Here is a 60,948-nt window from a genome sequence, read left to right on the forward strand (position 1 = left end):
GTGGATGCAGGGACAGTGAGAAAGTTAAGGAGGACTTAGAGAGACTTTTATTGGTAATGAGTTGAAGGGTTCTGGAGAACGGGCAGGACGGTGGTGTTGAGGCCATTATGTTTGATCAGGCAAGATCACATGGAAGGTTTTACGCCCAAGAGGCTAAATTGCATATCCCAGCTCCAATGTTATGTGTTCTCGGGAGGAGGTGTTCTGGCTGATATCTCAATCGATCTCTTGTTCCGTAACATTTCAGGTAGCAGATGATGAACATTTCAGTCATGATCGAATGGCGGGCAGACTCGATGGGTCGAATGGCGTAACACTGCTCACATATCTGAAGAATCTATCGTTTGCGCGGCTTCATGACTTTCTAACTGAGGGAAAGAAATAGTTTCCAACTCAGAATTTGTGCGCAATTATGGGGGGGAAGTGAATTAAGTAACTTTCTCGTCATTTTCTAAAGTGCTTTCAATATGCAAAGTGTTCGATTATTCACAACCCCAAGTCCCAAACACTAAAAATCACAGCATTTTTCCGTCACCCTCATGAAGTGGATCAAACAGAGACACAACAGATACGTTACAGACGAGGATTGGATTCGAACTCAAGTGCGCAGAGCACAAAGGTTTCTTGTGCATCCCCTTAACCACGTGGTACAACTCCTTACTTCATGGAACTTTAATGTCTGACCTTCTCACAGACAAGTGACCGAAGCAACCCTCCAGTGCACAAACAGGAGGATGTTCATCCAGGAGAGGTGGCAGAAGGTAATTATGGGAGAAGTCAACCCGGTATCCTCGACTGTACTGTGGATAGCCGAAGAAGAACTGGTGTCAAATAACGGTTAAGCCCCAAACCCGTCTGCCTTCGTTCCTCCGTCCTCTAACCCAACTCGCTGCAATCTGGCCTGACAACTTGGAATAGATTGTCACATCAGTGATTGCAGATCCATCTAGGAAAAATAAGGCCCACGTCCGAGAAAAGTGGATTTAAAATCAACGAGAATGGAATTCGAACACACGTATGTAGAGTACAATGGATTAGCAGCCCATCGCCTTAACCACTCGGCCACCTCGTCCCACAACTGCACATGTCAACAGGTTTTAATTCGTTTTGCATCCATGAACTGATGGAATGTATCTGCTTCCTTCTATTCACCTGGTGTTCAAAATTGGAAATGCAGCGATGGTGGGAGAGTGGTGAGCACAGTTTTCTTCCAAGCAGTTGTCCCAGTTCGATTCCTGGTCATCGATCTAATAGTTGAATCGGATGTTATTGTGCGACATCGTGAGTTTTAAACTGAGGAAGACTGGTCCACAGTTTCTCACTCAGAATGTATGCGTAATTATCTAATTGAGATGTTCAAGGTACCAAAAGGTATGTAAAAAGTTGACGTGGGGCTGTTGCTTCCTCTTGTGGGGCATTCTAAAACGAGAGGTCATGCTCTTAGAATAACAGATTGCAATTTTAAAAAAGAATTGAGGAAAAACTACTTATCCCAAAGGGTTTATGATTCCGTGGAATTCGGTACCACAGATTGCGTTGGATGGAGGGAGAGTGAGTAAGTTTAAGGAGGAGGTAGAGAGATTTTATTGGTAAGGAGTTCAAGGGATACGGAGAACGGGAAGACGGTGGAGTTGAGGCCAGGATGGGATCAGCCAACATCACATGGGAGGTGTTAGGCTCAGGAGGCTAAATTGCCTACTCCCGCTCCGAGGTCATGCGTTCTAGGGAGAAGGTGTTCCTGCTGATAACGCAATCGACCTCTTCGTCTGTAACATTTTAGGTCGCAGATGGGGAATATATCAGCCATAATAGAATGGCTGGGCAGACTCGATGGGTCTAATGGCTGAAGTCTGCTTCTTTATTTTATGAACTTACTTTTTGCGCGACTTTGTGAGTTTCAAACTGAGAGGACGGAACTGTTTCTAACTCAGAATTTATACGCAATTAGGTCAGGGAGTGAAATAAGTAGCTTTCTAACCTTTTTATAATGTGGTTTCAACATGGACAGTGTTCGTCGAATTCACCACCCGCCAAGCCCGTGAACCAAAGCAAAAAATCACAGCATTTGTACTTCATGCTCATGAAGTGGACCAAACAGAGACACAACAGACACATTACAGACGAGGATGGGATTTGAATCCACGTGTGCAGAGTACAATGGATTATTGTGCGTCTCCTTAACCACATGATACAACTCATTTACTTCAATGGAATTTTAATATGCGATCTTATTACAGGCAAGTAGCCAAAGAACCCCTCCAGTCTACAAACAGGAGGAAGTTCATTCTGGAGAGGTGGGTGAGGAGAATTATGGGAGACGTCATCCCGGTAACCTCAACTGTACTGTGGGTCGCCGAAGAACTGGTGTCACGGTGCGGTTCCATTGACAACGTATCCAGAGGCACATATAGTGACGAAGACTGACAGGTTCAGAATGTCTCTTACACTCTCACACATTACCCGAGAGTGACAGGAATCCCCCATTTACAAACGGGACCAGAGAAGGGCAGAGAGAATGCACGTCACTCCCACATACAACAGGTTGACGGATTCAACACAACCAAAATATAAGAAAAGATCATCACCACATATTATCTTCTTCGAAATCCCGCCGTCCCAACTTTGATATAATAAAAACAATTTTTATCAGTTGTGTCTCACTCTAATCTGTGAACTTTGCTCTACCACAGTGTGTTGACATATACTGGCCACGACACAGAACCGCAACAGAGCGGGGGAGATTCACATGAACTGTCGGTGATAGAATGTGATCGGGTGGACGGAGAGGTGTTAGGAGTATGTAAAATTTAAACAATCTATATTCATGCATTTCCCAATGGAATTGGTGGAATTTGGAAGTGTTTATCTTGAGGATCAATTGAGCAGAGACTTTAAAGCATTTTATCTGTGGTTCCCTCTGTGTGAGCTATGCAACATTGTACTGTGTCATGCTGTCTCCTTCATTCCTAGGACGAGACTGCAAGAAGGATTCTGTAAGGTATTTGCTGCAAAGCAAACAGGAACGTGCGTGATGTTTACTTTTGCTGTGAGGTAGAATGTAAATAGCAGAGAATAGCCTCGATTCCTCGACCTCGGGCTAATGGCCCAGCACGCTTCCGCTGCGGCACTCTGCTCCTTAAACCAGGAGCTACAACATTACTGTCTGACTGTAGCCACACAACTATTCACTTCCGCATTTGTTCTTTCAACAAGAATACACGTTTGAGCACACTGATTCTGGTCAGCATAGTTCAGTTAATTTACTTTCGTGCTGAACGGTTGTTCTGTGAAGGGGATGTGATTTATTCTGTGACGTTGTTCTGATGAGAAACTGGGGAATGACTGGAATCATCTTCATAGAAGGAAGTTCGGGACGGCAGTTTCACCTCTCTGGGAACATTGATCACGCTCTTACTGATTTCTTCAAGCTTTGCTTCAAGTCCGACCCCAGAGAAGACAACTACGAGCAAAGTGGCGCAGCGGACGTGTGCTGGACCGCAAACCCAGAGGTCAATGGATCTAAACCATCCTCTGCTATTTATATTCTCACTCACACGAAACGGAAACAAGTTGCTATTTGTCAGCAGCACATCTGCCTTTTTCTTTATTAGTATCAAAGTTTTGCTTTCAGTCTGATCCGCTCTTTGACACCGGTTCTTCAGCTACCCACAGTACAGTCGAGGAGACTAAGTTGAGTTCTCCCAGAACATTCTTCTGGCTCCTCTAGTGGATGAACGTTCACCTGATTGGACACTGGAGGGGTTCTTCGGCTACTTGTCCGTGAAAGCAGTACCGGAAGCAGCTGTGGAGAGAGATTGCAGTCGCCAGAATGCAACTCTCCATTTGTACACTTCACGTCGCTCAGATCTTAGACTCTCAATAGCTTCGTGTGAGGAAGAGGTAGAGCGGGAATTCGGTTCTTGTTGATTGGAGCAAACTGTTCAATGCAGCAATGAGAAGCTCCTTCACCCCCAGCGGGTTGGATAAGGATGGCACTCAGATAAGGGCTCTGGCTAGGGATTAAAAGTAGGGAAAGCATCTATTGTTTGAAATGAAATGACGATGAAGATAGAATTTATGTCGATTTGCGAGTGGATCTTAGTTTGGACGACAGCCGAGTGGTCTAAGTTGCTGCGTTTAGATCGAAGTCTCTACTAGAGGCGTGGGTTTGACTCCCACAACTGATATTGCCTTTTTTCTCCATGAGGTTAAATTTCTCCAGCAAGATTTTCAACATCAGGAAGATCCAATACCTCCCTTTCAGTGGAAAAGCGTTGGTCTCAGGACATGAGATTCTTGTTTAAATACGCACAGCAAGACCACACAGGCAAAAGCGCAGTTAATGCCTCGATAATCTGCTTCAGTGACTCTGGTTGAGGAATTAATATGAGCACAGGACTCCGGGTAAAATTCGTCTTATCTTCTTGTAAATAGTCTGGCTGGTTGGAGTGATTACATCCGTCTGAGAGGGGAAGTTGGAAACTCGGTTTCTATTGTGATTTACTGCTGGATAAAACTTTATTTCCTTATTGGCCCCCTGTGAGGTATTACTGGATATCGTTTTTTCTCTATATTGCCCCTCTGTTGGGTACTATTGGATAACGTTTCCAGTCGAGCTTTGACAAATGGTCACCTGGACTCGAAACGTTTGCTCTTTCCTCTCCCCACAGATGCTGTCAGATCTGCTGAGACTTTAAGGCATTTTCTCTGTGGTTCCCTATGTGTGAGCTTTACAATGTTGTACTGCGTCATGCTGTCTCCTTCATTCTTGGGACTAATGTCGGGATGAGACTGCAAGAATGTTTCTGATAGGTATTTGCTGCAAAGCAAACAGGAACGTGTGTTATGTTTTCTTTTTGTGTCAGGGAGAATGTAAATAGCAGAGAACTACCTCGATTCCTCGACCTCGGGCTAATGGCCCAGCACGCTTCCGCTGCGGCACTCTGCTCCTTAAACCAGGAGCTACGATTTTACTGCCCTGCGGTAGCCACACAGGTATTCACTTGCTCATTTTTTTTCTTTCAACTAGAACACACGTTTGAGCACAGTAATTCTGGTCAGCATATTTCAGATAATTTACTTGCGTTCTGAATGTTGTTCTGTGAAGGTGATGTGATTTCTTGTGTGACGTTGTTCTGATGATAAAGTGGGGAGTGACTGGAATCACCTTCATCGAATGAAGTTCGGGGCGGCAGTTTCACCTCTCTGGGAACATTGATCACGCTGTTATTGATTTCTTCAAACATTGCCTCAAGTCCGACCCCGGACAGGGTCAAGCACGAGCAGCGTGGAGCAGCGGCCCATAACCCAGTGGTCGATGGATCGAAACCACTCTCTGCTATATATATTCTCAATCACACCAAACGAAAACAAGTCGCTATTAGTCAGCAGCACATCTACCTTTTTCTTTATTAGTATCAACGTTTTGCTTACAGTCTGATCCGCTCTTTGACACCTGTTCTTCAGCTACCCACAGTATAGTCGAGGTGACAAAGTTGACTTCTCCCACAACACTCTTCTGGCGCCTCTCCTGGATGAACGTTCTCCTGTTTGGAAAAAGGAGGGATTCTTCGGCTACTTGTCTGTGAAAGCAGCACCGGGAGCAGCTGTGGAGAGAGAATGCAGTCGTCAGGAAGCAACTCTCCAATTGGATACTTCACGTCGCTCAGATCTTAGGCTTTCAATATCTTCGAGTGAGGAACAGGTAGAGCGGGAATTCGTTCCTGGTTGATTGGAGCAAACTGATCAATGCAGCAATGAGGAGCTCCTTAACCCTCAGCGGCCTGGACAAGGATGACACTCAGATACAGGACTCTGGCTGGTGTTCAAAAGTAGGATAAGCATATCTTGTTTGAAATGGAATGACGATGAAGATAGAATTTGAGCCGATGTGTGCACGGATCTTAGTTTCGGCGACAACGCATCAGGGTGACCGAGCGGTCAAAGGTTCAGGTCGCAGTCCCTTCTGGAAGCGTGGGTGCGAATCCCACTCCTGATATTGACCTTTCCCCCACGAGGTTAATTTTCTCCAGCGAGATTTTCAACCTCACGAATGTCCAATACCTTCCTTTCAATGGAAAAGCGTTGGTCTCAGGACATGAGATTCCCGCTTAAATACGCACAGCAAGACCACACAGGCAAAAGCGCAGTTAATGACTCGGTAATCTGCTTCAGTGACTTTGGTTGAGGAATTAATATTGATCCCAGGACTCCGGGTAAAATTCGTCTTCTCTTGGAAATAGTCAGGCAGGTTCGATTGTTCACATCCGCCCGAGAGGGGAAGATGGGAACTTAGTTTCTATTGTGATTTGTTGCTCGATAAAGCTTTATTTCCTTATATGCCCCATGTGAGTTATTAATGGATATCGTTATATATCTATATTGCCCCTTTGTGGGGTACTACTGGATATCGTATCCGGTCCAGCTTTGACAAAGTGTCATCTGGACTCGAAACGTTAACTCTTTTCTCTCCCTACAGACCTGGTCAGTCTTGCTGAGACTTTAAAGCATTTTCTCTGTGGTTCCCTCTGTGTGAGCTTTACAATGTTGTAATGTGTCATGCTGTCTGCTTTATCCTGGGTTTAATGTCGGGATGAGACTGCAAGAAAGTTTCTGATCGGTATTTGCTGCAAAGCAAACAGGAACGTGCGTTATTTTTACTTTACGTGTCAGGGAGGATGTAAATAGCAGAGAATAGCCTCGATTCCTCGACCTTGGGCTAATGACCCAACACGCATCCGCTGCGGCACTCTGCTCCTTAAACCAGGAGCTACAACATTACTGCCCTGCGGTAGCCACACAGCTATTCACTTCCTCATTTTTTCTTTCAACAAGAACACACGTTTGAGCACACTGATTCTGGTCAGCATAGTTCAGATAATTTACTTTCGTGCTGAATGGTTATTCTGTGAAGGGGATGTGATTTGTTCTGTGACGTTGTTCTGATGGGAAAGTGGGGAGTGACTGGAATCACCTTCATAAAATGAAGTTCGGGGCGGCAGTTTCATCTCTCCGGGAACATTGATTACTCTGTTACTGATTTTTTCAATCTTTGCCTGTATTTATAGAACGAATACACAAACAATGAAGCGGGAGAATGTATTAAATCAGAGATTGGATATTCTTGTAACCAATACGGCTGTAATGGGAATCCTTCATTTTCCGATAAATCGGGATGAACAGATCGCTCAGTCAGAAATCAGATATCTGGGGATTTAAATGTGATTACTACAGTGATAATATTAACCATGTTAATGTTATTTTGCTCCAATTGAAACGTATCACGAATACCTCGTTAACTTGTTGCAGAACTTGCTTTCAGCCAGGAGATGGCAGCAGTGCGCAATAGTTTGGGTCTCCTGATTGTGTCCACAGATCTCGATAGGAATGGAGCTGCTGCTTCCCGGGGAGCTGCCAAGCAAGAGGCACAGATACTGACCAACTGCACCCGCTCCAAATAGATTCCCCAAATTACTGAACAAAACAAAAACAAGCACAAATCATATTTTAAGAAACTATGACAGTGACTCTGAAAACAATACACCATGACCTCTGAAAGAATCGATTTGCTGTAACTAATTAAAGATGAACCGTTTCAATATCAGCCGTAATTCCTTACCAGTTCTCAGACAGGCACCGACTAGTTAGAAGTTTGCTCCACTTTTCAAGGTCTGGCTCAATAAAATCAATCACAGGCCCATGATCTGCTTTCCTCCTGTTCTCAGACACATCCACTTTGTACAAGGGCGCACTAACTGGTTTTCAGAGTAAGAGTCAGACTGCAGTCACTTCGTTCTCTCTCGATCCCTTTATCCCAGAACCACCTCACAACCAGGAATGGAACTTCTCACAGAGCCAAGAATGGAATAGTTTGTCGATTCTTCCACTGATTCAGGACCGCCCATCGCCAGGATGTATTCGTCCAAAAGAGTTGGGATGAAATAGGGCTGAGTTTCACTGTATCCAATCAGTCCCCGGAGAAGCACAAAAACAGTGAGTGAGGGAGAGAGAAAGAAACAAAGAAACAGATAGAGAGATAAAATATGTTCCATTTCTAACACGATCTTTTTACCCAAAAAAACATTCAGCTGAATGAAACCGAACCACGTTTCCATTCGCTGCCGTTGCTGCTTCTCCTTCCAAACGTTGCAGGAAACGTTATTATTTATTGATTGTTGTTTTGAGTGCGAGCTTCTTTATATTTCGTTCAGTTTCCAAAACAAATGCTGAACATCTGACTGACTCAAACCGTTCATTTACAAACATTCCAATTCATTCTCGAGTCAGTGGTTTGCGCGGGTAGTTTCGCAAACACTTCGAAACACAGTCGCTGCGAACAGAGTTCGAACCAGCGTGGGGAAGCCCCACGGGATTTCAAGTCTAACGCCTTAACCACTCGGCCATCGCAGCAGTGTCTAGTGTGCCATTCATTAGTAATTTGGTCGATAGAATACATTCTAAAACCAGCCTGGAATCACTCCAGGAAGTTATTGCATTCAAACGATCAACGGGGCCCCGATGTTTATGTGAGGAGAGGTTGAATCTTCGTGGAAAATGACCATTGGATTTGGAGAGAGGCCTTGAGAGACTCGAAAACCTCAGCTCCCTAAACGCACAATTCCACCGATTAAATAGATTGTGGAACAACATCAGTTACATTGGAAATATATTAGAAATTCAAATGGAACAGGACCACACTTTACAGTCTGGAAGAAAATTTAAATGATGAAATCTAGAAATTACAGCACAGAAGGAGACCTGTGCAGGCCGAACGGTCACCTGATGACGCAACTAAAATGGTCACGTGTCGGGATTTCGGCAGTTCCCCGGATCGCGGTCAGAGCACAAGCCAGGAGGTGCTGCTCAATTATTAAGTCAGTTATTTTTTATTACATGTCATTGGTCGTCAGTCATTGAGAGACCAGCATTCCTACATGGTATCAGGAGTGGGCAGAACGTCTTCACCGCATCAACATGCTTGTATCACAGAATCGTAGAATATCCAGCTCAGAAGTAGGCCATTCGGCCCAACAAGTCAGCACTGACCTTCCGAATGAGCACCGCAGCAACTCTCTTCAAGAAGAGGTTTAATAGACAGTGCACCAGCAGCCCGGCTAGCTCAGTCGGTAGAGCATGGGACTCTGAATCCCAGGGTCGTGGGTTCGAGCCCCACGTTGGGCGCTTTCTTGTTATTATCTGAAAATATTGATGCTGAATGAACTGTCTTCATAACAGGAACACAAGGTTATGTCCCTTGACTGGGAATCCAGAGGTCTAAACGAACCTCGTGACAAAATTTAATAAATATGTAATTAAAATTTCGTCTCAGAAACGGCGCAGAAAGGTTCTGCTTCCGACGGATCTTACTTCCACAACTGGGAACACATTACACAACAGATAATGATTTGACACAACTACAGTGAAGATCTGTCACCGGCAGTGTCACGGTTCCATGGCAGAGAGCACGGCTACACAGCAGAGAGCTCAATTACACAGCAAGATATAATTTTACAAACAGGGTCTCTCTGTGTGCAGCAGAAAACACATTTTCCTAAAAAACGTTTCTCCATCTCGGCACCTTTTCTGTGTGTATGTCATTGTATGTGTGTCCTGATAGTCTCTTCGTGATTTTTTGTGTATCTTTCTCTGTCTGTTACAGCAGTGCTGCTGTTATGTATTAATCTCACTTTTCCCAAACAGTAATTGTGATTGATAGATACAGAAACATTTCCAAACTGACATTCAGTACCAATGTCTGATAGAGACTGAAACCCACCCTCACATACAGTCCCAGACATTGACTCATAATGAAGGAATCCTGCTCTCACAAACTATTGAGACTGAGGTGCAGAGTGTTCCCTCCACTCGCGAATACTACCTGTGATTTACAGAGACAGAACACATCTCAGTCAGGTGAGTAGCAGAGTTTGATGGGTACAACATGTATTCCACAATCACCTTCTCTGCGCCAGATAATCAGATGCAGACGACATGCGGCGTCTGTGTTGGTTTAACAAGGGTTTTACCCAAGAACAGGAACAGATTTACACAATATCAGGGTATAAGACGTAGGAGCAGAAGTAGGCCATTCAGCCCATCGAATATGCTCCGCATTTCAATGAGATCATGCTTGATCTGATATATGACGTGTTATGGCCTTATACGGTGGCATATTATCACAGTGGTTACCTCACAGAGCCAGCGATCCGGGTTCAATTCCAGCTTTTGGTCACTGACTGTGTGGAGTTTGCACTTTCTCTCCGTGTCTGTGTGGGTTCCCTCCGGGTGCTGCGATTTCCTCGCACAGTCCAAATGTGTGCGCGTTAGGTAGACTGTCCATGCTAAATTGCCCCTTAGTGTTCAGAAAGTTGGGTGGTGTTACAGGGATGTGATGGAGACACAGAGGCTCTTTCAGAATATCGTTGCCGAGTCCATTGGAAGAATGGCCTCCTTTTACATTTTAATGATCTCATGATAATACTCATGTCCACTTTCCCGGCATTTTATCTCTAGATTTCACGATGAACCTTTAAAACCAGCAATCCCACCAAGCCTCAGGTAGCGGTAACTCCTCAATGGTCGTTAATTTCCCGGCTGTCAGTCATTTGGCCAGTCTTGAGTGAAGTCACACCCTGGAAATGACATACATTGATCCAGTTCTAAAATAAATTAAGTCGCTCTAGTCCCTGATGACCATAGGCCCTTTGAGTCTAAGATCTGACTGGTGGTGATTTAACCTGAGGATCACCATACTTCAGGCGAGGATCAATAATAATAATACTAATAATCTCTTATTGTCACAAGTAGGCTTCAATCAAGTTACTGTGAAAAGCCCGGAGTCGCCACATTCCGGCGCCGGTTCGGGGAGGCTGGAACGGGAATTGTGAGATGGCGGGGTTTTCATGTTTCAAGTCGAGTATAACCGTGTGATCTCTATCTAATTAATTTGGTTTTGCTTCTGCTAATCTTGTCTCACAGTGAGGCAAACCTCACTGATTTGATAGACGAGTGATCGTTCTTCAGTCTTGTCATTGTCGGACCCGCTGAATATGGAGGCATATCCTGTGTGGCAGGATTTAGCTCCAACTCAAGCTATAAGTTTGTGGATGATACCACTGCGGTAGGTCGTATCGCAAACAATGACGAATCAGATGCAGGAGGTAGATAAATCACATGGTTGCATAGTGCACTGTCATGTGAGTGTACATTTAAGACATGTAAGTTTAAGCAATGCACATTTAAGAAAACAGTGATGTCAGAGAGTGGGTGGAGCTGGGCTTTAGGTCAGCCATTTTGCAGATTTTTACTTTCAGTTTAAAAAGCAGTTTGTGTGTGTCTGTGTGTTTCCAGAGAGCTGCAAGTTTGAAAAGAGATTGGGAGTGTCTTCGTTTGCAGGGTGCTGGATCTCTGACATAAAAGACCATCTCTGGATCATTTGGGTGATTTAAACTGATAATTGTAAAGCCTTCAACCTGATGTGATTCTGTTTAAAGGTGTTAAGTCTCTTGGAAGTTTGAAGGAACATTTTAAGGAATTGTTTCTGTTGCGATATTTTCTGAGTTATCTTTGAAGTAAGGGGCGTTAAGAGATCCAATGTTTATTTAAGATGTTAAGTTGAGTTCATGGAATAAACAGTGCTTTGTGTTTAAAAGCCCACGAGTCCATAATTGTATAATAATAATACACCAAGGGAAAAAGCCGTGTGCCAGGAAAAGAAACAAATCCATTAAAGGGAGAGGTTGGTTGAACTCCATGATACATTTTGGGGTTCTGAAAACGCCTCACCCATAGAAATTGGGGGCTCGTCCGGGATAAAAGTCTATCTATTGGATTGGCTTTTGTGAACTTAAAGACAGTGAAGGATTGTTCCTTTTCCGGTGTGGTATTTTAGTTTACGTGGGGAGAGTGTTGTGAACAATGGTCCTTTCAGAGGCTCAGAAGTTTTTGTGGGTGGAGAATGTCACACGAAGTACTTTACGGGCAGAAACGAACAGCAGACTGTTAGATTTGGCAAGAACATTGCAGTTAACCTTACCTGACAAAATGCGAAAAGATGAAGTAATTATGGCGGTGGTTAAGCATTTAAAGTTGCATGCGATAGAGTTTGACTCATTGGAAATGGCAAAAATTCAGTTGCAAATTGAACAAATGGAACATGAGAAAGAATGAAAGCGGCTTGAATACGAGAGGGAGAGAGAGGAAAAAGAAAGAGAAAGAGAGAGAGAGGGGAAAAAGAAAAGGAGAGAGCAGAAAGGCGAAAAGAAAGAATAGTCCTAGCAGAACAAAAAGAAAACGAAATGGAAATACAGAGGAGGGAAAAAAATAAAGAGAGCGAGTTTGAACTTCAGAAAATGGCCATGAAACATGACAATCAGTTAACATTGGCAGACGTAAAGGGAAACGTACAGCTGGATGATAGTGATGAGGATAGTGTGAAAGCGCGTCACAGTCGAAGGCTTGGTGGGAAACTATTTAAATATGTCCAAGCACTGCCACGGTTTGACGAGAAGGAAGTGGAAGCCTTTTTCATTTCATTTCAGAAGGTAGCTAAACAAATGAAATGGCCACAGGACATGTGGGCGTTACTGATTCAAACAAAGCTGGTAGGTAGAGCTAGTGAAGTGTTTGCATCACGACCGGAGGTGGAATCTGGAACGTATGAGCAGGTGAAGAAACCCATCTTAAGGCATCTGAGCGAGTGCCTGAAGCTTACAGACTAAGGTTTAGAAATTTAAGGAAAGAATTTGGTCAAACATACATGGAGTTTGAAAGGCTGAAACAGAGTAATTTTGATAGGTGGATAAGGGCTTTGAAAATAGACCAAACGTATTAAGTTCTCAGAAAATTATACTTTTGGAGGAGTTTAAAAATTCAATTCCTGATGTAGTGAGAACTCATGTGGAAGAACAGAAGGTTAGAGCTGCGAAATTAGTATCAGAAATGGCAGATGATTATGAATACGTTCATAAATCAAAGATTGTTTTCCGACATCAGTTTCAGCCGATGAGGGATAGAAACTGGGGACATGAGAAATACTCAAGTGGTAAAGGTAAAGGTGATATGATGGGAGACAATAAAGGGAGTGTACCTCTGATTAAAAAATAAATCCAGGAGGGTGGAAAAGAAATGAAAACTTTCAAATGTTTTCACTGTAATAAACTAGTCCATTAAAGTCACAGTGTTGGTGGTTGAAGACAAGCACTGAGAAGGGTGATGTGGTAAAACAGGATAAGACGGTGGGGTTTGTAAGAGTGGTAAAGGAAATCCCAAGGGACGCGAAGGAGGTGCAAACAATTGTACAGCCTGTTCAAGAAGTAATTGTTAAGAAGGTGCCAGATGTATTTAAAGAATTTACTTGTGTGGGTAGAATTTACTTATGTGTATCAAGAGGAGCAGGTGAAGAAGTCACAATGTTTTGAGATACAGTGGCTAGTCAATCTTTAATGGTAAAAATGAGGAATTATGTAGTTTGGGAAGAATGTTGCCAGAAAAGGTGGTGATATGTGGAATTCAGGGTGAGAGGAGTCGCGTTCCAATGTATAAGGTGAAGTTGGAAAGTCCAGTGAAGAATGGTGAAGAGGTAGTAGGAGTAATAGATAAACTATCTTGTCCAGGAATACAGTTTATCTTGGGTAATGATATACCTGCATCGCAGGTGGGAGTGATGCCTACTGTGGTTGATAAGGCAGTGGAAAATCAGTCAACTGAAGTGTTGAAGGACGAATATCCTGGGATTTTTCCGGTTTGTGTCGTAACAAGGTCGCAAAGTTACAGGTGAAGACAAGAGGAGAAATCAAAGAGTAAAGGTGAAGTTGAAGTGCAATTATCAGCAACAATTTTTGATCAGATGGTTGAAAAAGAACAAGAACAGGTGGAGGATGAGGCGGATATTTTTAGTTCAGGAATATTTGCGGAGTTATAACAGAAAGATGTAGAAATAAAACGGATATATCAGAAAGCATACACGGAAGAGGAATCTGAGAGTATACCAGTGTGTTATTACCGTAAACATGATGGCCTGATGAGAAAATGGAGACCTGTACATATGCAGGCGGACGAAAAGTGGGCAGAAGATCATCAAGTAGAATTGCCGATAGGGTATAGAAAGGAGGTGTTGCGAGTTGCACATGAGGTACCAGTGGGAGGTCATTTGGAAATAAGGAAAACACAAGCTAAAATCCAAAATTGTTTTACTCGCCTGGACTACATAAAGATGTAGTTAGATTTTATAAATCATGTCGCACATGTCAAGTGATAGGGAAACCTCAAGCAATGATAAAACCAGCGCCCTTAATACCCATTCCAGCATTTAAGGAACCTTTTACAAGGGCCCTAATCGATTGTGTAGGACCGCTTTCTAAAACAATAAGTGGGAATCAATATCTTTTGACTGTAATGGATGTGTCTACTAGGTTTCCAGCGGCCATTCCAGTACGTAATATTACAGCTAAAAGGATTGTGGAGGAGTTACTTCATTTCTTTACTAGATATGGACTACCACCAGAAATTCAATCCGATCAAGGAACTAATTTTACTTCAAAGTTATTCAAAGAAGTTATGGATAGCTTAGGAATAAAACAATTTAAATCAACTGCGTCCCATCCAGAATCGCAGGGAGCGTCAGAAAGTTTGCATCAGACATTAAAGCCAATGTTGAGGCCGTATTGTCAAGATTAACCAGAGGATTGGGATAAATGAATCCCATTCGTATTGTTTGCAATTAGGGATGCACCTAATGAGTCTACCAAATTTAGTCCTTTAGTCCGCCTAATTTGATTAAGGAAAAATTGGTGGGTGCGAAATCGGAAATTACACTATTGGATTACGTGTCAAATTTTAGGAAACGATTAAATAGAGCAGGTGAATTGGCTAGACAACATTTGAAAGTTGTACAAAATGGAATGAAATGGTTAGCGGACAAGAAATCCAAAGTTCGTAGTTTTGCCAGTGGGGATAAAGTTGTTACCAGTTGCAGGGGAGCCTTTAAAAGCTAGGTTTTGTGGACAGTATCAGATTGAAAGGAAATTAAATGAGGTGAATTAAGTGGTAAAAACACCAGATAGAAGGAAGACTCACCGAGTGTGTCATGTGAATATGCTTAAAAGGTACTTTGAAAGGGAAGGAGAGAAAAAGGAGGTTTTAATGATTCTAACTCAAAGTGACGAACCAAATCCAGATGACTGTGAATTTGACATCCTCAAATTAAATTGGATGATGAGGATGTTCTTAAAATTTGGTATGAATTGTTAAGTTACCTTCCAGAGGAAAAACGAACTGACCAGAAAGAGTTATTGAAATCACATGGGCAAGTTTGTAGTGATAAATTGGGGAGTATTAAAATGGCTATACATGATGTAGATGTAGGAAATGCTGTTCCTATCAAACAACATTCATATAGACTTAATCCTTTAAAATTGGCACAGGTTAACAAAGAGATTGAGAGTATGCTTAAAATGGCATAATTGAAGTGGGTAGCAGCCAATGGAGCTCACCCATAGTGATGGTACCTAAACCAGACGGTACCCAACGGTTGTATGTGGACTATAGAAAGATGAATGCAGTTACAAGAACTGACTCTTACCCTATCCCACGTTTGAATGATTGCATTGAGAAAGTAGGACAATCTGCTTTTATTTCCAACTTCCAGATATGGAAAGAACATTTAAAGCATCGTATGCAGTTCTTCGATCGACTTCAGGTGTCGGGGTTGGTAATGAAACTAGCCGAAAGTGAATTTGCAGGAGCCCGAGTCACTTTCCTTGAGGAGTTTCTGATACCCTCAAGAGGAAGGGAAATAATGCGATTTCTTAGAATGAGTGGATTTAATCGAACTTTAGTGCAAACGTTTTGTGGCGTGATTACTCCACTGATGGAATTGCTGAGGAAACGTAAAAATATTCAATGGACAGCGTACTTTCAACAGGCATTTGACTGCCTGAAAGCTGTGATCACCAATGTCCCTGTATTGGAGAATTGCAAAGGACTATGTGGTCAGATTGAACTAAAGTATCTGATTCCACAGAGAAATGCAGAGTAGTAGAGGAATGGATGGATCATTATCATAGAATTTACAGAGCAGAAGGAGGCCATTCAGCCCATCGAGTCTGCACCGGTTCTTGGAAAGAGCACCCTACCCAAGGTCAACACCGCCACCCTATCCCCATAACCCAGTAACCGCACGGGCAATTTTGGACACTGAGGGCAATTTATCATGGCCAATCCACCTAACCCGCACATCGTTGAACTGTGGGAGGAAACCAGAGCACCCGGAGAAAACCCACGCAGACACGGGGAGGATGTGCAGACTCCGCACAGACAGTGACCCAAGCCAGAATCGAACCTGGGACCCTGGAGCGGTGAAGCAATTGTGCTATCCACAAGGCTACCGTGCTGCCCCCGTGCAGAGATCTCGTGCAGAGATTTTGTTCAAAGAGACTGTCAATCGAGAAGGATTTCGGTTGGAGGAAGAATAACAAAGAAAAAATGGACTATATTATTATACCTGTTTGCATGTGTTGTTTTTTTTTCAGCGAAAGTGTATATTTACTGTGTATATTTCTTAGTGAATGGTGCAAAAGTGAAAAATGAAACCATCTTGAAATTGAAGTTTTTTTTTCTTGGGTGGAGTTGTCATGTAAGAGTACCTTTAAGACATGGATATTTGAGCAATGTACCTTTAAGAAAACAGTGATGCCAGAGAGTGGGTGGAGCTGGGCTTTAGGTCAGCCATTTTTCAGGTTTTTACTTTCAGTTTAAAAAGCACCTTGTGTGTGTCTGTGTGTTTCCAGGGAGCTGCAAGTTTGAAAAGAGCTTGGGAGTGTCTGTGTTAGCAGGGAGCTGGATCTCTGACATAAAAGACCATCTTTGGATCATTTGGGAGATTTAAACTGATGATTGTAAAGCCTTTAACCTGATGTGATTCTGTTTCAAGGTGTTAAGTCCCTTGGAAGTTTGAAGGAACAGTTTAAGGAATTATTTACTGTTGCAATATTTTCTGAGTTATCTTTGAAGTAAGCTGTGGTAAGAGATCCAATGTTTATTTAAGATGTTCAGTTGAGTTCATGGAATAAACAATGTTTTGTGTTTAAAAACCCACGTGTCCATAATTGCAATCCCACACCTAGGGAAAAAGCCATGTGCTAGGAAAAGCAACAAATCCATTAAAGGGAGAGATCGGTAGAACTTTCTGATACATTTTGGGGTTCGGAAAACGCCTCGCCCATAACAGTACCTAAAACAGCCTGTCTCTAAATATCGGAAAGACCAAGGAACTGATCATCGACGCCATGAAGCGTTGCACAACACACACACCCGTCTGCATCAATGGGTGCGAAGTGGAGATGGTCGATAGCTTTACAACTCTGGGGGTCGCCATCACCAACAGTCTGTCCTGGTCCACTCACGTTGATGCAACAATCTAGAAAGCCCAACATCCTTTCTACCTCCGAAGGAAGGACAAGAAATTCGTCATGTCTGCTTCGACTCTCACAAACTTGTACAGATGCGCCATAGAAAGCATCCTATCGGGCTGCATCACAGCTTGGTATGGCAACTGCTCGGTCCAACTTCGCAAGAAACTGCAATGTGGTGAACTCAGCCCAACCCATCACACAAGCATGCCACCCGAACAGTGATTCTGCCTACAACTCCCGCTGCCGCAGGACAGCAGACAACATTATCAGAGACCCTCCCCCCCCCCCCCCCCCCCCCCCCCCCCCCCCCCCAGGTTTTGACTTTTTACAGACTATTTCATCAGCCAGAAGGCACTGAAGTCTGAAGACCCGCACATCCAGACATAGGAACAGCTTCTTCCCCACAGCTACTAGACTCCTCAACAACTCTCCCTCGGACTGATCTGTTCCGTGTAAGAACACTATTCACGACGCCCTATGCTGCTCTTGCTCATGGATTTAATTTGTTTGTCCACTTGTTCCGCACTGTAACCAATCACTGTTTGTCGATGTACCATTTGGCAATGCACTGTGTCGATTATTCTTTTTTTGCCCACTCTGTATGTAATGTGTATGTGGTTTGGTAACAGAAAAATACTTTTCACTGTACTTCAGTACATGTGCCAGTAAGTCAAATCAAAGTGGTTCCTCTCTCCCTACCCGATCAATACATCTCAATCAGAACAAGACTGAATTTTGAATTCTCGCTTTTCCAACACAGCTCGATGCAATCCGGCCTCACAACCTGGAATGGATTTGCACGTCAGTGATTGCAGATCCATCATCGGAAAATGAGTCCCACTTCCGAGAAAACAGCGTATGAAAAATCGACGAGGATGGGATTCGAACGCCGTTACAGAGCGCAATGGACTAGCAGTACATCGCCTTCACCACTCGGCCACCTCAACCGACAAGTGCATGCGTCGAAACGTCTTAATTCGTTTTGCATCCATGAACTGATGGAAAATACCCGCCCAGAGTCCAAAGATGTGCAGGTTAGGTGGATTGGCCATGATAAATTGCTCTTAGTGTCCAAAATTGCCCTTAGTGTTGGGTGGGGTTAGTGGGTTATGGGGATAGGGTGGGGGTGTTGACGTTAGGTAGGATGCTCTTTCCAAGAGCCGGTGCAGACTCGAAGGGCCGAATGGCCTCCTTCTGCACTGTAAATTCTATGATCTTTGACTCCAGCCCCGTGTTCAATGTTGGAAATGCAGTGTTTTTCAATAAAATGAATTCCCATCACTTTCAGGGACTTTTATGAATGGACTGATGTGAAACACTTCAATATTATTTCCAAGATGTTTCCACACAGTGTGAAAGGCCCCCGCTGAAAGACTGGAATCAACCAGCATTTGACAGCAAAAACAAACGCTCCCGGCTTCACAGAGGAATCCGTCGATCATCGGAACGCACATTTCACGATGGACATTTTCTGATCATTCAGTTACAGGTTTCTACTCCTGCCTGGCTTTATTCCCCAGGAAATAGGGATTATATTCTTTCAGCGAGTCGTGAAAGTATACTTGGAGCAGATTAATGATAAATTATTGTGGTACGATGAGACTATTGCTGGTTGAATGGTAAATTTTCCAGAAAGTGCCTTCATATTGTGGTTGATAGCAAATCGGCACCACATTTAAAACAAAACACAGCTTAACTCGTAAACTTAAATTAAACTAATTAATTAATTAGTGATGGCTGGTCAGGTGATGTGCTTGAGCTGCTTGATGTGGGAGCTGGCAGATCCCATTGCGAGCTGCAGCGACCACATCTGCAGTAAGTGTTGGCTGCTCGAAGAGCTCCGGCTCAGAGTTGATGAGCTGGAGTCTGAGCTTCAAACACTGAGGCACATCAGGGAGGGGGAGACTTACCTGGACACTGTGTTTCAGGAGGCAGTCACACCTGTCAGAGTAACTAGTTTAAATCCTGCCAGTGGCCAGGGACAGCAGGGTGTGACTGCAGGTCAGGCAGTTAAAGGGAACCAGCAGTCAGGAACTCAGGAGCCTCAGCCCTTGACCATGTCCAACAGGTATGAGGCACTTGCTCCCTGTGTGGATGGCGAACAGGGCTGCAGGAAGGATGAGTCAGCTGACCAAGGCACCATGGTTCAGCAGGCCATTCAAGGGGAGGGAGTAAATAGGCAAGTTGTAGTTGTAGGGGATTATATTATCAGGGGGATAGATAGTATCCTTTGTGAGGAGGATAAAGAGTCCCGCATGGTACGTTGCCTGGTATATCTGACCGGCTTGAAAGGATACTGAGAGGGAGGGGGAGGATCCAGTTGTTGTGGTCCATGTCGGTACCAACAACATAGGCAAGTCTAGGAAAGAGGACCTGTTTCGAGATTATAAAGAGCTAGGATTCAAATTAAAAAACAGGTCCTCAAGGGTCATAATCCCCGGATTACTGCCCGAGCCACGTGCAAATTGGCATAGGGAGGCAAGAATAAGGGAAGTTAACACGTGGCTGAAAGAGTGGTGTGGGAAAGAGGGGTTCCTTTTCATGGGACACTGGCATCAGCTTTGGGACAGGGGGGACCTATACCGTTGGGATGGTCTCCACCTGAACCGAGCTGGGACCAGTGTTCTGGCGAAAAGAGTAAATAGGGTGGTCAATAGGACGTTAAACTAAAGATTGGGGGGGGGGGGGGGAAGGGAAAGTCAGGGAACCAAGCGGTGAAGTAATCAATGGGAAGCATAGCTGCTTAGGAATACAAAAAAGCACGAAAAGACAAAACTCAGGAGAGGTTACGATAGTCCCCATCCCACAAAATATGACACAGTGTACGGAAAGGCTCAGTAAACCAAGGTCCACCACACTAAGAAAACAAAAGGGACGGTCAATAGAGAATTAAAGGTGCTATATTTAAATGTGCGCAGTGTACGGAACAAGGTAGATGAGCTTGTGGCCCAGATTGTGACTGGCAGGTATGATGTGGTAGGCATCACAGAGACATGGTTGCAGGGGGTTCAGGACTGGCATTTAAACATCCAGGGATTCACAACCTATCGAAAAGACAGGGAGGTGGGCAGAGGGGGCGGGGTTGCCTTGTTAATTAGGAATGAAATTAAATCAATAGCACTAAACGACATAGGGTCAGATGATGTGGAGTCTGTGTGGGTAGAGTTGAGGAACCACAAAGGCAAAAAAACCATAATGGGAGTTATGTACAGGCCTCCTAACAGTGGTCAGGACCGTGGGCACAAAATGCACCGCGAAATAGAAAGTGCATGTCAGAAAGGCAAGGTCACAGTGTTCATGGGGGACTTCAATATGCAGGTGGACTGGGTAAATAATGCTGTCAGTGGACCCAAGGAAAGGGAATTCATTGAATGTTTACAGGAGGGCTTTTTGGAACAGATTGTGATGGAGCCCACGAGGGAACAGGCCATACTGGACTTAGTGTTATGTAATGAGGCAGACTTGATTAAAGATCTTAAAGTAAGGGAGCACTTAGGAGGCGGTGATCATAATATGGTAGAATTCAATCTCCAATTTGAAAGAAAGGAGGTAGAATCAGATGAAAAGGTGTTACAGTTAAATAAAGGTAACTACAGGGGCACGAGGGAGGAACTGACGAAAATCGACTTGGAGCAGAGCCTAGTGGGAATGACAGTAGAACAGCACTGGCAGGAGTTTCTGGGAGTAATTGAGGACACAGTACAGAGGTTCATCCCAAAGAAAAGAAAGATTATCAGAGGGGGGATTCGGCAGCCATGACTGACAAAGGAAGTTAGGGAATGCATCGAACCAGAAGAGAAAGCCTAGAAATGTGGCAAAGAGTAGTGGGAAGTCAGGTGATTGGGAAGGCTACAATAACAAACAGAGGATAACAAAGAGAGAAATAAGGAAAGAGAGGATCAAATATGAAGGTAGGCTAGCCAGTAACATTAGGAATGATAGTAAAAGTTTCTTTAAATACATTAAAAACAAACGGGAGGCAAAAGTTGACATTGGGCCGATCCAAAATGACACTGGTAATCTAGTGAAGGGAGACAAGGAAATAGCTGAGGAACTAAATAAGTACTTTGCGTCAGTCTTCACTGTAGAAGACATGAGTAAAAGCCCAACAATTCCGGAGAGTCAAGGGGCAGAGTTGAATATGGTAGCCATCACAAAGGAGAAAGTGCTAGAGAATCTAAGAGGTCTAAAAATTGATAAATTTCCGGGCCCAGATGGGCTACATCCCAGAGTTCTAAAGGAGATTGCTGAAGAAATAGTGGAGGCGTTAGTTATGATCTTTCAAAAGTCACTGGAGTCAGGGAAAGTCCCAGAGGATTGGAAAATCGCTGTTGTAACCCCCTGTTGAAGAAGGGAACAAGGATAAAGAGGGAGAACTATAGGCCAATTAGCATAACCTCGGTTGTTGGCAAGATTCTAGAATCCATTGTTAAGGATGAGATTTCTAAATTCTTGGAAGTGCAGGGTCGGATTAGGACAAGTCAGCATGGATTTAGTAAGTGGAGGTCGTGCCTGACAAACCTGTTAGAGTTCTTTGAAGAGATAATAAATAGGTTAGACCAAGGAGAGCCAATGGATGTTATCTATCTTGACTTCCAAAAGGCCTTTGATAAGGTGCCTCACGGGAGACTGCTGAGTAAAATAAGTTCTCATGGTATTCGAGGCAAGATACTAACATGGATTGACGATTGGCTGTCAGGCAGAAGGCAGAGAGTTGGGATGAAAGGTTATTTTTCGGAATGGCAACCGGTGACGAGTGGTGTCCCGCAGGGTTCAGTGTTCTCTTTATATATTAACGATCTAGATGACGGGACTGGGGGCATTCTGGCTAAGTTTGCCGATGATACAAAGATAGGTGGAGGGGCAGGTAGTATGGAGGATCTCAATCTCCAGAAAGATTTAGACAGTTTAGGAGAGTGGTCCAAGAAATGGCTGATGAAATTCAACGTGGGCAAGTGCGAGGTCTTGAACTTTGGAAAAAAGAATAGAGGCATGGACTATTTTCTAAACGGTGACAAAATTCATAATGCTGAAGTGCAAAGGGACTTGTGGGTCCTAGTCCAGGATTCTCTAAAGGTAAACTTGCAGGTTGAGTCCGTAATTAAGAAAGCAAATGCAATGTTGTCATTCATCTCAAGAGGCTTGGAATATAAAAGCAGGGATGTTCTTCTGAAGCTTTATAAAGCATTAGTTAGGCCCCATTTAGAATACTGTGAGCAATTTTGGGCACCACGCCTCAGGAAGGACATACTAGCACTGGAGCGGGTCCAGCGGAGATTCACACGGATGATCCCAGGAATGGTAGGCCTAACATACGATGAACGTCTGAGGATCCTGGGATTATATTCATTGGAGTTTAGGAGGTTGAGGGGAGATCTAATAGAAACTTACAAGATAATGAATGGCTTAGATAGGGTGGATGTAGGGAAGTTGTTTCCATTAGCAGGGGAGACTAGGACAGGGGGGCACAGCCGTAGAATAAAAGGGAGTCACTTTAGAACAGAGATGAGGAGAAATTTCTTCAGCCAGAGAGTGGTGGGTCTGTGGAATTCATTGCCACAGAGGGCGGTGGAGGCCGGGACGTTGAGTGTCTTTAAGACAGAAGTTGATAAATTCTTGATTTCTCGAGGAATTAAGGGCTGTGGAGCGAGAGCGGGTAAATGGAGTTGAAATCAGCCATGATTGAATGGTGGAGTGGACTCGATGGGCCGAATGGCCTTACTTCCGCTCCTATTTCTTATGGTCTTATGGTCTTATATTTAGCGGATTCGTCCATGACAAGACTTAAGAACGATCACTGGTCTATCCAATCGGTGAGGTCTGCCTCAGCGTGAGACAATATTAACAGAGTGAGAACCAGGTTATTTAGATTCAGATCACACGGTTACAATAGAACTGAATCAGGAAAACCCCGCCTTCACAGCCTTGCCATTCGCCTGAGGTATCGTGATCCTCAGGTTAAATCACCATCAGTCAGATCTCACCGTCAACGGGGAAAGCAGCCTATGGTTATCAGGGACTGAAGCGACTTAATTTACTTTGGAACTGGATCAATTTATGATGTTTCCAGGATGCGACTTCCCTCAGACTGATCAAATGATTGGCAGCCGGAAAATTAGCGCCCATTGAGGAGTTACTGGCACCTGAGGCTTAGTTGGAGTATTGGTTTTAAAGGTTAATCATGAAATCTAGAGATGAAAAGCCGGGAAAGTGGGCATGAGGATCATCATGAAATCATTAAAATGTAAAAGGTGGCCATTCGGCCCATCGACTCTGCACCGACCCTCTGAAAGAGTCCCTATGCCCCAACCACATCCCTGTAACGCACTACCCAACTTTATAAACACAAAGGGGCAATTTAGCATGGGCATTCCACCTAGCCCACACACATTTGGACGTGCGAGGAAATCGCAGCACCCGGAGGAAACCCATAGACACAGAAAAAATGTGCAAACTCCATACAGTCAGTGACCAAAGGCTGGAATTGAACCCGGATCGCGGGCGCTGTGAGGTAGCCACTGTGACAACGTGCCACCGTATGAGGTCATAACACGTCACATATCAGATCAAGCATGATCTCATTGAAATACAGAGCACATTCGATAGGCTGAATGGTCTACTTCTGCTCCTCCGTCTTATACCCTGATATTGTGTAAATGTGTTCCGGTTCTTGTGTAAAACTCTTGTTAAAACAACACAGACACCGTATGTCGACTGCCTCTGATTATCTGGCGCAGAGAAGGTGATTGTGGAATACATGTCGTCCCCATCAAACTCTGCTACTCACCTGACTGAGATTTGTTCTGTATCTGTAAATCACAGGTAGTGTTCGCGAGTGGAGGGAACACTCTGCACCTCAGTCTCTGGAACAGATTGTGATAGCAGGATGCCTTTATTATGTGTCAATGTCTGGTACTTTTTGTGAGAGTGGAATTCGGTCTCTATCAGACATTGGTACTGAATGTCAGTGTGGAAATATTTCTGTATCTGTCAATCACAATTACTGTTTGGGAAAAGTAAGATGAATCCGTATCATCATCACGGCTGTGACAGACAGAGAAAGACACAGAGAAATGCAGGAAGAGACTATCAGGACACACACACAATGACACACAGAAAAGGTGCCGATATGAAGAAACTGTTTTTTTCGGAAAATGTGTTTTCTGCTGTGTAACTGTGCTCTCTGCTGTGTGACTGTGCTCTCTGCTGTGTAACTGTGCTTTCTCTGTCGGAACCGTCACTCTGCTGGTGACAGATCTTCACTGTGGTTGTGTCAAATCGTTCCCTGTTGTGCAAATGTGTTCCCAGTTGTGGAAATTGATCCGCCTGAAGCAGAACCTTCCTGCGCCATTACTGAGACGAAATTTCAATTCCAGATTTGTTAAATCTTGTCACCAAGGGTTAGTTCAGACCTCTGGATTCTCAGCCCAGCGACATAACCTTGCCTTCTTGTTGTGAAGACAGTTCATTCAGCATCAATCTTTTCCGATAATAGTAAGGAAGCGCCCAACATGAGGCTCGAACCCACGACTCTGGGATTAAGAGTTCCATGCTCTACCGACTGAGCTAGCCGAGCTGGTGCTGCATTGCCCATTAAACCTCTTCTTGTGGAGAGTGGCTGCGGTGCTCATTCGGAGGGTAAGTAATGACTTGTTGGGCCGAATGGCTTTCTGCGCTGGAGAATCTACGATTATATGAAGCAAGGAGGCTGATGCGTTCAAATGCTTCTGCTATAATGTCCACTCCTGACACCATGTAGAAATGGTCGTCTTTGAATGACTGGAAACCAAGGAGTTGTATTAAAAAAATAATTGATTTAATAATTGAGCTGCTCCTCCTGGCTTGTGCTCTGACCGCGATCCGGGAAGAATTGCAGGAATCCAGACACGTGATCATTTTAGTTGCGTCATCACGTGACCATTCGGTCTCCACTGGTCTCCCTCGGTGCTCTAATTTCTAGATTCATCATTTTAACTTTCATCCAGACTGGGAAGTTTAGTGCTGCTGCATTTGAAAAGGAACATGAATTTCTAATATTTTTCCAATGTAACTGATGTTGTTACACAAACTATTTAATCAGTGGAATTGTGCGTTTAGGGAACTCAGATTTTCGAATATCTAAAGGCTTCTTTCCAAATCGAATGGTTATTTTCCACAAGATTCAACCCCTCCTCACATAAACCCCGGGGCCGCTTTGATCGCTTGAATGCAATGACTTCCTGGAGTGATTCCAGGCCGGCTTTCGAATGTATTCTATCGACCAAATTACTGTTGAATGATGCAGCTGTGATGGCCGAATGGTCAAGTCGTTGGACTTCAAGTCCAATAGCGTTTCCCACCCCCGCAGATTCGACTGTGATTCGAAATGTTTATTCAACTCCCCGGAAAAGCTGCCGGCTCGACAATGAATCGGAATTTCGGTTGGTTGTCTGTTAACGGTGCTCACATTTATCGAATTCAGTTTTTTAGAAAAACGTTCTTTTTGGAAACTAAACGAAACATAAAGATAAATAAGGAGTTCACACTCAAAGCAACAATCAATAAATAATAAAGTTTCCTGCAACGTTCGGAAGGAGAAGCAGCAACGGAAGCGAATGGAAACGTGGTTTGGTTTCATTCAGGTGAATGTATTTCTGGGTAAAAAGATCGTGGCAGAAATGGAACATTAAAAAAAATATTTTCTTGTTCTCTTTCTGTTGTCTCTCTATATGTTTCTTTCTCTCTCCCTCACTCACTGTTTTTGTGCTTCTCCGGGGACTGATTGGATACACAGTGAAACTCAGCCCCATCTCATCCCAACTCTTTTGGACGAATACGTCCTGGTGATGGACGGTCGTGAAGCAGTGGAAGAATCGACAAACTATTCCATTCTTGCTCTGTAAGAAGTTCCATTCCTGGTTGTGAGGTGGCTCTGGGGTAAAGGGATCGAAAGAGAACGAGTCTGACTCTTACTCTGCAAATCTGTTTTGTCCAGTAGTATGGGGAATCTATTTGGAGCGGGTGCAGTTGGTCAATATCTGTGCCTCTTGCTTGCCCAGCTCCCCGGCAGCAGCAGCTCCATTCCTCGCCAAATGTGTGGACACAAACGGCAAACCCACATTATTGTATCCCCGTGGAGGTTCGAACCCCGCTCGCAGCGGCTCTGCTCCGGAATATTTACTCAGCTCCATAAACAAACCACTGGCCACACAAATGATCGGGGCTCCCTTTGCATCTCATTGATGGTTTTCACCCAATTTGGCTGTTTTGGGAATGAAAGTAAACATTTATCGCGTCTGGTAATTAGTATTTTTAAATAAACTACACTAAACATATGAAACAATACTTAATAAATGATAATTAACGAATATTAATCATTATTTAAAAAGTGTTCTGCAACGATTGGAAGGAAAAGCCCATCCCATCAGATCAGGAAATGTTGGGAATGGACCGGAGTGAAACATTCCCAGACCATGTCCAACATGTTTCTCCTCAGCATGAAAACTCCCTGCGGAAACACTGAAACAGACACTCATTTGATCACATCATGATTAACATCACTCACACCTTAACCATGAGGCCACTGATGAAGTCATGATGACTTCGAATTTCTCCTAAAATGCCAACTGAACCCACTGACTGGCAGAAATACATTACCCAAGTGATTGGCGAAGCGCATCCACAGACCGACTTGCCGAGTGGTGCAAACTGACATCACTGCTTCTGATCAGCTCCAGAACAGAGAGATAAATGTCACATTGTCCTTTCATATTTCTAATTTATAATTGTGTGGGGAAACTGATGGGCTTTGGACGCAATTAAAAGTTGCTTCAAGTGTGATCAAATCAGCGGCTGGCTCGTTGGTCTGGGGAGACCTGTGCCACACAATGCAACAGAGTCTGCAGATAGAGAATGAATCGAATATTCACATGTCACACCAGAGAACACGTAGGAGAACAATTCAGCAGTCAAGGGCATTGAGCCTCTGATCTCCGGGTCAGCGTACTGCAAGGCGGCCTTCAGGACGCGCGACAAGGAAAATCGCCGAACAAAAACTTCTAGCCAAGTTCCGCATACATGAGTACGGCCTCAACCGGGACCTTGGATTCATGTCGCATTACATTTATCCCCCACCATCTGGCCTGGGCATGCGAAATCCTACCAACTGTCCTGGTGTGAGCCAATTCACACCCCTTTAACCTGGGGTTAGCCCTATCTGGTTTAGCACAGGGCTAAATCGCTGGCTTTAAATGCCGACCGAGTCAGATCAGAAGCACGGCTCAATTCCCGGATCAGCCTCCCCGAACAGGCGACGGAATGTGGCTTTTCACGGTAACTTAATTTGAAACCAACTTGTGACAATAAGCGATTTTCATTTCATCTCTGGACCTGTAAAGACTTAATTACCTGCAAATGCTGGCATTCAAAGCATTGTCTTGCATTTTTGACTTTGCCTATATATATATGTTTCCGGAACATACCTCTTCATTCACCTGAGGAACGAGCATTGCTCCGAAAGCTAGTGTTTGAAACACACCTGTTGGACTTTAACCTGGTGTTGTCAGACTTGTTACTGTGCACAGCAGGGGCTGACAGATAAAGAGTCATTCACCACCCAAATGTCTATATGCACCTCCCCCAACACACGCGCATGCTCACTGCCACTGAAAGTTTTGTCATGATTCTGATATGCAGACGTTTTAACGGAAACTAGCAAACAACATAATGATTTTGTCCACTCAATAACAATATCAGAGATTGATCATTACAGATTTAGTTCAACCTTCACACAGATTTTCAGAGTATGAAAGATATTGAATGAATGACAGACTCTCATACAGTCCCAGAGACTCTCGCAAAGCGATTTAACTGAATCCCAAAGACAGATTGTTGCAGAAGATATGTAACAATCCGAAGAATAATTGGTATATTACAAATATGGAATGAATCTGACTCTGCGCTATAGTGTCAGGGACTGAAATATGCAGCAATTGTATTTCAAAATTGATCGCACTTAGCAGGGTGGTAGTGTCAAATAACGGGATGGTGCGAATCCTCAATGTGCAAATGGGACCTTGTCGCCACAATGACTGTGTAACGGTCACTCTGAACGTCAAGACTATGGGAGACAGAGCTCCACAGACTGACTCCTACTTTCCACAGACCACCACTGACTGAATCATGGTGAATACCAAGAGCTGAATTATGTTGTCAACACTCACATAGAAATGGCACACAGGATAAAATGGCGAGATCGTGGAAAATGTGGACCGTTTTCCATGACCGGAAGCCACCACTGGAAAAAGGCAGATCCATCAGACAGGATTCGCCCTAACCTCCAATGTGACAGCTCAGCCTTCAGCAGATTGAGAAGGAGAATACTTGAAGAGCAGCTTCATGACAGAATCGTTCGGAGTGACCATTGCACAGTGCTTACTCGGCAACGGCAAAGACTGGTCCCGTATGTGTTTTATTCTGTTCGCAGTGGAGGCCAACAACCAAAAATACTCCAATTTACCAATGATCCCAGTACGAAAAGCAAGGGACAAAAATTGTTTCTTTTGATTTTATTTCAACAACGAAACAAAATTGAACAGGAATTAATAAGCGCATTGAGCTGATACAATAGGCTTCGGGACGCAATGATAAGCTGGTTTGAGTGACGTTTGCCTGTCGGTTGGCTCGTTGGTCTAGGGGTATGATTCTCGCTTAGGGTCTTCCGTTAACGATAAAATGCGAGAGGTCCCGGGTTCAAATCCCGGACGAGCCCTGTTTATGTTTAATCAGGACGATCCATGTGGTGTCATTGACTGAAATCGGGAGCAAGTTTGAGCTCCAGAGAATGTGTCAGTACAGAACACGCGAAGAAACGAACGCGACATTTAAAGACCGTTTCACCATGGTGTAGGACTCTGAATTTATCCTCAGATATCAAGAAAAACAAACGAACGCTTGTGCATCCAGGTAGTTGGCTGAATGCAATGTTTGTATGGAACCCTGATAAACCTTTGATTTATTTGCTGAATCTCCGCCTTAAAAATAATCAATGTCCCGCTTCCGCTGCCTTCTGAGGCAGAGTTCCAAAGTCGCACAACTCTCTGGGAGTGAGAAATTACCACATCTCCATCCGAAAAGGGCGACATCCTTGTTTTTAACTGCCCAGTAGTTCTGGTCTCACCCACAAGCAGTGACATCCTTTCCACCTCCACCTTGCCAAGACCATTCAAAATCTGATGTACTTCAATCAAATCAACTGTCACTCTTCACATCTCCATTGGAAACAAGTGCAGTCTGTCTAAACTTTCCTCATTAGAAAACCCGCTCATTCCTGGACCACTCGAGGAAACCTCCTCTGAACCGTATTTACCTAAATAAGGAAACCAAAACTGTACAGAATTAGCGAAATGTGTAGCTCCTGGAATAAAAGGGACAGTAGCAATAAGCAATATGGATATAAATGTGGCTGAATAATCACTAACAGAATATAATGGCCAGTAGAGAGTTTTCGGACTGGAAGAAGGTTTGTAGTGTTCGACATGGGTTCCTACTGGAATATTTGCTTTCCCTGGTAGAAAACAATGTGCTAGATCATGGTGTAGAGGGAACAGTTTCAAAGTTTGATGATAGTACAAATTTGGAAATTTTCTGAACTGATACGTGGACAGTCTAGAACTTCAAACGACGAAAGATGATTTTCAGTCTGGAGACGTGTGAGATGAATGGTTTAGACTAGAAACCAGACAGGGGCTGGTTTAGCACACTGGGGTAAATCGCTGGCTATTAAAGCAGACCAAGGCAGGCCAACAGAACGGTTCAATTCCCGTACCAGCCTCCCCGAACAGGCGCAGGAATGTGGCGACTAGGGGCTTTTCACAGTAACTTCATTTGAAGCCTACTTGTAACAATAAGCGATTTTCATTCATTAATTCATGATGCATTTTTTAAGGGAATATAGAATCATAGGATTTACAGTGCAGAGGTGGCCATTCGTACCATGGAATCTGCACCGGCTCTTCAAATAGCACCCCACTGAAGCCCACGCGTCCACCCTTTCCCCGTATCCCAGAAACCCCATCTAACCTAAGGGTAATTTAGCATGGCCAATCCACCTAAACTGCACATCTTTGGAGTGTGGTAGGAAACTGGAGACCCGGAGGAAACCCACGCAGACACAGGGAGAACACAGACAGTGATCCAAGTGGGAATCGAACATGAGACCCGGCGCTGTGAAGCCACAGTGCTAACCACTATTCTACCGTGCTGACCCTGAATCATGGTGAATACCAAGAGCTGAATTATGTTGTCAACACTCACATAGAAATGGCACACAGAATAAAATGGCGAGATCGTGGAAAATGTGGACCGTTTTCCATGACCGGAAGCCACCACTGGAAAAAGGCAGATCCAGCAGATAGGATTCGCCCTCACCTCCAATGTGTCAGCTCAGCCTTCAGCAGATTGAGAAAGAGAATGCTTGAAGAGCAGCTTCATGACAGAATCGTTCGGAGTGACTATTGCACAGTGCTTACTCAGCAACGGCAAAGACTGGTCCCGTTTGTGTTTTATTCTGTTCGCAGTGGGGGCCAACAAACCAAAAATAACCCAATTTACCCAATGATCCCAGTACGAAAAGCAAGGGACAAAAATTGTTTCTTTTGATTTTATTTCAACAACGAAACTGCGAGGGCAGCATGGCGGCACAATGGTCAGCACTACTGCCTCACGGCGCCGAGGTACCAGATTCGATCCCGGCTCTGGGTCACTGTCCGTGTGAAGTTTGCACATTCTCCCGTGTTTGCGTGGGTTTCGCCCCCAGAATCCAAAGATGTGCAAGCTAGGTGGATTGGCCACGCTAAATTGCCCCTTAATTGGGAAAAATTAATTGGGTACTCTAAATTATTTTAAAACAAGGTGAAGACTGTGGATCCCGCTCCTGCTGTTTAATACAGATCACTCTAACTGGCACAGTGAGCAGAAAGAAATTCGTGTTGTTTGTGTGCATTTCACTCCAATTTAAAACGCTCCTGAATGAAAGTGTCTGTGTCACACGGCTCCCGCTCAGCCAGGAGATGGCACCAGTCCACAATAAATGTATTTATGCAATATATTTCTGATGTTCTGTGTGTCATTACATTGGACTCTTACTCTGGTCTGAGACATTGCCTTGTCCTTGTGCCCTGATGCTGCCCTTTTCATCCTGTTTCAGTAATAACTTTTTACTGGTATTAATTATGTAACTTACTTAGTGATTAAGTTATTCAGCCACTAGGAGTGTTTTAAGCTCATTTTGTAAACGGAACTTTGCGTGGCTCGTATTTTTGTCCCGTTTAACCCACCTATTTACTATTGTTGCAGACTAAGAACTTAGTTATTAATGTTGAAGATTGTAGTTTATTTAAACTAAGTTTCCACTCAAAACAAATTGATACTGGTTATTACATAAGGAACCCATGGGTGATGAAAACAATTGGTGAATTTTATTTCAGGAGTGTCCACTCCTTTTCTGTCCTGACCTGCGGTATCTAATTAAATAATTCACCACTGTTATGGGCAGGAACTGAATCTGGGTCAAATGCTGTGATAGTCACCACTATACCACCACCTGTCCCTGGGCAATGTTGCCCCCTCTGTATTTATAGAACGAATACACAAACAATGAAGCGGGTGAATGTATTAAATCAGGGATTCGATATTCTTGTAACCAATATGGCTGTAATGGGAATCTTTCATATTCCGATAGATCGGGTAGAGCTGGGTAGCTCAGTCAGAAATCAGATATCTGGGGATTTCAAGATGATTACTACAATGATAATATTTAACCATGTTAATGTTCTTTTGCTCCAATTGAAATGTGTTACGAATACAGCGTTACCGTGTTGTACAACTCGCGTTCAACCAGGAGACGGCAGCAGTGCGCAATAGTTTGGATATCCTGTTTGTGTCCACAGATCACGACAGGAATGGAGCTGCTGCTGCCCGGGCAGCTGGACAAGCAAGCGGCACAGATATTAACAAACTGCACCCGCTCCAAATAGATTCCCCAAATTATTGAACAAAACAAAAACAAGCACAAATCATATTTTAAGAAAGTATGACAGTGTCTCTGAAAACAATGTGCCAACACCTTATAAAGAATCGATTTGCCTCAACTAATTCAAGATCAACCGTTTCAATATCAGCCTTAATTCCTTGCCAGTTCTCAGACAGGCGCCGACTGGTTAGAAGATTGCATCACTTTTCAAGGTCCTGCTCAATAAATCAATCACAGTCCCAGGATGTGCTTTTCTCCTGTTCTCAGACACATCCACTTTCTACAAGGGCGCACTAACTGGTTTTCAGAGTAAGAGTCAGACTGCAGTCACCTCGTTCTCTCTCGATCCCTTTATCTCAGAGCCACCTCACAACCAGGAATGGAACTTCTCACAGAGCCAAGAATGGGATAGTTTGTCGATTCTTCCACTGATTCACGACCGTCCATCACCAGGATGTATTCGTCCAAAAGAGTTGGGATGAAATAGGGCTGAGTTTCACTGTATCCAATCAGTCCCCGGAGAAGAACAAAAACAATGAGTGAGGGAGAGAGAAAGAAACAAAGAAACAGATAGAGAGACAAAGGAAAGAGAACAAGAAAATATTTTTAAAATATGTTCCATTTCTGCCACGATCTTTTTACCCAGAAATACATTCAGCTGAATGAAACCAAACCACGTTTCCATTCGCTGCCGTTGCTGCTTCTCCTTCCGAACGTTGCAGGAAATATTATTATTTACTGATTGCAGTTTTGGGTGTGAGTTCCTTATTCATCTGAATATTTCGTTCAGTCCCCCCCAAAAAATGTTAAATATCTGACTGAACTTGATTAACGTTCAAACCGCTTATTTACAAACAATCGGAAAACGTATTAATTTTCGAGTCAGCGGCTTGTGCGGGGAGTAGAACAAACATTTCGAATCACAGTCCAGGAAGTTATTCCATTCAAGCGACCAATAGTCCGCCGGTGCAGACACGGTGGGCCGAATGGCCTCCTTCTGCACTGTAAATTCAATGATAATCTATGATTAATCTAGGAAAAAGGTTCGGCACAACATCGTGGGCCGAAGGGCCTGTACTGTGCTGTATTTTTCTATGTTCTGATAGTGTTTATGTGAGGAGGGGTTGAGACTTCGTGGGAAATGGCCATTGGATTTGGAGAGAAGCCTTGAGAGACTCGAAAATCTCAACTCCCTAAACGCACAATTCCACTGATTTAATAGTTTGTGTAACAACATCAGTTACATTGGAAATATATTAGAAATTCAAATGGAACAGGACCACACTTCCCAGTCTGGAAGAAAATTAAAATGATGGAATCTAGAAATTACGGCACAGACAGAGACCTGTGCAGGCCGAATGGTCACGTGATGACCTGATGACGCAACTAACATGATCACGTGTCTAGATTCGAGCAGTTCTCCCCGGATCGCGGTCAGAGCACAAACCAGGAGGGGCTGCTCAATTATTAATTTAATTACTTTTTATTACAAGACCTTGGTCGCCAGTCATTGAGAGACCAGCATTGGTGACAAGATTGAATAAATCAGGAATTGAAATTTCGTCTCCGTAATGGCGCAGAAAGGTTCTGCTTCAAACGGATCGATTTCCACAACCGGGAACACATTTACACAACAGGGAATGATTTGACACAACCAAAGAACAAAGAAATGTACAGCACAGGAACATGACCTTCGGCCCTCCAAGCCCGTGCCGACCATGCTGCCCGACTAAACTACAATCTTCTCCACTTCCTGGTTCCGTATCCCTCTATTCCCATCCTAATCATGTATTTGTCAAGATGCCCCTTAAATGTCACTATCGTCCCTGCTTCCACCACCTCCTCCGGTCGCGAGTTCCAGGCACCCACTACCCTCTGCGTAAAAAACTTGCCTCGTACATCTACTCTAAACCTTGCCCCTCTCACCTTAAACCTAGTAATTGACCCCTCTACCCTGGGGAAAAGCCTCTGACTATCCACTCTGTCTGTGCCCCTCATAATTTTATAGACCTCTATCAGGTCTCCCCTCAACCTCCTTCATTCCAGTCAGAACAAACCGAGTTTATTCAACCGCTCCTCATAGCTAATGCCCTCCATACCAGGCAACATTCTGGTAAATCTCTTCTGCACCCTCTCTAAAGCCTCCACATCCTTCTGGTAGTGTGGCGACCAGAATTGAACACTATACTCCTAGTGTGGCCTAACTAAGGTTCTATACAGCTGCAACATGACTTGCCAATTCTTATACTCAATGCCCCGGCGAATGAAGGCAAGCATGCCCTATGCCTTCTTGACTACCTTCTCCACCTGTGTTGCCCCTTTCAATGACCTGTAGACCTGTACTCCTAGATCTCTTTGACTTTCAATACTCTTGAGGGTTCTACCATTCACTGTATATTCCCTACCTGAATTAGACCTTCCAAAATGCATTACCTCACATTTGTCCGGATTAAACTCCATCTGCCATCTCTCCGCCCAAGTCTCCAAACAATCTAAATCCTGCTGTATCCTCTGACAGTCCTCATCGCTATCCGCAATTCCACCAACCTTTGTGTCGTCTGCAAACTTACTAAACAGACCAGTTACATTTTCCTCCAAATCATTTATATATACTACAAAGAGCAAAGGTCCAAGCACTGATCCCTGTGGAACACCACTGGTCACAGCCCTCCAATTAGTGCAGTGCAGTGCAGATCTGTCACCGGCATAGTCATTGTTCCACGACAGAGAGAAGAGTCACACAGCAGAGAGCTCAGTTACACAGCTGAGAGCTCAGTTACACATCAGAGAGCACGGTTACACAGCAGGATATACATTTACAAACAGGGCCTCTCTGTGTGCAGCAGAAAACACATTTTCCTAAATACCCAATTTCTCCATCTCAGTATCTTGCTGGTTTGCACTGCACCTTTTCTGTGTGTCACTGTGTGTATCCTGATAGTCTCTTTCTGTGTGACTTTCTCTATCTGTTACAGTCATGCTGATGTTACGTATTCATCTCACGTTTCCCAAACAAGAATTGTGATTGATAAATACAGAATGATTTCCACACTGACATTCAGTACCAATGTCTGATAGATACTGAATCCCACCCTCACATACAGTACCAGACATTGACTGAGAGGGAAACCGAGAATGGGAGGCAGTGTCATACTGGACTCGGAACTGTAACTTTCTCTCTCCACAGATGTTGCCAGACCAGCCGAGTTATCCAACATTTTATATTTCTCTTTCAGGATTTTATGAAGAATCTCCATAGCGGCATTGCCCTTGTGCTCGACGCTTCTATTTATAAAGATTGGTCCCGGATGTCTATTGTTCTGTTCGCAGCGGAGGCCAACAAACCAGAAAGAACCAAATTGACCCAATGACCCCGATGAGAAAAGCAAGGGACAAAAAAGAGTTTCTTTCGATTTTACTTTAACAACCAAACCAAATTGAACAGGAATTAAGAAGCCCATTGAGTTGATAAAATAAATTTTGCTTGGGAGGTAATGGTAAAATGGTGTCAGCGGCACGCTGACCACCGGCTGGCTCGTTGGTCTAGTGGTCTGATTCTCGCTTCGGATCTTCTGCTGCCATAAAATGAGAGAGATCCCGGGTCAGATTGCGGACTGTGCAAATAACTTTTTAAAATCTGTACGATCGATATGGTGCCATTGACTGAACTCGGGAGTAGTTTGGAGGAAAGGGAGGGAGGGAGCGAGGGTCATGTTTATAGCTTAACCACTTCTTTACGCCAGTTCTTCGGCTGCCAACAGTACAGTCGAGGTGACCCAGTTGACCTCTTCCAGAATCCTCCTCTGCCGCTTCCACTGGATGAATTTCCTCATGTTTGTCCACTGGAGGGGTTCTTCGGCTACTTGTCTGTGAAAGCAGCACCGGAAGCAGCTGTGGAGACAGATTCCAATCTCCAGGATGCAACTCTCCAATTGGATACTTCACTTTGATCAGATCTTACACTCTCGTTTAGAGAATCATTGAATAGTTACAGATCAGGCGAAATCCATTCCGCCCACCGTGTCCACGTTGGTCGCCGAGAGCTGGCGGTAGTCCCGTGATAAAAACAGAAAATGCTGGAAAATCCCAGTAGGCCTGGCAGCATCTGTAGAGAGGGAAACAGAGTATGAGAAGCAGGGTCATACTTGACTCGGAACTGTAACTCTCTTTATCTCTCCACAGATGTTGCCAGACCAGCCGAGTAATCCAACATTTTCCAATTCTCTTTCAGGATTTTATGAAGAATCTGCATTATGAAGAATGTGCTCGACGCTTCTATTTATAAAGACTGGTCCCGTGTGTCTACTTCCCAAATATTGAGTGGAAACTCTTTAGATCAAATAGTTTGGATGGGGTGGTGTTTGTGCAGTGTGTCCAGGAAGCTTTTCTAACACAGTATGTAGATTGTCCGACCAGATGAGGGGCAATATTGGATTTAGTACTGGGTAATGAACCAGGGCAAGTGATAGATTTGTTAGTGGGGGAGCATTTTGGAGATAGTGACCACAATTCTGTGACTTTCACTTTAGTAATGGAGAGGGATAGGTACGTGCAACAGGGCAAGTTTTACAATTGGGGGAAGGGTAAATACGATGTTGTCAGACAAGAATTGAAGTGCATAAGTTGGGAACATAGGCTGGCAGGGAAGGACACAAGTGAAATGTGGAACTTGTTCAAGGAACAGGTGCTACGTGTCCTTGATATGTATGTCCCTGTCAGGCAGGGAAGAGATGGTCGAGTGAGGGAACCATGGTTGACAAGAGAGGTTGAATGTCTTGTTAAGAGGAAAAAGGTGACTTATGTAAGGCTGAGGAAACAAGGTTCAGACAGGGCATTGGAGGGATACAAGATAGCCAGTAGGGAACTGAAGAAAGGGATTAGGAGAGCTAAGAGAGGGCATGAACAATCGTTGGCGGGTAGGATCAAGGAAAACCCCAAGGCCTTTTACACATATGTGAGAAATATGAGAATGACTAGAGCGAGGGTAGGTCCGATCAAGGGCAGTAGCGGGAGATTGTGTATTGAGTCTGAAGAGATAGGAGAGGTCTTGAACGAGTACTTTTCTTCTGTATTTACAAATGAGAGGGGGGATATTGTTGGAGAGGACAGTGTGAAACAGATTGGTAAGCTCGAGGAAATACTTGTTAGGAAGGAAGATGTGTTGGGCATTTTGAAAAACTTGAGGATAGACAAGTCCCCCGGGCCTGACGGGATATATCCAAGGATTCTATGGGAAGCAAGAGATGAAATTGCACAGCCGTTGGCAATGATCTTTTCGTCCTCACTGTCAACAGGGGTGGTACCAGGGGATTGGAGAGTGGCGAATGTCGTGCCCCTGTTCAAAAAAGGGACTAGGGATAACCCTGGGAATTACAGGCCAGTTAGTCTTACTTCGGTGGTCGGCAAAGTAATGGAAAGGGTACTGAAGGATAGGATTTCTGAGTATCTGGAAAGACACTGCTTGATTAGGGATAGTCAGCACGGATTTGTGAGGGGTAGGTCTTGCCTTACAAGTCTTATTGAATTCTTTGAGGAGGTGACCAAGCATGTGGATGAAGGTAAAGCAGTGGATGTAGTGTACATGGATTTTAGTAAGGCATTTGATAAAGTTCCCCATGGTAGGCTTTTGCAGAAAGTAAGGAGGCATTGGATAGTGGGAAATTTGGCCAGTTGGATAACGAACTGGCTAACCGATAGAAGTCAGAGAGTGGTGGTGGATGGCAAATATTCAGCCTGGATCCCAGTTACTAGTGGCGTACCGCAGGGATCAGTTCTGGGTCCTCTGCTGTTTGTGATTTTCATTAATGACTTGGATGAGGGAGTTGAAGGGTGGGTCAGTAAATTTGCGGACGATACGAAGATTGGTGGAGTTGTGGATAGTAAGGAGGGCTGTTGTCGGCTGCAAAGAGACATAGATAGGATACAGAGCTGGGCTGAGAAGTGGCAGATGGAGTTTAACCCTGAAAAGTGTGAGGTTTTTTGGAAGGACAAATATGAATGCGGAATACAGGGTTAACGGTAGAGTTCTTGGCAATGTGGAGGAGCAGAGAGATCTTGGGGTCTATGTTCATACATCTTTGAAAGTTGACACTCAAGTGGATAGAGCTGTGAAGAAGGCCTATGGTGTGCTCGCGTTCATTAACAGAGGGATTGAATTTAAGAGCCGTGAGGTGATGATGCAGCTGTACAAAACTTTGGTTAGGCCACATTTGGAGTACTGTGTACAGTTTTGGTCGCCACATTTTAGGAAGGATGTGGAAGCTTTGGAAAAGGTGCAAAGAAGATTTACCAGGATGTTGCCCGGAATGGAGAGTAGGTCTTACGAGGAAAGGTTGAGGGTGCTAGGCCTTTTCTCATTAGAACGGAGAAGGATGAGGGGCGACTTGATAGAGGTTTATAAGATGATCAGGGGAATAGATAGAGTAGACAGTCAGAGACTTTTTCCCCGGGTGGAACAAACCATTACAAGGGGACATAAATTTAAGGTGAAAGGTGGAAGATATAGGAGGGATATCAGAGGTAGGTTCTTTACCCAGAGAGTAGTGGGGGCATGGAATGCACTGCCTGTGGAAGTAGTTGAGTCGGAAACATTAAGGACCTTCAAGCAGCTATTGGATAGGTACATGGATTACGGTAAAATGATATAGTGTAGATTTATTTGTTCTCAAGGGCAGCACGGTAGCATTGTGGATAGCACAATTGCTTCACAGCTCCAGGGTCCCAGGTTCGATTACGGCTTGGGTCACTGTCTGTGCGGAGTCTGCACGTCCTCCCCGTGTCTGCGTGGGTTTCCTCCGGGTGCTCCGGTTTCCTCCCACAGTCCAAAGATGTGCGGTTTAGGTGAATTGGCCAATGATAAATTGCCCTTAATGTCCAAATTGCCCTTGGTGTTGGGTGGTGGTGTTGAGTTTGGGTGGGGTGCTCTTTCCAAGAGCCGGTGCAGACTAAAAGGGCCGAATGGCCTCCTTCTGCACTGTAAATTCAATGATAATCTATGATTAATCTAGGACAAAGGTTCGGCACAACATCGTGGGCCGAAGGGCCTGTTCTGTGCTGTATTTTCTATGTTCTATGTTCTATGTTCTGTTCGCAGTGGAGGCCAACAAACCAGAAAGAACCAAATTGACCCAATGATCCCTATAAGATTAGCAAGGGACAAAAAATAGTTTATTTGGATTTTACTTTAACAACCAAACCAAATCAACAGGAATTAAGAAGCCCATTGAGTTAATAAAATAAGCTTCGGTTGGGAAGTAATGGTAAGATTGTTTCAGCGGGACGTTGATCACCTTTGGTGATTGTCGCTTTGGCGATTCTCTCGTAGGCAATTCTGCTGCGATAAAATGCCAGAGGTCCCGGGTTCCAATCCCGGACGAACCCTGCAAAGCACTTTTTAACATCTGTGCGATCGATATGGTGCCATTGACTGAACACGGGAGCAGTTTTGAGGAAAAGTAGGGAGGGACGTGTTTGGCGCTTAACCGCTCCTTGACACCTGTTCTTCGGCTGCCCACAGTACAGTCGAGGTGACTCAGGTGACCTCTTCCAGAATCCTCCTCTGCCGCCTCCACTGAATGAAGTTCCTCCTGTTTGTCCACTGGAGGCGTTCTTCACTGAGTTCTGAATTTGGTGCATTTGCGTGCTATAGTGAGAGTTTCGTGACTGAGGGTGTATAAGGGTTAATTTTGATCTAAAGTCTAGTCTTTCTTTTATTTAGTTAATTAATTTAAAAGTTCCTGTTTGGTTGAGAAGGTGAATTTTCAACGAGCTTTAAACAAAGGTTATACTTGTAGGTACTTGCAGCTGGAGCTTATTAATTAGCTAATTGGATTAGGCCAGTCTCCAGAGGCTAGATTCACAGTATAAAAGTGATCCAGCTACAGTGCACACTTTGTTTGCTCTGAATGATGAATTTGGTGCATTTGACTGCTACAGTGAGTGTTTGGTGACTGAGGGAGTTAGATGAGGAGTTAGTAAGGTGCTCCTTTAATTTCATTTCAGCAAAGAGCGAGAACGGAACCAGGAGTTTATAGAGTGTGCAGCTGACTGGGAGCAGAGTCAGAGGCCGGAAGTCCAGTTGATCCACAGGGCAGCTATATTCTGTAAGGTAAGAAGGGTTGGAGGCTAGGGCAGTTACATGCTCATCCTGTAGGATGTGGGTGGTGAGGGATACCACCGGTGTCCACGCTGACTGTACCTGAGGGAAGTGCACCCAACTCCAGCTCCTCAGAGACCGTGTTAGGGAACTGGAGCTGGAGCTGGATGAACTTCGGATCATCCGCAAGGCAGAGGGGGTTATAGAGAATAGTTACAGGGAGGTAAGCACACCCAAGCTACAGGACAAGAGTAGCTGGATTACAGTCAGGGGAAAGAAAACAAACAGGCAGACAGTGCAGGGATCCCTCGTGGCCGTTCCTCTTCAAAACAAGTATACCGTTTTGGATGCTGTTGGGGGTGGGGGGCGAAGGGGGGGGATGACCTACCGGGGGAAGGCCTTAGCGGCCAGCTCTCTGGCACTGAGTCTGGGTCTGGGGCTCAGAAGGGAAGGGGGAGAAGAGAAAAGCAATCGTAATAGGAGATTCAATGGTTAAGGGAATAGATCGGAGATTCTGTGGTCGCGAGCGAGACTCCCAGAAGGTATGCTGCCTTCCGGGTGCCTGTGCCAGGGATGTCTCGTATCGTGTCTTCAGGATCCTTAAGGGGGAGAGTGAGCAGCCAGAAGTCGTGGTGCACATTGCTATCAACGAGGTAGGTAGGAAAAAGGGTGTGGAGGTAATAAACGGAGTTAGGCTGGAAGTTAAAAGCCAGAACAGACAGAGGTGTCATATCTGGTTTGTTGCCGGTGCCACGTGATAGCGAGGCTAGGAATAGGGAGAGAGAGCAGTTAAACACGTGGCTGCAGGAATGGTGTAGGAGGGAGGGCTTCAGGTATTTGGATAATTCGAGTGCATTCTGTGGGAGGTGGGACCTGTACAAGCAGGATGGGTTGCATCAGAACCAGAGGGGCACCAATATCCTGGGAGGGAGGTTTTCTAGTAATCTTCGGGAGGGTATAAACTAATTTGGCAGGGGAATGGGAACCGGATTTGTAGTCCAGCAACTAAGGTAGCCGATATTCAGGACACCAAAGCGTGCAATGAGGCAGTGGGGAAGGGAACACTGACAAAGGAGAGTACTTGCAGGCACGGAGATGGGTTGAAGTGTGTATACCTCAACGCAAGAAGCATCAGGAATAAGGTGGGTGAACTTAAGGCATGGATCGGTACTTGGGACTACGATGTGGTGGCCATCACAGAAACTTGGATAGAAGAGGGGCAGAAATTGTTGTTGGAGGTCCCTGGTTATAGATGTTTGAATACGATTAGGGAGGGTGGTAAAAGAGGTGGGGGGTGGCATTGCTAATTAGAGATAGTATAACAGCTGCAGACAGGCAGTTCGAGAAGGATCTGCCTACTGAGGTAGTATGGGTTGAAGTCAGAAATAGGAAAGGAGCGGTCACCTTGTTGGGAGTTTTCTGTGGGCCCAAACATTAGTAGAGATGTGGAGGAACAGATTGGGAAACAGATTTTGGAAAGGTGCAGAAATGACAGGGTAGTAGTCATGGGTGACTTCAACTTCCCAAACATTGAGTGGAAACTCTTTACAAAGAACAAAGAACAAATAAAATTACAGTACAGGAACAGGCCCTGCGGCCCTCCCAGCCTGCGCCGATCCAGAGCCTTCATCAAAACCTGTCGCCTATTTTCCAAGGATCTACTTCCCTCTGTTCCCCGCCCGTTCATGTATCTGTCTAGATGCATCTTAAATGACGCTATCGTGCCCGCCGCTACCAGCTCCGCTGGCAAAGCGTTCCAGGCACCCACCACCCGCTGCGTAAAATACTTTCCACGCACACCTCCCTTAAACTTTCCCCCTCTCACCTTGAAATCGTGACCCCTTGTAATTGACACCCCCACTCTTGGAAAAAGCTTGTTGCTATCCACCCTGTATATACCTCTCATAATTTTGTAGACCTCAATCAGGTCCCCCTTCAACCTCCGTCTTTCCAACGAAAACAATCCTAATCTACTCAACCTTTCTTCATAGCTAGCACCCTCCATGCCAGGCAACATCCTGGTGAACCTCTTCTGCACCCTCTCTAAATCATCCACATCCTTCTGGTAATGTGGCGACCAGAACTGCACGCAGTATTCCAATTGTGGCCTAACCAAAGTTCTAGACAACTGTAACATGACCTGCCGACTCTTGTACTCAATACCCCGTCCGATGAAGGCAAGCATGCTGTATGCTTTTTTGACCACTCTATCGACCTGCGTTGCCACCTTCAGGGTACAATGGACCTGTACTCCCAGATTTGTCTCTACATCAATTTTCTCCAGGACTCTCCCATTGACCATATAGTCCGCTCTTGAATTAGATCTTCCAAAATGCATCACCTCGCATTTGCCTGGATTGAACTCCACCTGCCATTTCTCTGCCCAACTCTCCAATCTATTTATATTTTCCTGTATTCTCTGACAGTCCTCCACGGTATCTGCAACTCCACCAATCTTAATATCATCTGCAAACTTGCTAATCAAACCACCTATTCCTTCGTCCAGATCATTTATGTATATCACAAACAACAGTGCTCTGAGCACGGATCCCTGTGGAACACCACTAGTCACCATTCTCCGTTTTGAGACACTCCCTTCCACCACTACTCTCTGTCTCCTGTTGCCCAGCCAGTTCTTCATCCATCTAGCTAGTACACCCTGAACCCCATACGACTTCACTTTTTCCATCAACCTGCCATGGGAAACTTTATCAAACGCCTTACTGAAGTCCATGTATATGACATCTACAGCCCTTCCCTCATCAATTAACGTTGTCACTTCCTCAAAGAATTCTATTAGGTTTGTAAGTTATGACCTTCCCTGCACAAAACCATGCTGCCTATCACTGATAAGTCTATTTTCTTCCAAATGTGAATAGATCCTATCACGCAGTATCTTCTCCAACAGTTTGCCTACCACTGACGTCAAGCTCACAAGTCTATAATTCCCACGATTATCTCTGCTACCCTGCTTAAACAAAAGGACAACATTAGCAATTCTCCAGTCCTCCGGGACCTCACCAGTGCTCAAGGATGCTGCAAAGATATCTGTTAAGGCCCCAGCTATTTCTTCCCTCGCTTCCCTCAGTAACCTGGGATAGATCCCATCCGGACCTGGGGACTTGTCCACCTTAATGCCTTTTAGAATACCCAAACTTCCCCCTTCCTTATGCCGACTTGACCTAGAGTATTTAAACATCCATCCTTAGCCTCAACATCCGTCATGTCTCTCTCCTTGGTGAATACCGATGCAAAGTACTCATTAAGAATCTCACCCATTTCCTCTGACTCCACGCATAAATTCCTTCTTTTGTCTTTGAGTGGGCCAATCCTTTCTCTAGTTACCCTCTTGCTCCTTCGAACGAATAAAAGGCTTTGGGATTTTCCTTAACCCTGTTAGCCAAAGATGAGTCATGACCCCGTTTAGAACTCTTTATTGCGCGTTTGAGATGTGTCCTACTTTCCCGATATTCCTCCAAAGCTTCATAAGATTTAAGTCGCCTAGATCTTATGTATGCTTCCTTTTTCACCTTCGCAAGTCTCACAATTCCACCCTTCATCCATGGTTCCCTAATCTTGCCATTTCTATCCCTCAATTTGACAGGGACATGTCTGTCCTGCACTCGAATCAACCTTTCCTTAAAAGACTCCCACATTTCAAATGTGGATTTACCCTTAAAGAGCTGCTCCCAATCCACATTACCTAGTTCCTTCCGAATTTTGTTATACTTGGCCTTTCCCCAATTTAGCACTCTTTCTTTAGGACCACTCTCGTCTTTGTCCATGAGTAATCAAATAGTTTGGATGGGGTGGTGTTTGTGCAGTGTGTCCAGGAAGCTTTTCCAACACAGGATGTAGATTGTCCGACCAGTGGGGAGGCCATATTGGATTTGGTACTTGGTAATGAACCAAGGCAAGTGATAGATTTGTTAGTGGGGGAGCATTTTGGAGATAGTGACAACAATTCTGTGACTTTCACTTTAGTAATGGAGAGGGATGGGTGCGTGCAACAGGGCAAGGTTTACAATTGGGGGAAGGGTAAATACGATGTTATCAGGCAAGCATTGAAGTGCATAAGTTGGGAACATAGGCTGGCAGGGAAGGACACAAGTGAAATGTGAAATTTGTTCAAGGAACAAGTACTACGTATCCTTGATATGCATGTCCCTGTCAGGCAGGGAAGAGATGGTCGAGTGAGGGAACCATTGTTGACAAGAGAGGTTGAATGTCTTGTTAAGAGGAAGAAGGAGACATCTGTAAGGCTGAGGAAACAAGTTTCAGTCAGGGCGCTGGAGGGATACAAGATAACCAGGAGGGAACTGAAGAAAGCGATTCGGAGAGCTAAGAGAGGGCAAGAAAAATCTTTGGCGGGTAGGATCCAGGAAAATCCCAAGGCCTTTTACACATATGTGAGAAATATGAGAATGACTAGAGCGAGGGTAGGTCCGATCAAGGACAGTGGCGGGAGATTGTGTATTGAGTCTGAAGAGATAGGAGTGGTCTTGAACGAGTACTTTTCTTCAGTATTTACAAATGAGAGGGGCCATATTGTTGGAGAGGATAGTGTGAAACAGTAAGCTCGAGGAAATACTTGTTAGGAAGGAAGATGTATTGGGCATTTTGTAAAAGTTGAGGATAGACAAGTCCTCGGGCCTGACGGAATATAGACAAGAATTCTATGGGAAGCAAGAGATGAAATTGCAGAGCCGTCGGCAATGATCTTTTCGTCCTTACTGTCAGCAGGGGTGGTACCAGGGGATTGGGGAGTGGCGAATGTCGTTCCCCTATTCAAAAAAGGGACTAGGGATCACCCTGGAAATTACAGTCCAGTTAGTCTTACTTCGGTGGTAGGCAAAGTAATGGAAAGGGCACTGAGGGATAGGATTTCTGAGTATCTGGAAAGCCACTGCTTGATTAGGGATAGTCAGCACGGATTTGTGAGAGGTAGGTCTTGCCTAACAAATCTTATTAAATTCTTTGAGGAGGTGACCAAGCATGTGGATGAAGGTAAAGAAGTGGATGTAGTGTACATGGATTTTACTAAGGCATTTGATAAGGATCCCCATGGTAGGCTTCTGCAGAAAGTAAGGAGGCATGGGATAGTGGGAAATTTGGCCCGTTGGATAACGAACTGGCTAACCGATAGAAGTCAGAGAGTGGTGATGGATAGCAAATATTCAGCCTGGATCCCAGTTACCAGTGGCGTACCGCAGGGATCAGTTCTGGGTCCTCTGCTGTTTGTGATTTTCATTAATGACGTGGATGAGGGAATTGAAGGGTGGGTAAGTAAATTTGCAGACGATACGAAGATTGGTGGATAGTGAGGAGGGCTATTGTCGGCTGCAAAGAGACATCGATAGGATGCAGAGCTGGGCTGAGAAGTGGCAGATGGAGTTTAATCCTGAAAAGTGTGAGGTTGTCCATTTTGGAAGGACAAATATGAATGCGGAATAAAGGGTTAACGGTAGTGTTCTTGGCAATGTGGAGGAGCAGAGCGATCTTGGGGACTATGTTCATAGATGTTTGAAAGTTGCCACTCAAGTGGATAGAGCTGTGGAGAAGGCCAATGGTGTGCTAGCGTTCATTAACAGAGGGGTTGCATTTAAGAACTGTGTGGTGATGATGCAGCTGTACAAAACTTTGGTAAGGCCACATTTGGAGCACTCGGATACAGGACTCTGGCTGGGGCTCAAAAGGAGGAAACGCATGTCTTGTTTGGAATGAAACGACGATGAAGATTGAATTTAAGTCGATTTGTGCACGGAGATTTGTTTTGACGACGACGCATCAGGATGGCCAGGCAGTCTAAGATGCTGCGTTCAGCTCGCTGTCTCTTTTGGAGACGTGGGTTAGAATCTCACTCCTGATATTCACTTTTCCTCCACGAGATTTAATTTCTCCAGCCAGATTTTCAACCTCAGGAAGATCATTGGACAAGCGTTGGCCTGAGGTCATGGGATTCCTGCTTCAATACGCACAGCAAGACCCCACAGGCAAAAGCCCAGTTAATGACTCGAGAATCTGCTTCAGTGACTCTGGTTGAGGAATTCATATTGATCCCAGGACCCCGGGTAAAATTCTTCTTCTCAACTTATAAAGTGCGGCTGGTTGGATTGTTCACATGCGTCCGAGAGGGGAAGTTGGGAACTCGGTTTCTATTGTGATTTATTGCTCGATAAACCTTATTTCCTTATTGCCCCACGGTGCGGTATTACTGGATATCGTTATATATCTATATTGCCCCTCTGTGGAGTACTACTCGATAACGTTTCCCGTGCAGCTTTGACAAATTGTCACGTGGACTAGAAACGTTAGCTCTTTTCTCTCCCTGCAGATGCTGTCAGACCTGCTGAGACTTTAAAACATTTTCTCCGTGGTTCCCTCTGTGTGAGCTTTACAATGTTGTAACGTGTCATGCTGTCTTCTTCATTCCTGGGACTAATGTCGGGATGAGACTGCAAGAAACATTCTGATAGGTATTTGCTTCAAAGCAAACAGGAACGTACGTTACGTTTACTTTTGGTGTGACGGAGAATGGAAATAGCAGAGAACAGCCTCGAATCCTCGACCACAGGCTAATCCGCACGCTTCCGCTGCGGCACTCTGCTCCTTAAACCAGGAGACACAACATTACTGCCCTGCGGTAGTCACACAACTATTCACTTCCTCATTTATTCTTTCAACAAGAACACACTTTTGAGCACACTGATTCTGGTCAGCATATTTCAGTTAATTTACCTTCGTGTCAATGGTTGTTCTGTGAAGGTGATGTGATTTCTTCTGTGACGTTGTTCTGATGGGAAAGTGGGAGTGACTGGAATCACCTTCATAGAATGAAGTTCGGGAAGAAAGTTTCACCTCTTTGGGAACGTTGTTCACGTTGTTACTGATTTCTTCAAACTTTGCCTCAAGACCGACGCCGAAAAACATCACCCACGAGCAGAGTGGCGCAGCGGAAGCGTGCTGGGCCCATAACCCAGAGGTCGATGGATCGAAACCATCCTCTGCTATTTATATTCTCACTCACACCAAACGGAAACATGTGGCGTATTGTCAGCAGCACATCTGCCTTTTTCTTTATTAGTATCAAAATGGTGATTTCAGTTAGATCCGCTCTTTGACACCTGTTCTTCAGCTACCCACAGTATAGTCGAGATGACCAAGTTGCCTTCTCCCAGAACACTCTTCTGGCGCGTCTACTGGATGAACGTTCACCTGTTTGGACACTGGAGGGGTTCTTCGGTTACTTTTCTGTGAAAGCAGCACCGGAAGCAGCTGCGGAAAGAGATTGCCTTCGCCAGAATGCAACTGTCCAATTGGATGCTTCACATCGTTCAGATCTTAGTCTCTCAACATCTTCGTGTGAGGAACAGATAGAGCGGAGATTCGGTACTTGTTGATTGAAGCAAACTGGCCAATGAAGCAATGAGAAGCTCCTTAACCTCCAGCGGCTTGGACAAGGAGGACACTCACATAGAGGAGACTGGCTGGCATTCAAAGGTAGGAAAAGCATATCTTGTTTGAAAAGAAATGACGATAAAGATAGAATTTAAGTCGATTTGTGCACGGATCGTAGTTTTGATGCCAGCGCATCAGGATGGCCGAGTGGTCCAAGGCGCTGCGTTCAGGTTGCAGTCTTTTCTAGAGACGTGGGTTCAAATCCCACTCCTGATATTGACTTTTCCTCCACGAGGTTAAATTTCTACAGCGATATTTTCAACCTCACGAAGATCCAATTCCTCCAATTGAATGGGAAAGTTTTGGTCTCAGGACTTGAGATTCCTGCTTAAATACGCACAGCAAGACCCAACATGCAAAAGCCCAGCTAATGACTCGATAATCTGCTTCAGTTACTCTGGTTGAGGAATTTATAGTGATCCCAGGACTCCGGGTAAAATTCGTCTTCTCTTCTTATAAATAGTGTGGCTGGTTGGATTGTTCACATCCGTCCGAGAGGGGAAGTTGGGAACTCGGTTTCTATTGTGATTTATTGCTCGATAAGCCTCATTTCCTTATTGCCCCACGGTGCGGTATTACTGGATATCGTTATATATCTATATTGCCCCTCTGTGGAGTACTACTCGATAACGTTTCCCGTGCAGCTTTGACAAATTGTCACGTGGACTAGAAACGTTAGCTCTTTTCTCTCCCTGCAGATGCTGTCAGACCTGCTGAGACTTTAAAACATTTTCTCCGTGGTTCCCTCTGTGTGAGCTTTACAATGTTGTAACGTGTCATGCTGTCTTCTTCATTCCTGGGACTAATGTCGGGATGAGACTGCAAGAAACATTCTGATAGGTATTTGCTTCAAAGCAAACAGGAACGTACGTTACGTTTACTTTTGGTGTGACGGAGAATGGAAATAGCAGAGAACAGCCTCGAATCCTCGACCACAGGCTAATCCGCACGCTTCCGCTGCGGCACTCTGCTCCTTAAACCAGGAGACACAACATTACTGCCCTGCGGTAGTCACACAACTATTCACTTCCTCATTTATTCTTTCAACAAGAACACACTTTTGAGCACACTGATTCTGGTCAGCATATTTCAGTTAATTTACCTTCGTGTCAATGGTTGTTCTGTGAAGGTGATGTGATTTCTTCTGTGACGTTGTTCTGATGGGAAAGTGGGAGTGACTGGAATCACCTTCATAGAATGAAGTTCGGGAAGAAAGTTTCACCTCTTTGGGAACGTTGTTCACGTTGTTACTGATTTCTTCAAACTTTGCCTCAAGACCGACGCCGAAAAACATCACCCACGAGCAGAGTGGCGCAGCGGAAGCGTGCTGGGCCCATAACCCAGAGGTCGATGGATCGAAACCATCCTCTGCTATTTATATTCTCACTCACACCAAACGGAAACATGTGGCGTATTGTCAGCAGCACATCTGCCTTTTTCTTTATTAGTATCAAAATGGTGATTTCAGTTAGATCCGCTCTTTGACACCTGTTCTTCAGCTACCCACAGTATAGTCGAGATGACCAAGTTGCCTTCTCCCAGAACACTCTTCTGGCGCGTCTACTGGATGAACGTTCACCTGTTTGGACACTGGAGGGGTTCTTCGGTTACTTTTCTGTGAAAGCAGCACCGGAAGCAGCTGCGGAAAGAGATTGCCTTCGCCAGAATGCAACTGTCCAATTGGATGCTTCACATCGTTCAGATCTTAGTCTCTCAACATCTTCGTGTGAGGAACAGATAGAGCGGAGATTCGGTACTTGTTGATTGAAGCAAACTGGCCAATGAAGCAATGAGAAGCTCCTTAACCTCCAGCGGCTTGGACAAGGAGGACACTCACATAGAGGAGACTGGCTGGCATTCAAAGGTAGGAAAAGCATATCTTGTTTGAAAAGAAATGACGATAAAGATAGAATTTAAGTCGATTTGTGCACGGATCGTAGTTTTGATGCCAGCGCATCAGGATGGCCGAGTGGTCCAAGGCGCTGCGTTCAGGTTGCAGTCTTTTCTAGAGACGTGGGTTCAAATCCCACTCCTGATATTGACTTTTCCTCCACGAGGTTAAATTTCTACAGCGATATTTTCAACCTCACGAAGATCCAATTCCTCCAATTGAATGGGAAAGTTTTGGTCTCAGGACTTGAGATTCCTGCTTAAATACGCACAGCAAGACCCAACATGCAAAAGCCCAGCTAATGACTCGATAATCTGCTTCAGTTACTCTGGTTGAGGAATTTATAGTGATCCCAGGACTCCGGGTAAAATTCGTCTTCTCTTCTTATAAATAGTGTGGCTGGTTGGATTGTTCACATCCGTCCGAGAGGGGAAGTTGGGAACTCGGTTTCTATTGTGATTTATTGCTCGATAAGCCTCATTTCCTTATTGCCCCACGGTGCGGTATTACTGGATATCGTTATATATCAATATTGCCCCTCTGTGGAGTACTACTGGATAACGGTTCCCGTGCAGCTTTGACAAATTGTCACGTGGATTAGAAACGTTAGCTCTTTTCTCTCCCTTCAGATGCTGCCAGGCCTGCTGAGACTTTAAAGCATTTTCTCCGTGGTTCCCTATGTGTGAGCTTTACAATGTTGCACTGTGTCATGCTGTCTCCTTCATTCTTGGGACTAATGTCGGGATGAGACTGCAAGAAATTTCTGATAGGTATTTGCTGCAAAGCAAACAGGAACGTGAGTTCTGTTTACTTTTGGTGCGAGGGAGAATGTAAATAGAAGAGAACAGCCTCGATTCCTCGTTCTCAGGGTAATGGCCCAGCACGGTTTCCCTACCGCACTCTGCTCCTTAAACCAGGAGGTACGTCATTACTGCCCTGCGGCAGTCACACAACTATTCACTTCCTCATTTTTTCTTTCAACAAGAATACACGTTTGAGCACACTGATTCTGGTCAGCATGGTTCAGATAACTTAGTTTCGTGCTGAATGGTTGTTCTGTGAAGGTGATGTGATTTCTTCTGTGACGTTGTTCTGATGGGAAAGTGGGGAGTGACTGCAATCATCTTCATAGAATGACGTTCGGCGCGACAGATTCACCGCTCTGGGAACATTGATCACGCTGTTACTGACTTCTTCAAACTTTACCTCAAGTCCGACCCCAGAAAGAATCAACCACGAGCAGAGTGGCGCAGCGGCAGCGTGCTTGGCCCATAACCCAGAGGTGAATGGATCGAAACCATTCTCTGCTATTTATTTTCTAATTCACACCAAAAGCAAACAAGTCGCTATTTGTCAGCAACACATCTGCCTTTTTCTTTATTAGTATTAAAGTTTTGCTTTCAGTCTGATCCGCTCCTTGACACCTGTTTTTCAGCGACCCACAGTGCAGTCGAGGTGACTAAGTTGACTTCTCCCAGAACACTCTTCTCCCTCTACTGGATGAACGTTCACCTGTTTGGACACTGGAGGATTTCTCTCGGCGACTTGTCTGTGGAAGCAGCACCGGAAGCAGCTGTGGAGAGAGATTCCAGTCGTCAGGATGCAACTCTACAGTTGGATACTTCACGTCGCTCCGATCACAGACTCTCAGTGCCTTCGTGTGAGGAACGGATAGAGCCGGAATTCGATCCTTGTTGATCGAAGCAACTGATCAATGCAGCAATGAGAAGCTGCTTAACCCCCAGCGGCTTGGAGAAGGATGGCACTCAGATACAGGACTCTGGCTGGGGTTCAAAAGGAGGAAACGCATTTCTTGTTTGAAATGAAACGACGATGAAGATTGAATTTAAGTCGATTTGTGCACGGAGATTTGTTTTGACGACGACGCATCAGGATGGCCAGGCGGTCTAAGATGCTGCGTTCAGCTCGCATTCTCTTTTGGAGACGTGGGTTAGAATCCCACTCCTGACATTGACTTTTCCTCCACGAGATTTAATTTCTCCAGCAAGATTTTCAACCTCAGGAAGATCATCGGAAAAGCGTTGGCCTGAGGTCATGGGATACGCACAGCAAGACCCCACAGGCAAAAGCCCAGTTAATGACTCGATAATCTGCTTCAGTTACTCTGGTTGAGGAATTCAGATTGATCCCAGGACCCAGGGTAAAATTCGTCTTCTCGACTTATAAATAGTGTGGTTGGTTTGAGTGTTCACATCCGTCCGAGAGAGGAAGTTGGGAACTCGGTTTCTATTGTGATTTATTGCTCGATAAACCTTATTTCCTTATTGCCTCACTGTGAGGTATTACTGGATATCGTTATATATCAATATTGCCCCTCTGTGGAGTACTACTGGATAACGTTTCAAGTGCAGCTTTGACAAATTGTCACGTGGACTAGAAACGTTAGCTCTTTTCTCTCCCTGCAGATGCTGCCAGGCCTGCTGAGACTTTAAAGCATTTTCTCCGTGGTTCCCTATGTGTGAGCTTTACAATGTTGCACTGTGTCATGCTGTCTCCTTCATTCTTGGGACTAATGTCGGGACGAGACTGCAAGAAATTTCTGATAGGTGTTTGCTGCAAAGCAAACAGGAACGTGAGTTCTGTTTACTTTTGGTGCGAGGGAGAATGTGAATAGAAGAGAACAGCCTCGATTCCTCGTCCCCAGGGTAATGGCCCAGCACGGTTTCCCTACCGCACTCTGCTCCTCAAACCAGGAGGTACGTCATTACTGCCCTGCGGCAGTCACACAACTATTCACTTCCTCATTTTTTCTTTCAACAAGAACACACGTTTGAGCACACTGATACTGGTCAGCATGGTTCAGCTAATTTAGTTTCGTGCTGAATGGTTGTTCTGTGAAGGTGATGTGATTTCTTCTGTGACGTTGTTCTGATGGGAAAGTGGGGAGTGACTGCAATCACCTTCATAGAATGACGTTCGGGGCGACAGATTCACCTCTCTGGGAACATTGATCACGCTGTTACTGATTTCTTCAAACTTTACCTCAAGTCCGACCCCGGAAAGAGTCAATCACGAGCAGAGTGGCGCAGCGGCAGCGTGCTGGGCCCATAACCCAGAGGTCAATGGATCGAAACCATTCTCTGCTATTTATTTTCTAATTCACACCAAAAGCAAACAAGTCGCTATTTATCAGCAACATATCTGCCTTTTTCTTTATTAGTATCAAAGTTTTGCTTTCAGTCTGATCCGCTCCTTGACACCTGTTCTTCAGCGACCCACAGTGCAGTCGAGGTGACTAAGTTGACTTCTCCCAGAACACTCTTCTCCCTCTACTGGATGAACGTTCACCTGTTTGGACACTGGAGGATTTCTCTCGGCGACTTGTCTGCGGAAGCAGCACCGGAAGCAGCTGTGGAGAGAGATTCCAGTCGTCAGGATGCAATTCTCCAGTCGGCGGCAGCGGTGCGCAGGGGCCTTCTGGGAGGTGAGTACTTATTTTAAAAAGCCTCGCGTTTACAGGAGCAGCCCTTTGGATTTCGGCGGCAGCCGTGCGCAGGGGCCCTCTGGGAGGTGAGTAGAGACGTTAAAACCACTTACCTTTACAGGAGCAGCCCTTTGGATTTGGGCGGCAGCGGTGCGCAGGGGCCTTCTGGGAGGTGAGTACTTACTTTAACCAGCCTTACCTGGTCCCGTGTCTATTCATCTTTTCTGTTTTATTTGTTTATATATAAGGCGGGAGCCGGAAGTTCGACCCGCGGACCTCTGGGAAGCCCCCCCCCCCAACAAATAAATTCTGGTGGAGAGGAAACCCGAGACACTACACGTGTAGTGTCCCCCACCCGCCCTTCTCCTCTAACCTAATAATAAGACCCATTGGTGTAAGGTAAGTGCCATATTATATTATTAGCATTGTGCAGGTCAAGGTTCGGAGGTGGAGGAGCAGTCTCTGTCAGCGAGAGAACCTGAGAACATCTAAGACACTCAGAAGGTAAGAAGGTAAGTAAGTGATTTTTACTTATTTTTACTTTTATACCTTTTTTCAAATTGTGTGTGTCGGGGGGAAACTGAAGTGACATCACAGAAAAGCTGTGGCCTGAGTGGCTGGTTCGGATTCTACCCTAAATTTAAAAAAAATTTGAGTAATTGGTAACTAATTAAACATAATAACTTAATTATAATTTAGAGGGATATCTAAGCCAGAGATAGGAGAGTATTATAGTTAGCTATCGCATTTCTATTAGAAATCTAGTGCTAGGAAACAGATAGTTGACAGTAACTTTGAAATTTTTATTAAAATATTTTTTTAAAAAGACAAATTTTAATTTTAATTAATTGACGCAATGTCAGTTAGAGGGGTGCTGTGCTCTGACTGTGAGATGTGGCAGGTCCGTGAGGCTTCCAGCGTCCCGGATGGTTTCATCTGCAGAAAGTGCACCCAACTGGAGCTCCTCGCAGACCGCATGGTTCGGTTGGAGCAGCAATTGGATGCACTTAGGAGCATGCAGGTGGCGGAAAGCATCATAGATAGCAGTTATGTAAATGTGGTCACACCCAAGGTGCAGGCAGAGAAATTGGTGACCACCAGAAAGGGCAGGCAGTCAGTGCAGGAATCCCCTGTGGTTGTCCCCCTCTCGAACAGATATACCCCTTTGGATACTGTCGGGGGGGGGGGGATAGCCTGTCAGCGGAAAACAGCAGCAGCCAGAGCAGTGGCACCACGGCTGGCTCTGATGTTCAGAAGGGAGGGTCAAAGCGCAGAAGAGTAATAGTAATAGAGGACTCTATAGTCAGGGGCACAGATAGGCGCTTCTGTGGACGTGAAGGAGACTCCAGGATGGTATGTTGCCTCCATGGTGCCCGGGTCCAGGATGTCTCCGAACTGGTAGAGGGAATCCTGAAGGGGGAGGGCAAACAGGCAGAGGTCGTTGTACATATTGGTACTAACGACATAGGCAGGAAGGGGCATGAGGTCCTGCAGCAGGAGTTCAGGGAGCTAGGCAGAAAGTTAAAAGACAGGACCTCGAGGGTTGTAATCTCGGGATTACTCCCTGTGCCACGTGCCAGTGAGGCTAGAGATAGGAAGATAGAGCAGATAAACACGTGGCTAAACAGCTGGTGTAGGAGGGAGGGTTTCCATTATCTGGACCACTGGGAGCTCTTCCGGGGCAGGTGTGACCTGTATACGAAGGACGGGTTGCATCTAAACCGGAGAGGCATAAATATCCTGGCCGCGAGGTTTGCTAGTGTTACACGGGAGGGTTTAAACCAGTATGGCAGGGGGGTGGGCACGGGAGCAATAGGTCAGAAGGTGAGAGCATTGAGGGAGAACTAGGGAATTGGGACAGTGTGGCTCTGAGGCAGAGCAGACGGGGAGAAGCTGCCGAACACAGCGGGTCTGGTGGCCTGAAGTGCATATGTTTTAATGCAAGGAGCATTACGGGTAAGGCAGATGAACTTAGAGCTTGGATTAGTACTTGGAACTATGATGTTGTTGCCATTACAGAGACCTGGTTGAGGGAAGGGCAGGATTGACAGCTAAACGTTCCAGGATTTAGATGTTTCAGGCGGGATAGAGGGGGATGTAAAAGGGAAGGCGGAGTTGCGCTACTGGTTCGGGAGAATATCACAGCTGTACTGCGGGAGGACACCTCAGAGGGCAGTGAGGCTATCTGGGTAGAGATCAGGAATAAGAAGGGTGCAGTCACAATGTTGTGGGTTTACTACAGGCCTCCCAACAGCCAGCAGGAGATAGAGGAGCAGATAGGTAGACAGATTTTGGAAAAGAGTAAAAACAACAGTGTTGTGGTGATGGGAGACTTCAACTTCCCCAATATTGACTGGGACTCAGTTAGTGCCAGGGGCTTAGACGGGGCGGAGTTTGTAAGGAGCATCCAGGAGGGCTTCTTAAAACAATATGTAGACAGTCCAACTAGGGAAGGGGCGGTACTGGACCTGGTATTGGGGAATGAGCCCGGCCAGGTGGTAGATGTTTCAGTAGGGGAGCATTTCGGTAACAGTGACCACAATTCAGTAAGTTTTAAAGTACTGGTGGACAAGTATAAGAGTGGTCCGAGGATGAATGTGCTAAATTGGGGGGAAGGCTAATTATAACAATATTAGGCTGGAACTGAAGAACATAGATTGGAGGCGGATGTTTGAGGGCAAATCAACATCTGTCATGTGGGAGGCTTTCAAGTGGCAGTTGAAAGGAGTACAGGACCGGCATGTTTCTGTGAGGAAGAAAGATAAATACGGCAATTTTCGGAACCTTGGATGACGAGTGATATTGTAGGCCTCGTCAAAAAGAAAAAGGAGGCATTTGTCAGGGCTAAAAGGCTGGGAGCAGACGAAGCCTGCGTGGAATATAAGGAAAGTAGGAAGGAACTTAAGCAAGGAGTCAGGAGGGCTAGAAAGGGTCACGAAAAGTCATTGGCAAATAGGGTTAAGGAAAATCCCAATGCTTTTTAGCACGTACATAAAAAGCAAGAGGGTAGCCAGGGAAAGGGTTGGCCCACTGAAGGATAGGCAAGGGAATCTATGTGTGGAGCCAGAGGAAATGGGCGAGGTACTAAATGAATACTTTGCATCAGTATTCACCAAAGAGAAGGAATTGGTAGATGTTGAGTCTGGAGAAGGGGGTGTAGATAACCTGGGTCACATTGTGATCCAAAAAGACGAGGTGTTGGGTGTCTTAAAAAATATTAAGGTAGATAAGTCCCCAGGGCCTGATGGGATCTACCCCAGAATACTGAAGGAGGCTGGAGAGGAAATTGCTGAGGCCTTGACAGAAATCTTTGGATACTCGCTGTCTTCAGGGGATGTCCCGGAGGACTGGAGAATAGCCAATGTTGTTCCTCTGTTTAAGAAGGGTAGCAAGGATAATCCCGGGAACTACAGGCCGGTGAGCCTTACTTCAGTGGTAGGGAAATTACTGGAGAGAATTCTTCGAGACAGGATCTACTCCCTTTTGGAAGCAAATGGACGTATTAGTGAGAGGTAGCACGGTTTTGTGAAGGGGAGGTCGTGTCTCACTAACTTGATAGAGTTTTTCGAGGAGGTCACTAAGATGATTGATGCAGGTAGGGCAGTAGATGTTGTCTATATGGACTTCAGTAAGGCCTTTTACAAGGTCCCTCATGGTAGACTAGTACAAAAGGTGAAGTCACACGGGATCAGGGGTGAGCTGGCACGGTGGATACAGAACTGGCTAGGCCATAGAAGGCAGAGAGTAGCAATGGAGGGATGCTTTTCTAATTGGAGGGCTGTGACCAGTGGTGTCCCACAGGGATCAGTGCTGGGACCTTTGCTCTTTGTAGTATACATAAATGATTTGGAGGAAAATGTAACTGGTCTGATTAGTAAGTTTGCAGACGACACAAAGGTTCGTGGAATTGCGGATAGCGATGAGGACTGTCGGATGATACAGCAGGATTTAGATTGTCTGGAGACTTGGGCGGAGAGATGGCAGATGGAGTTTAATCCGGACAAATGTGAGGTAATGCATTTTGGACGGTCTAATGCAGGTAGGGAATATACAGTGAATGGTAGAACCCTCAAGAGTATTGAAAGTCAAAGAGATCTAGGAGTACAGGTCCACAGGTCATTGAAAGGGGCAACACAGGTGGAGAAGGTAGTCAAGAAGGCATACGGCATGCTTGCCTTCATTGGCCGGGGCATTGAGTATAAGAATTGGCAAGTCATGTTGCAGCTGTACAGAACCTTAGTTAGGCCACACTTGGAGTATAGTGTTCAATTCTGGTCGCCACACTACCAGAAGGATGTGGAGGCTTTAGAGAGGGTGCAGAAGAGATTTACCAGAATGTTGCCTGATATGGAGGGCATTAGCTATGAGGAGCCGATTGAATAAAGTCGGTTTGTTCTCACTGGAACGAAGGAGGTTGAGGGGAGACCTGATAGAGGCATACAAAATTATGAGGGGCATAGACAGAGTGGATAGTCAGAGGCTTTTCCCCAGGGCAGAGGGGTCAATTACTAGGGGGCATAGGTTTAAGGTGAGAGGGGCAAAGTTTAGAGTAGATGTACGAGGCAAGTTTTTTACGCAGTGGGTAGTGGGTGCCTGTAACTCGCTACCGGAGGAGGTAGTGGAAGCAGGGACGATAGGGACATTTAAGGGGCATCTTGACAAATATATGAATAGGATGGGAATAGAAGGATACGGACCCAGGAAGTGTAGAAGATTGTAGTTTAGTCGGGCAGCATGGTCGGCACGGGCTTGGAGGGCCGAAGGGCCTGTTCCTGTGCTGTACATTTCTTTGTTCTTTGTTCTTTGAAACTTCACGTCGCTCCGATCATAGACTCTCAGTGCCTTCGTGTGAGGAACGGATAGAGCCGGAATTCGGTCCTTGTTGATCGGAGCAACTGATCAATGCAGCAATGAGAAGCTGCTTAACCCCCAGCGGCTTGGGGAAGGATGGCACTCAGATACAGGACTCTGGCTGGGGTTCAAAAGGAGGAAACGCATGTCTTGTTTGAAATGAAACGACGATGAAGATTGAATTTAAGTCGATTTGTGCACGGAGCTTAGTTTTGATGATGACGCATCAGGATGACCAGGCGGTCTAAGATGCTGCGTTCAGCTCGCAGTCGCTTTTGGAGACGTGGGTTAGAATCCCACTCCTGATATTGACTTTTCCTCCACGAGATTTAATTTCTCCAGCAAGATTTTCAACCTCAGGAATTTCATTGGAAAAGCGTTGGCCTGAGGTCATGAGATTCCTGCTTAAATACGCACAGCAAGACCCCACAGGCAAAAGCCCAGTTAATGACTCGATAATCTGCTTCAGTGACTCTGGTTGAGGAATTCATATTGATCCCAGGACCCCGGGTAAAATTCGTCTTCTCTTCTTATAAATAGTGTGGCTGGTTGGATTGTTCACAACCGTCCGAGAGGGGACGTTGGGAACTCGGTTTCTATTGTGATTTATTGCTCGATAAGCTTTATTTCCTTATTGCCCCACTGTGAGGTATTACTGGATATCGTTATATATCAATATTGCCCCTCTCTGGGGTACCACTGGATAACGTTTCCCGTGCAGCTTTGACAAATTGTCACGTGGACTCGAAACATTTGCTCTTTTCTCTCTGCAGATGCTTTCAGACGTGCTGTGACTTTAAAACATTTTCTCCGTGGTTCCCTCTGCGTGAGCTTTACAATGTTGCAATGTGTCATGCTGGACGCTTTGTTTCAGGAGGCAGTCACACCCGGTAGAATAAGTACTGTTAATTCGGACAGTGGTCAGGGACAGAGTGGTGTGACTGCAAGGGATGCATGTAGGAGGATCCTGAGTTTAGGAGTTGAGGAGCGTCTGCCCTTGTCCAACAGGCAGGAGGCACTTACTCCCTGTGTGGATGAGGAAGACGGCTGTAGGGAGGATGCGTTGACTGACCACTGCACCGTGGTACAGGGAGCCATTCAAGAGGGGCGAGCAAAAAGACAAGTGGTAGTTCTACGGGATTCTATAATTAGGGGGATTGATGTCATCCTTTGTAAGCCAGATCGAGAGTCCCACATGGTATGTTGCCTGCCCGATTCCAGGGTGAGGGACATCTCTGATCGGCTTGAAATGATTTTGGAGAGGGAGGGTGAGGATCCAGTTGTTGTGGTCCACGTGGGGACTAACAACATAGGTAAGACTAGGAAAGAGGACCTGTTTGGGGATTATCAAACACTAGGGACTAAATTAAAGAACAGGTCTTCCAGGGTTATAATCTCTGGATTACTACCCGAGCCACGTGCCAATTGGCATAGGGTTGAGAAAATTAGAGAAGTTTCCCGCACTAAAGGAGTGGTGCGGGAAAGAGGGATTCCATTTCATGGGGCATTGGCATCAGTACTAGGGCAGGAGGGACCTGTACCGTTGGGACGGACTTCACCTGAACCATTCTGGGACCAGTGTTCTAGCGAATAGGATAAATAGGTTGGTCACAAGGACTTTAAACTAGCAAGTTGTGGGGAAGGGAAATGTAAAGCTATGGACAGTATAATGGTTAATGGAGATTAAGGCAGCAGGTTACGTGACAGGTTATTATGTAGAGATATGGGTTCAAAGACAAGGAAAATTAGGGGAAATGGTAAGAGGAAAAATAAATTGCGAAAAGTTACTGATCAAGGTGTTAGGATTCATAACAAAGAAATAAAAAACAGCATAAGTGTACTTTACCTGAATGCTCGTAGTATACGAAATAAGGTAACTGAGTTGATGGCGCCAATCATCGTGAATGACTATGATTTAGTGGCCATTCCTGAAACATGGTTAAAAGATGGTCACGACTGGGAGTAAAATATCCAAGGGTTTCACACGATACGAAAGGATAGAATGGACGGTAAGGGCGGTGGTGTAGCGTTGTTGTTTAAGGATGGCGTCCGGGCAATAGTAAGGGATGATATTGGTGTTATGGAGGACAAGGTTGAATCAATTTGGGGGAAATCAGGAATAGTAAGGCGAAAAGGTCACTGATAGGAGTAGTCTATAGGCCACCAAATAGTAACAGGATGGTAGGGAAGGCAATAAGCAAAGAAATAACAGATGCATGTAGAAATGGCACAGCGGTTATCATGGGAGATTTCAATCTGCATATCGATTGGTTTAACCAGGTTGGTAAAGGCAGCCTTGAGGAGGAGTTTATAGAATGTGCCCGGGATAATTTCCTGGAACAGTATGCAATAGAACCTACAAGGGAACAGGCGGTCCTAGATCTGGTCCTGTGTAATGAGGCAGGATTGATTAATGATCTCATAGTTCGGGATCCTCTTGGAAGGAGCGACCACAATATGGTGGAATTTAAAATACAGTTGGAGGATGACAAGGTAAAATCAAACACTAGTGTTTTGTGCTTAAACAAAGGCGATTACAATGGGATGAGAGAATAACTAGCTAAGGTAGACTGGGAGCAAATACTTCATGGTGAAGCAGTTGAGGAACAGTGGAGAACCTTCCGAGCGATCTTTCACAGTGTTCAGAAAAGGTTCATACCGACAAAAAAGAAAGACGGTAGAAAGGGGAAAAATCGACCGTGGATATCTAAGGAGGTGAGGGAGAGTGTCAAATTGAAGGAAAAAACATACAAAGTGTCAAAAATTAATGGGAGACTAGAGGACTGG

General features: G+C 45.0%; 9 non-coding genes across 9 annotated transcripts; 7 read left to right on the forward strand and 2 right to left on the reverse strand.

The window, feature by feature from the left end:
* Positions 1 to 8,327: 8,327 nt before the first annotated feature.
* trnas-uga (transfer RNA serine (anticodon UGA)) lies at positions 8,328 to 8,409 on the reverse strand. Its single transcript has one exon. It is a non-coding gene; the product is annotated as a tRNA-Ser (tRNA).
* A 698-nt stretch (positions 8,410 to 9,107) lies between these two features.
* On the forward strand, positions 9,108 to 9,180 carry trnaq-cug (transfer RNA glutamine (anticodon CUG)). Its single transcript has one exon. It is a non-coding gene; the product is annotated as a tRNA-Gln (tRNA).
* A 15,734-nt stretch (positions 9,181 to 24,914) lies between these two features.
* trnak-cuu (transfer RNA lysine (anticodon CUU)) lies at positions 24,915 to 24,987 on the reverse strand. Its single transcript has one exon. It is a non-coding gene; the product is annotated as a tRNA-Lys (tRNA).
* Positions 24,988 to 29,069: 4,082 nt separating this feature from the next.
* trnap-agg (transfer RNA proline (anticodon AGG)) lies at positions 29,070 to 29,160 on the forward strand. The gene is given in 2 exon segments: positions 29,070 to 29,105; positions 29,125 to 29,160. It is a non-coding gene; the product is annotated as a tRNA-Pro (tRNA).
* An 18,294-nt stretch (positions 29,161 to 47,454) lies between these two features.
* On the forward strand, positions 47,455 to 47,526 carry trnam-cau (transfer RNA methionine (anticodon CAU)). Its single transcript has one exon. It is a non-coding gene; the product is annotated as a tRNA-Met (tRNA).
* Positions 47,527 to 48,107: 581 nt separating this feature from the next.
* Positions 48,108 to 48,190, forward strand: trnal-cag (transfer RNA leucine (anticodon CAG)). The gene has a single exon. It is a non-coding gene; the product is annotated as a tRNA-Leu (tRNA).
* Positions 48,191 to 49,276: 1,086 nt separating this feature from the next.
* On the forward strand, positions 49,277 to 49,348 carry trnam-cau (transfer RNA methionine (anticodon CAU)). The gene has a single exon. It is a non-coding gene; the product is annotated as a tRNA-Met (tRNA).
* Positions 49,349 to 49,929: 581 nt separating this feature from the next.
* trnal-cag (transfer RNA leucine (anticodon CAG)) lies at positions 49,930 to 50,012 on the forward strand. Its single transcript has one exon. It is a non-coding gene; the product is annotated as a tRNA-Leu (tRNA).
* A 2,888-nt stretch (positions 50,013 to 52,900) lies between these two features.
* trnam-cau (transfer RNA methionine (anticodon CAU)) lies at positions 52,901 to 52,972 on the forward strand. Its single transcript has one exon. It is a non-coding gene; the product is annotated as a tRNA-Met (tRNA).
* Positions 52,973 to 60,948: the final 7,976 nt, after the last annotated feature.

The sequence above is a fragment of the Scyliorhinus torazame genome, chromosome 24 (assembly GCF_047496885.1).
Source record: "Scyliorhinus torazame isolate Kashiwa2021f chromosome 24, sScyTor2.1, whole genome shotgun sequence".
Lineage (NCBI taxonomy): Eukaryota > Metazoa > Chordata > Chondrichthyes > Carcharhiniformes > Scyliorhinidae > Scyliorhinus > Scyliorhinus torazame.